Below are 72,089 nucleotides of genomic sequence, written 5' to 3'. Positions count from 1 at the left end.
CCCACCACCTTTGCATCGCTTGTATTCCACACATTCAGTAATCGCCGAGTCTTAAAATAGGCCCTGCCAAGATAATGTGGAATTTCCATCACTTGCCCAAGGACTGTCGTTGAGGATGGGAGTGGACATATTTTGCCGTTTGATTTATTGAGAAAAGCTTCACTTTAGGTCTCACGACTCAGTTTCAGCAGGGTCTTACTACGTTGGAATGATTGGACAATTCCGTTGAAGAATGCTTTGTGTTTATAAGGGAGGAAACAGGAGAGCGGTGGCGCAGTGGTTAGCATACTGCGCTATGAACCCAGCGACCCAAGATCGCTTCCAGCTCACGGGCAACATCGGTGACGAATATCTGAACCGGTTCTGGGCCTCCTCTAGGTTGACTCAGCCTCAAATGAGTACCTGGTGCAGTGTTAACATCGCCACTGAGGAGCCAAAAGCGTCGGGGGGTGGTGCTGGCCACCCACTCCCTCGTGTGCTTTCATGGGTGCTGCTAACAGCACTTGCCCCAAAAATCTGTTAAGGCTATGCGGGGGATCTTTGTATTTGGAGGTGGGAGAAGCCGGGGAAAACCCACCACGCATGCGAGGGGCTGACACTCGGCACTGCCATTTCCTGGCCACAACACCTAACAAAGACAAAGATCCCCCGTGTGACCTTAACATACTGTAGGGGCAAGTGCTGTTAGCGAGCACCTATAAAGGCCGACACGGCACACGAGGGGGTGGGTGGCCAACACCACGCCCGGCCGCTTTCGGCTCCCAAGTGGCGATGTTTACACACCGCACCAGGTACTCATTTGAGGCTGAGTCGACCTACGGGAGGCCCAGAACAGGTTCAGATATTCGTCACCGATGTTAGCCGTGAGCGGGAAGCGAACTAGGGTAGCCGGGCTCATAGCGCAGCGTAGCGCTAACCGCTGCACCACCGCTCCACACATCTCCTGCCCACCAACACCGAACGAGGAACGGTGGTCACCCATTGACGAACCAGCGGAGCTACTAACCAGGCGCCAACCTGCTTATCTTCCGAGCTCTAACGAGATCGAATGCATGTCGGGCGATGTTGTCGGAGGAGGAGGAATTAAAAGGAGAACCTCTGTACGAGAACTGGACAAGTGTTTGTGTTGTGGATAGACTTGCCGTCGTCATGGGATGGGCAATTTCTACCACTGGCTCAAGGCGCTTCGCCCCGTTGCTCGTGTGAGCTGGGAAACACTTTGACTTGACTTCTGCATCGTAAACAAGTAACCGGATTGCTTTCCTTCGTCTATACCAAGCGTGGCAGGAGTTTTGCGTCAAGACATCTCACCGTTAAACCTCCACCACTCGACAAGACGCACCCCCACCCATTACCCATCACAGCCGCTCACCAACGACGTCCGGATGGGTCACGTGATTGAAACCCGATGATCGGTACGGTAATCAACCATCGAAATCATCGCATATAACCAGCTCGAGCGCGTCATCATTAAACACCGCTCATCTCCCATCCATGCGTGATCCGCCAACCCCACGCTCGCGTGGCCAGTTGAACGGGGCGAGGCGCCGTGTGTGGATCGAGCGCGTGCCACCGGTCCCGCTAATTTGTATGCTTCCGCTCACCGCAAGGCAACGGGGGCATTGCCCATGAATGAGCTTCACCGCACGAGGCAATGGCTCTGCAAGTCTAATGCGACGTCCGTAACAAAGTGGCCTTCTAGGCTGCCTGGGGAGGTTTCTCCCAAGTCGTTGGCATTAATTCGTCTTGATTTAAAGCTTTCGTCTCTCAACGTTCTGTTTTTGTTTTCTTATCTGTCCCAGTTTCGTACCCGATTGTACCGGCTGTGGGCACGACACGAGGAGGGGACGATGCCGCTCCATAGGTGCATTGGCGACACGTTCGTGTGGGAGGGTGGGCCCAAGGGAAGCGGATATCTTAGAGCTACCGCTGAGATAGCGCCTTCCAGGAAACCTCTGGTGTGCACAGTTAGTGGGAAGAACTTCCCACAACCGCTCTGCATGTGAGAGTGAATGTGTGTCACATGTCAGTCAATGCAATATTATAAGTCTCAGAGCCGCAATTTAAGCAAATTAAAATTATTGAAGAAACAAATTCAATTCACAATAAATGGTGACGGGGCAAGGACCACCAACTCACCACCACACTTGAGCACCCGGTTCATTCAGTGGCGGCTGCCTGGGCAGGATGCGAACTCAGGCCCTTGGCTGCGCCCCGCTCAGCTCCCCGCTCAGCTCCCCGCTCAACGCCCCGCTCAGCGCCCCGCTCAGCGCCCCGCTCAGCTCCCCGCTCAGCTCCCCGCTCAGCGCCCCGCTCAGCTCCCCGCTCAGCTCCCCGCTCAACGCCCCGTTCAGCTCCCCGCTCAGCTCCCAGCTCAGCGCCCCGCTCAGCGCCCCGCTCAGCTCCCCGCTCAGCTCCCCGCTCAGCGCCCCGCTCAGCTCCCCGCTCAGCTCCCCGCTCAGCTCCCAGCTCAGCTCCCAGCTCAGCTCCCCGCTCAGCTCCCCGCTCAGCTCCACGCTCAGCACCCCGCTCAGCTCCCCGCTCAGCTCCCCGCTCAGCTCCAAGCTCAACGCCCTGCTCAGCTCCCCGCTCAGCTCCCAGCTCAGCTCCCAGCTCAGCTCCCCGCTCAGCGCCCCGCTCAGCTCCCCGCTCAGCTCCCCGCTCAGCGCCCCGCTCAGCACCCAGCTCAACGCCCCGCTCAGCACCCGCTCAGCTCCCCGCTCAGCTCCCGCTCAGCGCCCCGCTCACTCCCCGCTCAGCTCCCGCTCAGCTCCCCGCTCAGCTCCCCGCTGAACGCCCCGCTCAGCACCCCGCTCAGCTCCCCGCTCATCTCCCCGCTCAGCACCCCGCTCAGCTCCCCGCTCAGCACCCAGCTCAGCGCCCCGCTCAACGCCCCGCTCAGCTCCCCGCTCAGCTCCCCGCTCAATGCCCCGCTCAGCTCCCCGCTCAGTGCCCCGCTCAGCTCCCCGCTCCCCCGATTCAGCGCCCCTCTCAGCTCCCCGCTCAGCCCCCGCTCAGCTCCCCGCTCAGCACCCCCTCAACGCCCCCTCAGCGCCCCGCTCAGCTCCCCGCTCAGCTCCCCGCTGAACGCCCCGCTCAGCACCCCGCTCAGCTCCCCGCTCAGCTCCCCGCTCAGCACCCCGCTCAGCTCCCCGCTCAGCACCCAGCTCAGCGCCCCGCTCAACGCCCCGCTCAGCTCCCCGCTCAGCTCCCCGCTCAGCTCCCCGCTCAGCGCCCCGCTCAGCTCCCCGCTCAGTGCCCCGCTCAGCTCCCCGCTCAGCGCCCCGCTCAACTCCCCGCTCAGCGCCCCGCTCAACTCCCCGCTCAGCGCCCCGCTCAGCACCCCGCTCAGCTCCCTGCTCAGCTCCCCGCTCAGCGCCCAGCTCAGCTCCCCGCTCAGCGCCCAGCTCAGCTCCCCGCTCAGCTCCCCGCTCAGCTCCCCGCTCAGCGGCCCGCTCAGCTCCCCGCTCAGCGGCCCGCTCAGCTCCCCGCTCAGCGCCCAGCTCAGCTCCCCGCTCAGCTCCCGGCTCAGCGCCCCGCTCAGCTCCCCGCTCAGCTCCCCGCTCAGCTCCCCGCTCAGCGCCCAGCTCAGCTCCCCGCTCAGCTCCCCGCTCAGCGCCCCGCTCAGCTCCCCGCTCAGCGCCCCGCTCAGCTCCCCGCTCAGCTCCCCGCTCAGCTCCCAGCTCAACGCCCCGCTCAGCTCCCCGCTCAGCTCCCAGCTCAGCTCCCAGCTCAGCTCCCCGCTCAGCACCCCGCTCAGCTCCCCGCTCAGCTCCCCGCTCAGCGCCCCGCTCAGCACCCAGCTCAACGCCCCGCTCAGCGCCCCGCTCAGCTCCCCGCTCAGCTCCCCGCTCAGCGCCCCGCTCAACGCCCCGCTCAGCGCCCCGCTCAGCTCCCCGCTCAGCTCCCCGCTGAACGCCCCGCTCAGCACCCCGCTCAGCTCCCCGCTCAGCTCCCCGCTCAGCACCCCGCTCAGCTCCCCGCTCAGCACCCAGCTCAGCGCCCCGCTCAACGCCCCGCTCAGCTCCCCGCTCAGCTCCCCGCTCAATGCCCCGCTCAGCGCCCCGCTCAATGCCCCGCTCAGCTCCCCGCTCAGTGCCCCGCTCAGCTCCCCGCTCAGCGCCCCGCTCAGCGCCCCGCTCAACTCCCCGCTCAACGCCCCGCTCAACTCCCCGCTCAGCGCCCCGCTCAGCACCCCGCTCAGCTCCCTGCTCAGCTCCCCGCTCAGCGCCCAGCTCAGCTCCCCGCTCAGCGCCCAGCTCAGCTCCCCGCTCAGCTCCCCGCTCAGCTCCCCGCTCAGCGGCCCGCTCAGCTCCCCGCTCAGCGGCCCAGCTCAGCTCCCCGCTCAGCTCCCGGCTCAGCGCCCCGCTCAGCTCCCTGCTCAGCTCCCCGCTCAGCTCCCCGCTCAGCGCCCAGCTCAGCTCCCCGCTCAGCTCCCCGCTCAGCGCCCCGCTCAGCTCCCCGCTCAGCGCCCCGCTCAGCGCCCCGCTCAGCTCCCCGCTCAGCGCCCCGCTCAGCGTGCCTACCGAACCTTCAGAATGCTGCCGACACGCTCCTTGATTTGGATGAGCGACACCCCCTCCAAACCCTGCCGCTGTGCAGGGCTATTTGGCGAAACGTCACCACGCTGCTCAGTGCCGCCTGGTGAAGGTTGGAGGGTGTCGAACAACAACGATGGATTTGGCTGCCCTGCAATCCGCTGCCCACGACATCCGATGACGTTCTTGGTGGTCGTCCATCCAAGCGCCGTCAAGGCTCAACTCGGCTTAGCTTCCGAGGCATGGCGGCACGGGGAGTCTTCGAGGTGATGTAGTTAACGGTTTGATTCTCCAGTTTAATGGGGAATGTCATCTGGAAACTAATAATGTTCAAGTCGGTGGGTCCGGGAGTTGACATTTATCCACGCGATCTACAAGCCCCTGCCTCCAGATCGCTCCGTCACTGCCGAACTTTAAGAATCATATTCCTGTTTAGTTTGCTCTACTATATTAAGGTTGACATAGTGCATGGGGTCGGTTGTGGGGCCAAAGCCACGTCTGGCTGCCTTTGTTTTCCCAGTGCTGATGTTTCACATCACGCCCCAGGTACTCGTTCACGCAAGGATCGACTTCGGGGAGGCCCAGGACCGGTTCAGACAGATAACTCACGGCCGATGTTATCCATGGCCGGGAATCGAACCGAGGTCACCGAGTTCGTAACGCAGTGCTCTAACCACTGCACCGCCGCTCCCCGTAAATGCACAAAGACACAGATCCCCCAGTATAGCCTGAACAGACTGTTGGAGCAAGTGCTGTTAGCGAGCCCTTATCAAGGCCGGCACGGCACACGAGGGGGTGGGTGGCCAGCACCACGCCCGACCACCTTTGTCTCCCTAGTGGCGACGTTTACACACCGCACCAGATACTAATTTGAGGCTGAGTCGACCTACACACACACACATACGCCCACACACGCATTAGTACATTCATTATACGCGCAGCATGATACAATCTCCACTGATGAGATGCAGCCTGTTGTGATCATTTTTAACGCTGGGGTCACCGCACGCCACGCACTGCGTTAGAAACTCTTGGAAGCTGCCAAGCATTCCGTGACGATCACAGGCGTTGCCTGGTCAGCACCACAGCCCCCTCCGCTTTCACACCACACGGGGACTGCCCGGATTTCTAAAAGACAATTTATTCTTCGTACGTCAACACGCGACCCGGACACGACGAAACTCCGGAACTTGCACTGAATCTCTACGTGAATAGAGCGCAATTAATAATGGTGCTCTTGTAATTAACGCAATTAGAGGTGTGGATGGAAAGTGCCATCAGGTAATTGCATGACGATTAATAATCAGCAATTTGTTAGGGAAGAGTGGCTATTGTTAGTGCGAATTAGGTGATGAAAAGTGGTGGCTGTAGATGGATTATTTTAGGACAATTAGCTACGTAAGACGGAATGTGAGGGGTAGAGGTGTTTGCTAACAGCTCTACGTGTGCGCTGTGTGTTTCGTCTGGTGTGGGGAGCGGTAGTTCGTACGTGTGTTCAACTTCTTTTAGAGCCAACCGTGCTAATCGAAAGTGCGGGGGAATGGCAACAAACTAAACACACACAGAAAATACAGTTCTAGAGAAACGAGTTTTTAATCTATATTTAAAAGTGTATAGCTCCAGTGACTTCCTAATATCGGGAGGAGTGGTTAGCCTGCTGTTATATGAACCCGGCGACCCGAGTATGATTCCCGCTCACGGCCAACACCAGTGGCGATGATTTGATTCGGTCCTGGTTCTCCTCTAGGTCGACTCAGCCTCAAATGAGTACCTGGTGCGATGTGTAACAACATCGCCACTGGGGAGAAAAAGGCGTCCGGGCGTGGTGCTGGCCACCCACCCCCTCGTGTGCCGTGCCGGCCTTCATAGGTGCCCCTGTCATTACGAGTCCTCGACTCGAGGTAGGATAACATCAAACATTTTCTGAATCAAATTACGAAAAGGGTTGGGGGGAGCATAGCAGTGCGATGTGGAAGGCTGTGATTGCTAGGCTATTGCTAACCGATCCATCAACAGGAGGCAAGGAACTGCGTTGTTGGTGGTGGCTGTCGATGCCTCTACTGTAGATGAACGTCTACGTAGGGATGCACACAAGGCTGATGAGTGAGTTGCCTCATGCCCCAAGTGTTGGCTAAAGTGGCCCTTCTGGAGCGGCATCTTATGAATGTGACGTTCGTGCCGAAGCACTTGGGCACGGGTGATTCTAAGGCGTGGGCCAGATAATAATTTGGTAGGAGGCTGCGAGATTTCTGTGCCGCCCATGGGCTTGTAATCACCAGTGATGTTCGATCTTGGGTGCAGCACTGTCATGCGCGCATGCGGGAATCAATCTGCCAAATAGGAGGCCACGGTGCCATGTATTTCCCGAATAAGTAATGAGCAAGTCCGGTTTTTTTTCATCAGATTTGACAAATTTGCACCGTGACGTCGGCACACATGGCCCACTGTTTTTTTACGTCACGGGATCCATTAACATCCCGCTGTGTGCTGACGTCATGGTTCATACATTCGCCGTATTACCCAGGGCGGTCGCTCGTCACGAACCGCGATGCTCGACCGTGCCCCTGGCCCATTCAAACAGAGAGTCAGCCTGGACTCAACTAGATATCCAATGTTGCAAGTGAAACTTTGATTCGCCGCTTCTGCAGCTGGGGTTGACATTTCACCCCCCCATCCCCCCACCTTTCCTGTTGATGTTGAAGTTTTCGACTGCGGCTCGTGCGTCTGCTGCAGCTGTGCTGGGAACCCAATCCAGACCTCGTCAGAGACCCCGTCCTGCTGATGGAGGTGTTCCAGCTCACCGAAAGGGTTGTGGCGTTCATTCAACACCGTCTTCAACAAGAATAAATCCCCCCATATAGGCTTAAAACAGACTTTTGGGGCAAGCGCTGTTAGCGAGCACCTATGAAGGCCGGCACGACACACGAGGGGGTGGGTGGCCAGCACCACGCCAGGCCATCTTTGTCCCCGAGTGGCGATGTTTACGCACCGCACCAGGTACTAATTTGAGGCTGAGTCGACCTAGGGGAGGCCCAAAACCGGTTCAGATATTCGTCACCGATGGAAACGAGGAGGCTTACTGCAACAAAACCTTTGCTTGGAGGCTTGGCGAGATGGACCAGTGCTCCAGGAAGGATGCGTGGTGGTCACAGCGACGAGCTGATGGAATTGCCCATAGTGGCCCACGATCACAAATCGATCTTTAACGATATGCCTCTAAGAGTCTAAGACGTCACTTGCAAGATCATTCCATTCTCGATGCCTGTGGCGGAGAATCAAGCTCGGTTCGTTGGGTCGAGAGCGCAGCTCGCGAACGACAACGCAACCGCTCGCTTGCCTTAACCCCTCTAACCACCCGAAGCCAAGGCATGCAGTATTAATTAATGAATCGCATTCCTTCGGCCCCACTTAGCGAGAGTTAAGCTGTCATCAATTAAGATCCACTTTGTTAATGGTGCGTGCTAATGTGGCTCGAGCGATGGCAAGCCTTTGGGCTAAACAAGGGAGAATAATATGTCATCATCAGCCAGCCAACATCATCACCACCACCATCATCATCACCACCACCGCCACCAACCACCCCGATTCTCGCCACCCCCACCCACCCTCTCCCCACCTTGTCGATGTCGTTATAAACTCGTGGTGTCGATCATCCAGGAACAAGTCACGTGCACGGGCGGGCTAGCACCGCACGACGCCGCGGCGCCCGGCAAACCCGAGTTGGATTCGCGGCTCCAACCCACGTAGGTGCCGAGCGATGTCTGCAGCCCGTTCGTGGTGCGTGACTCTGTGGCGTCCACTGGGTTTGTGACAATTCGGCGTTGGGACGAGTGTAGCTATTTTATATCGTTGAGGCTCACGACAGAGGCATTGAATTGCGTAAGAGTCAAATCTTTGCGATTCGCACATGCCGCACGTAACAGTTGTTTTCTTGATAATTGTTTTTTTTAACCCTTTTATCTAGCAACAAAATGGACACCTTTTTTTTACAAGGAGTCATGTTTGCATAGACCACAATACCTGCAGTCATAATGCATACACAAAACAGAACTCTGATAATGTATGCACTGTTCTTGAAGTTGATTGTTCCACACTCGAGACAGCTTTCCTTAGAACCTAGTCTCACATGGTGTTGGACCAGATGTAAAAAAGGTGTCAGTTTTGTTGCCAGATAAAAGTGTAAAAAAACAATTATCATATTTTTTTACTGGCAAATGAGGTTCCAGTTGTTTTCTTCTTAGCAAATCAAACTTACTGGATTGATGTTCTGGGTTGTTTGACCATACTTCACCACGCCGGTCACTGCTGCTTGGTGAAGGTGAGCACAAGCGATGGGATTTGCTGCACTGCCCTCTGATGCCCACCGCGTGCCTCCTCCAGCACGAGCGCGGCCTGCTGGTGGTGCATGATCCACACTAGACGCGGCTGACATCGCCGCGCTCTCAATTCACCAGGTGCATGCTTGGGTGTCAAAGGTTGATGCTTCAAATGACCCCAACCTGATGAATGCAATCATGACCCCGATTCGCTATAATTCACAAATTCATATACACTATCTACATTAAATCTAGATTTAAAGCTTTCGTGACTGCAGGAATACATATACTATGGGTCTGTCGGTAAATCCACGTAGATATTTTTTTTTCTATCTACGTGGCTTTACCGAAAGACCCATAGAATAAATATCTCCATTATTTTCCGGAGCTCAACCCTGGACGGCCCCGGTTGATGTTGAGCCTCCGGTAAACAAAACCCCGAGGTGGCAAGCCAAGTGACGTAACAGCAGCGCAGTCTTCCCCTGTGCTCGGGGTCGACCTGATCACGCCACACCAGAGCTCACACCAACCAGCCCAGTCGGATGTGGCAGGCTCAGCCTGCCGTTGACCAAACTCAGGCAGCAGCAGCAGCATCAGCAGCATCAGGTCTCACTTTCTCGACTCTCTGCATTGCAGATGGAGCAAATGGAAATGTTGAACTTCTTTCGCACCGCACGTGGCCAATCGTGCTCGTCGGAGGAGCGGAGGGGGGACAACGAACTAAACACACAACAACAACAGCAGCAGCAGCAGTTCTCTAGACACGAGTTTTCAGTTTGGAATGTTGCTGGGGCGCTGTTTTCCTGGCGAGCAGCAGCAGCAGTACGAAACCTCATCGATGAACACGGGCAGGGAGTTCAGCAACGTTTGCGTGACCCACCAACCCTCGCCGCCTCCACAGTGCTGGATTGCAGACTGCCGCGTGCAAGAGCTACCACCGACAAATACATAAATAAACAAACACAGTCGTTCCATACACCCAATTTTATCTGTGGTATTCGTAAGCACCGCGATTCGTATTAATCGACGAATCGTCAACGACTGATGCAGAAACAGTAGCAGCAGCAGGCGGTGGTGCATGTTGTTGTTACAGCGCTGCGCTCCGAACCGGAGTTTGACTCCCGGCCACGGCTGACATCGGTGGCGACTGGTCACTTGATCGGCGGTCGCGAACGTTTCCATCTTCGCGAACCTATATTGACCCCGCGTGGTGAAGTATGGTTAAACACCTCCCCCTCCCCTCCCCAACGGCGTGGGGAGGCTATCATCCAGCAGTGGATTGATTGACAAGGGGCTGTTATTAATGAATTAAGATAGACGTTTCACTACCGCCCCCTACTGGATATGTGAACTCATCAACAGACGTCTGTGAACGCATTCAACGCGTTCGTCAATAACGATGGCTTTAAAGGAAGCCTATAACAGGCGCCGTTTCGGGCAATGGTCCTTCTGCATAGCACTTATAATGGCAGGCCAGAGAGGCAGAGTCAATGATAAGAAGACACCAGAGAAACGTCGTAGTTTTTTGTGATTTTCTTTGAACCTATCTAAGTGACTTTACCGAAAGACCCAACGAATAAGACACGACAGCTGATGTTGAGCGATCTGCACTCATCTAGACCCGTACTTAGAAGCACGGTAAAGCATAAACACATTTCGACAAACACGCTAAATACTAATCACAATTCAATGGGAAACTGACGTTGCGATAATCGCCATATCGTGACAATTTATATCGTAGAAATTTTAATAGCGGTAACCCTAATCCTTCGTTGTGCTATATACCCCCGGTGGTTTAGGTTCGATTCCTGGGTCACCACTCACAAAACCGCGAGTGGGAAGTGAAAATATGGGATCATATGGGATCATCTGTACTCGGGGCATCAATTAGGTCGACTCAGATGCAAATTCTGTAGTTGGCCGCTCCCCGCCGTGTCGTCACCAGCTACGAACCCGGCGATCGGAGTTCGATTCCCGCTCACGGCCAACACCGTTGACGATTATCAGAACCAGTCCTGGGCCTCCCCTAGGTCGACTCAACCTCAAATGAGTACCCGGTGCGACGTGTACTCATCGCCACGAGGAGGGATACAAAGGCGGCCGGGTGTGGCGCTGTTCACACACCCGTCTCGTGCGCCGTGCCTGGCTCGCGGTAGATTTCTCGCTCGCAACCCTTGCCCCAACAGTCTGGCAAAAGCTACACGGGGGGGGGAGATCTTTGTCTTTGTGATGCTGGTCACATCACCCGCTGACTGACACACGAGCCACGCTGACCTTAACAGGTGCTTGCTAACAGCGATCGCGGTTACGTGATCTGGGACCTTTGTGTGCTCGTCTGAATGAGATAAATTTGACACGACGAGGTCAAAGGAGACCCAGGCGGGGGTCGCGGTGGTGGTGGTGGTGGGCAAAGCCTTTTTGATGGGCAATACCACCGGTGCGTTAGCCGGCGTTTGATGTTAAAGATTCCGTTCTCGAAGTGAAATTAAGCCACTGGGTGGGCCGGTGTGGGTAATTGCCCAAAAAATGTGCCACATGTTTTCAAATTACCCGCAAATGATTTACGTGAAAGAAAAAAGAAAAGAAAAAATGAAGAGCAATATACACAAATGATTTCCCTTTCACAAATAATGATAAAACAATAACATAACTGTACTCACCGTCGTCACGGTTGTTGTGATGCCGTCTTAGACACCACGGTGGCTAGGAAATGTTAACTACCTCGCCTGGTACACAGGAGGTCGTGAGTTCGATCCCGATCCTGTGCCTGCTACTGTATATTTGGAGTTTGCGTGTCTCTCTCTCCCCGTGGTCGCGTGGATTTTTCTCCAGGTCCTCAATGTTTTCCCCCTCCACGTTTAGAATCATCATCACGCGTTTAGAGTATTTGGCTGCTATAATTTTCCACGTGACCAGCCACTTCGCTGGGGCTCTCATTTGTGACTAGGTAGCTGCTGAAAAAAAGCTGCAACAGCTGTCGGCCTCACCTGATAAAATAACAAATTGTAGAAGTCGTTTAGTTGTTCATTTTTACAAATACACTCAATGGTGGGGGGGGGGGGCAATAATGTTGATTCTGGATTCGTCCTTCTGAGCTTCACACCGATTTGACCTGACCCTGACGCTTGACCTTTACCACTCCCTTCATCTCCACACGTCCTTATGTTCTCATTAATTCCCCCCCCCCCCTTCCCGTTATACCTCTGCAGTAGAAATTAGGTTCACGTAAGGCTAACTTTAGGGGGGGGGGGGGTAGAAAGCTCGCTCACTACTTTATATTGCGGGGGGGGGGGGAGGCTCCCCACTCTAAAGTTTACAATCTGCCTCGTGCAAACTTAACCCGAGCCTCACGGGGATAAAAGGGAAGAGATGAAATATGAAAAATATGAGATCTTCAGGAAAGCTATATGGCCGATGGGTAGTCCACTCTCTTACAGCTTAAACTAAACTATAAACTTCATCATTGACGCCTTTTGGCGTCCTCTGGTCTAACACCGTTTGATACGAGGCTCAAAAGAAAGCTGTCTCTGGTGTGGACCAATCAGTTTCAAAGATAATGCATATATTATCAGAGTATGTTTTTGGTTTGCATTTAGACCACAAGTATTGTGGTTAATGCAGACATGATTCCTTGTAAAATTTGGTGTTTTAGCATTTCAACACCTGTTTTCTTGCCAGAAAAAAGGGGACACCTATTCTCATAAACTATTTTTATTTGACCAGGTAAGGCCCACTGAGTGATGTAGCTCTTTTTCAGAAGCGACCTGGCCACAAATTATAGCAGCAGCCAAATACTCTAAACGCACCTTCCTAAACGTGGAGGCAAAACCCAGAGGAGAAAGATAGCCCAGCAAACTCCAAATACACAACAGGCCTCAGGGTCGGAGTCGAATCCACGACTTCCTGCATACCAGGAGAGGTCGTTAACATCTCGCCACCGTGGCGCCTTACTCTCGTACACATTGTTATTTTTAAACACAGGTGCTGAGCACAGGCACCCAGCGGCCCAAGATCGTCAAGCAGCCAGCAACAAACAGCACTATCGAAGTGCTAATAGGTGTTCGTTCTGAAAGAAAAACAACTGGGATTGTCTATTCAATAGGAAAACACTAAATAGCTGAGGTCCATCTGCCGATGGGTGTTCTGGAGCGATGTTTACATCGGTGTGTGTTTGAGCATGTCGGTTGTGACTGCTTTGAGTTTCGTCGGCAGCGTCCTGCCTGTTGTTCAAATGCTGGTGGCTTGCCTGATGTTAACAGGCAAGAGCACGTCACCAGCGGACGAATCGAGCACGTTACAACGGCGTGGTACAAAATGTATTATGCAGCGCTTGTCAAATAATATAAATAATATACACGGAATGAATAAGTAAGCAGACAAGGGCCTAATCAGACAGTTGCGTTTAAATTATAAATGACTGTCCAAATATCCGAACGTAGGATTGTTCCGAAATGTTCTGGAGACTGAGTGAGGCTTCCCTGGGTAAAGCAAGGACTCTGTTGTCGTTGTTGCCGCGTGGGTGGAGAAGTGACCCAGTGGATTGTGGCACTGCACTTTCAACCCAGCCACCCCGGTTAAATACCCAGCACCACAACAACCGGCGCGGTGAAGTATGGTCAAACAACCCCCCAATGACTGCCACGGCAGGGAAGGCCTTCATACAGGCAGTGGATTGTCAATGGCCGAAATTACATACTATGTTATACATGTGTTACTAATAATCAATGTTTAAGTTCATCAGCTGTTAATTTTCAGCCCTAAATTATATGGGAGTCATGCCTCCACCTCCGCCATAGGTCACTGGTTCGTTCTCCGGGCGTGGCAGGTGAGACGTTGAATCACGTTCATTCAACCTCGACGCGTCAATCCACCCGGCAGCATGAATGGGGGCACCGCAGTTAGTCAATCGACAGGTCACGGTGTGACGGGCTAAAGTGTGAGTGCTCTCACCTCTTCCAAGGCGTTTGGCCAGTGTGAAAGAGTAGGCCAAATACCCTCTGAGAGGGGCGCTGGATAGTGGCCTCGAGTGGAGTCCTTTCCACCAGCGGCGTTGTCGGCTCAAGACTGCGCCTTTCAGCTCTCGCCTTGACCGCACCGACAACTTCCAAAAGTCGTACCAATCATGATAATTATACGCTACGCAACTCGAAACATTACTTTTTTATACGTGAGGTTAGATTTCATATCAAGGTAACATTTCTGCGGGTGTATTACTATCAGTGTAGGATATACGACGAAACTTTAATTCATCTGTCAATGTCCATACTCAATGAAATATACAGGCGCTCGGCGTCACGTGTGTTTGGTTTTACCTCCCCCCCCCCCCCCCCCAACATGATGCCACATCAAAGCTACGGGAGATATTAACTCCGGGATATATATATATATATTTTTAAAACCGAGTTAATGCACCGCACTTGCTAAAATTTAATCAATGTGTCATTCAAAAGCTACATAAAACCCCGGGGCTTGCTTCACGAGTATTTGTCACATTTATTGGTGAGAGAAAAATCGGCGGCCTTCGTAAACCAGATAAACAGCTTTGCCCCGATATTTTTGTTAAATGTTTTTTTTCGTCCACGAGAAGCAGGGCATGGAACGAATTAAGAAGAGCCAGATTTATTAATAATAATAATACATAGTCACGCGCTACGCTTATTCAGACGAAAGGTCTCACTTGTATAAATAGATAATGACTCACAGTGCGTCCCAGCAACCAACAACAGCAGAGCGAGTGCCACGCAGTGGTTGTGCAATGGATGGACCCGGTGCCGCCATAGGAATGTAGAATTACCACAGCCCTTCCGGGGCGGAGGTCACCGTTCGAGGTGGGAACCGCCTCTTCTGTCCCCAATTAGACCAGAGCGGATGTTTTGCCTCGGCTGCTCAATCGCTAAAAAGTGCGCGTGTAAACAGATCACACGACGTCCTTGGAAAGTATCGAGTACGTGGTTTCAGTCGCCCTTGGGTGCTGATTTTCTACGGTTGATAGATACGTCGTTGTCAAAGCGCCTCTTTCTTGCGCGTAGCTTGGCAACGGTATCGTCCACTGGAAGCGTTAAGCCAGCGATGGCAATGACACGTTGCCATGGCAGGAGCCACGCTGTCCATAGTTGTCAACAACTGTTGACTCATAGCGATGCGCTGATTAGTTTATTGATCCAAATGGGCTGAGATGACCCCTCTCCCTGGCTGGAACTTAAACCCACGACGTTCCGATTGCGAGCTGGTCACTCTTCTGACCTCGATTCGTACCGTGATGTAATGACGTCGTTCGATCTCCAGACGCGGCAGCTGAAACAGAGAGCGAGCGTCTAAAATCCATCCGCCCCCGTCCACCCAGCAGTTCAAATTGGCTCCATTATAAGTGGGGGGAAGTGTGGGTACCCCCACCTCTTCCAATACCTCTGACCATCGTGAAAGAGTAGGCCAAGTACACGATGGAGGGGGACTCTATCGGAGCTCCCACCAGTAGTGGCGTGAGCAGGCAATTGCAGGGGTTGCGCCTTGACTTTTTCCAATGAGGTGGAAGCGGGCTTGGTGGACCATGGGAAGATGGAGTCATCAATTGTGTGCACGAGACGGATGCAGTGGACACAGTGGCGGCAACAAGGTTGGTGGTTGCCTGTTGCGGGAGGAAGCTGTTGACCACTCCATGCAATCCGCTTGGCTGTAGTTCCACAGGTTGTGATCGAATAAGAACTACGACTCAAATAAATCGTATGCTCAACAAATAACCACATCACTTGATACAGTAAATTTAGCTGTGACGGTCCCACCTGAAGATGGAGACTTGTGTTGCCTCCGAAACGTCGTGATTTAATTGAGTTAATATTTTATTTATATTTATATTATTTTTCTTTTTTCTTTTATTTTTTACCTACGTGACTTTACCGAAAAAACTAAGAGTATAAAACAACCACCCCCTTGATGATAACTCCTTGGATTCAGCACAGGAGGCTTCTGGAAACAGCCATAAGAAATATTCTTTGGGTCTTTCGGTAAAGTCACGTAGATAGGTTTAAAGAAGATAACAAATTGTTGTTTAATAACAAATTGTTATTTTTGCTATCTTCTTTGAGCCCATCTACGTGATTTCACCGAAAGACCCCAAAAATATGAATTCCTGCAGTCACGAAAGCTTTAAGTCAAGCCATAAGGAATGTAATATACAACGTTGATCACTTTTAAATTCAACCACCAGATGTCGCTAATGGGACACGCACACGCGACACGCGCGTGGACAATGCATGGGGGGAGCGGTGGTGCAGTAGTTAGCGCACTGCGCTGCAGTCCAGGTGATCCGAGTTCGATTCTCGCTCACGGTCAAGCCTGGTCACGGTTATCTGAACCAGTCCTGACCACGTTGCGAATACTCAACGTCGTATCTCCCGCATGTACTCTCAGTTTCGTGTAAGTGCCACCTTGCTACCGTTATTTGATTGCCGTGACGATGTGTGTCAAACCGCCTCCAATACAACATTGAATAAGCTCGTTCACGCTCATCATCGCGCTCTGAGATTCGCTCTGGATTGCCCCCTTACATCGCAGAACGATTCACCAGGCTTTGTTTGTCTGCAATATCCTTCGCTGTAATTCTTCTGAATATTGGTTGGACCTGTTGACACACGACAGGAGGGCAGAGCTCACCCTGGGGGTTCAACAATCCCTGATGTTGAACATCCCCAGATATAAAATAAGTAATATTATTAAAAAAAAAACTTTTTTAAAACACGCTTTTATGAAATGTACTAGTAATGGAAGAACTCCACGACTCCAGGAAGTGGGCCCGAAGCTTGCCATAATGTAAGGGACCGTGGCCAATTACAGCCAACGTCAGTTGACCGTGGACAATTAGACCCAAGCCGAAACATAACATATAAAAAAGAATGTAAAAAAAAAAATGATATATATTTTTTATGATAGGATATAGTATTGTCATCAGTATGACATAAGTATACCAAGTTTGCAGTCGATACCGCATTGGGAAGTGGGTTAAAATTGAGTTACACGATTTGAGGATACAACAACGACAACAACAACAACAGACAAAGTGAGTTAAATGAAAGCGTGTAACAAGTTTTGGTGAATGAGCGCGTTCGGTCGCTGCCCCTCGACTGTGGAACTATTGCCACGAAACCTGGTCTGCAGTCGTTGACGTCCACCACTCACTTCAAATCAACAATTTGAAGTACATCTAAGCTGAGCTGTCAATGCATAAAGAGTTAGACAACATACACACATCAATTGCTTGCAAGCGACCACTGTATGTGCGTTGCTTACACTACGTTTTTTTTTTAAGTGGTTGCTGCGCTTTGTATTCCAACATTCAATGTCGTCGTGTTTGAGGTCGTATCTGCATTACAATTAATGCGGCCGATTTAAATTAGTACTTTTTTTTAGAGATACAGCGTGCTATTAGATAACAACCTACATTTAACTTATTCTTTCTTGAAAAAAAAAGCATTTTTTTATTTCGCTTATTTGTTGGTGTTTATTATTTATATTTACTTTGACTTGTTGCGTGTGTCGGGAAAGCGGCGGTGTTGATGCAACCAGATTGAAGAGCTTCTTGGCTCACAGGGCACCTCTAAATAAACTTCTACTACGAGAAATCGTTTAGTACACTGAACTTCAGCCATCGGTATGACGTCATAACATGGCTCTGTATTCTGGCCCAGGTATTTCAACTTGTGACCATCAGATTGCACAGGATGTGTTAAAAGTAACAATAACGGAAGCAGCCGCGGCCAAATGTGTGGGTAGAATGGTCGTGCGATTCATGATTAGCGATTCAAGGCATGTCCATGTTGACTCATACGCGGTGGCCAAGTGACTCAGCGATCGGAGACATCCAGGATGTATCTCTCATACCCTGGGTTCGTACATGAATGCATCCTGGGTTGATACATCAAGTTCAAGTTCATGTATTAGGTAGAGCCCTGTGAGCCATTCGGCTCTTGAATCGGGTGCAATCGCAACAAACAAAAAACATGAACAAGAAAACATCTTAAAGTGAATATGTGACTAAGTGCAAACAGAAAATCCAAGAAAAGACAGCAAAATATTGCAGAAAAAACACCGTACACCAACGCTGTGTGCAAAAATCCCAGTGGGATGTGAAAAAATACATGCAGGGTTGAGCCGGGATAGGGCCCAGATAGGTGACCACGATGCACGACGGATGTTGGACGCTGCTGCCGAGCTATGCTTGTGTTCGCTGGCGCACGCGGTGCAAGCGTGCATCAATGATACATCGTGGGTGTGAAACCCATGGTTAATCCGATTTCTCAAATGCAGCAAGTTGATGTTCTCAATGGCTGCACGGAACATCCATGGTAGCGAATTAGAATGTTTCAGTAATAGGTGTTTACCCTTTCAACTGGTACAAAAACTGACACCTTTATGCAAGGCATCATGTTTGCAATAACCACAACACAAGCAGTCAAAATGCAAACAAAAAGAAACAACTCTGATAATGATATGCACTGTCCTTGAAGTTGTTTGCATTTTGACTGCTTGTGGTTATTGAAAACATGATGCCTTGTATAAAGGTGTCAGTTGAAAGGGTTAAAACCTATTACTATATTTTGCCACTGGTTGGGCAAAAGTCCAGCTTTAAGTTCATAACTTTGGTTTGATTAATATGGGGCAAAAAATAAATCTGTGTATAGGACGTGAGCAGGTGTGCCACTAATGTAGATAATAAAAATACCCCTGTATTGAAGTGACGTCAGTGGTTCTGTGACGTCATCTTCCTGGGCTGTTCTCCCGACATAGAGTGATGCACTGCCCATGTTAACCTGACGCTGAAAGGACTGTTGGAATGTCGGGGGGAGGATAATCTTTTATTGGAGACTCACGCCTACGAAGCCGTCAGGTTTGAGATGACTCGGGCGGACACGAAGTTCCAGGTGACAGTTGCGTGTCTGGCAAATTGACAGCAACGACCACGCCTGGGCGGAGAGGTGGTTACAACTCACAAGTGGTTCAGCGCAAGCGCTCTATAAACCCGCCGAGCCGCGCTCGATTTCCGGCCATGGATAGATATCATTGGCGGCGCGTGATATAATTGGACTGGTCCGGCTGTCCTCCCCTCCGCTCCGTCAAACTTGGCCAACGCGCTCTGACCAGTGCGATCGTGTGACCGTCAGACAGTCCTCGACGACGACTGAAACTTGTGTCGACGGTGGCCGCGTCGCGGCGCTTTCAGATGCGCTTCTGCGGCCGTCTGGAACGCTCTTTCCTGCCCATATTAGGAAGCCGCTGGAGCTATGCACGTTTAAATCTATATTTGAAACGAATTTCTTTAGAAATGATTTTTGTGTTTTGGTTTGTTGTCCTTCCCCCGCACCTCCGATGGACACGGTTGGCTACATACAGTGTGAAAGAAGTTCAACATACATACATACATCCAGCAGATGATTGACAACGAGCTGGGAATTTATATTTATATTTTATGTGATGCACAATTCTCACTCTTATATGCAGGATTTCTAAGAGGGGCTGTCACGCCTTTGGAACGGCCCGACTGAAAATCGGAACGCGGTGAGTTCCCTTCAACGTCAGAGAGATGGATTCGTCCATCACATTCAAGAGCTGGTTAAACCGACACCAATTTAGTCAATGTCAGCAGAAGCCACTTTGTTTGAAAGTTCAAATCCTGCATTGAAGTCAATTCAGCTTACGATAGCCCCTGGCTGATGCAATGTACGTAGAATTTATTTCGCACCGTACGGAATTCCACAGATGTCTCAGTGCACCCCCTTGAAGCTGAACGTGGAACCACTTTGACCCTTTTTTTGTAACTCTGGCCGTTCACTCAGGAAAGGACCCACGCACATCGAGTCGTGCCCACGTGTCCCCCCTAGACGCGGGAGCAAACTGCTGTATTACACTGGTCAACACACTTTTTCTGGCATAAGGTATTCCAACGGTTTTAAGGTAATTTTGGGGTGCTGATTCCAAATCTGGCATCAGTTTTTGTCTATCACATCAGGTTTTTGAGAAATCAAATATTGCATTTTCAATAAAAACTGCAGAAGAAAAATATTAAATAAATGCGGATATCTACATAAAATGATATTATAAACACACTATCCTAAAAATACAGCACCATATTTTAACACTAAAGCTAATTTCGGGTAAAATCAATGAAAATGGGGTATGCCGATAGCATAAAATGAGATGTGATAGAGCAAATCTGAGATCAGATTTGGAATCAGCACCCTGAAATTAGTCTAAAACAGCTGCAAAAGTCCAGGACAGAATTTTTTTTTTGACCAGTGTAATTATCTACATTAGTGGCACACGCGCTCACGTCTTATACACAGCGAGTACTCAACAATTCATACACACAGATAGGCCAGCAGCCTACTTGCCGTGCTGCTTTCTACGAGCTCTTTGGCGTCCCAGCATGTTGTTGTCGGCCTCTCTCACCCACACACAATGACCTCACCCTGATCCACGAACCCGGCCTGCGAAGTGTCACCACGCCCAACATTAATTTAACATCTATTACTCTCTCGGGCCTTGGTCTGTGACTACATCGCTCGGAATGCGTCAAATCTCGTCAAATCTCAGAAGCCAAGCAGGGTTTGAGCCGGGACAGGGCCCGGGCAGGTGCCCACGATGCACAACGGATGTTGGAAGCTACTGAGCAGCTATGCTTGTGGTCGCCGGCCAGCGCGATGCAAGTGCGGTCAAACAACACCCACTGAGGGTTGGCATCAGGCCACTGGAGAAACAAACCCAGACACATTTCTCATCCCGTGTCTATTATAATAACTGCGCAGCTTACTGGAAGACAGTTTCAGCACAGTAGCGGCGCCAGATCTCCGTACGAATCAATTCTTGCCACCTGAACACGAGATTCCAATTCAAACGGGATGTCCGGGTCAAACCTGGACAAGTGGCCACCCTCATACTCAAGAGCCCGCAGGCACGGTGTGGGGAGGCCCTCATCCAACAGCGGATCGACAAACAGGGCCGTACACGTGCACACACCCGTAATGCTTTCAACTTGTATTCGCTTACTCTCACAGCGAGAGAGAGAGACGACTCAGAGGCGCGAGGAACTAGACACAAGCTGGAAGGCAGCCAGACGTTGATCCGGTGCCAATAATAGACCAAGCTCTTCGGTCCTCTACATATTAAGATGTTTTCCACCGAGTAATGAGTGTTTACATGAAGGCAGCAGGGCTAACAACGGCTGTCAGATCCACTGGCCACGAAGGACAGCCACCCTGTTTGGACGGACAGGTGGTTTGACGTCGGGAGCCTTCACTGATCATAGAGCTGCACCTGGCAGACTGCACCCGCCCCCACACAGCGCATCTCAGCCGACGTGGGAGGGGATGGCAACAGCGGGAGACGAAACAAAATGAGCTCATTCCACAGGAATTTGGTACGAGTCCGTTCTGCGACCACATTCTTTTTCTCTCACGTCTCGGAGCGTCTGGCCACCACGTCTCGTTGCGTTTGTAGGCAGCGAGGCGTGTTGCCCGAGTGGCCGTCACACAGCACAACGTCGCATATCCGACCGACCGACCTACATGGGGGGGAGGGCGGTCCAGGCGGCCACGTGGAAAGATCTGATTTGTGAACATCGACAGGACACGACGGTCACGTCGTCGTGCGCAAACGCTGCACTGGGAGCGGGCGGTTAAACAGTCAGCGTGGACATGCGATGGTCGGATGAGCGACGTTGTACTGCATGACATCCAGTGCACATTGGTTTGCTTTCTGTACGTTATTTGGTGCATGATATCACGTTCGTCGTTGCCAGCCTCATGCGGCACCTCCGGCCACAGTGGTCGTGGCTTTCCATTTAAAGACAGAAGAACAACAATTTAAACTAACCACTCAATTGTCCCCCTCCCCGCTCTGCTCTGCAGGGGCTAGCGGTCAATGACGAGTTATTTTGTTGAATCAAATCGAAATTATGAAGCCCCTTGTTCAAGCGCAGCAACTCTTTTGCTCTGCGTCTCGTCCACGTACGGCGATCGACGACTCATTCATCGCGCCTCCGATTAGCAACGGTTGGCCACGTACGGTGCGAAAGAAGTTCAACATACATACATTTACGAATCTGCAAATTGAAAACTAACGGTCAAACAAGAAGGGCTTTATTTTTCGATTTAAAGCTTTCGTGACTGCAGGGATTCATCTTCTTGGTTCTTTCGGTAAAGTCACGTAGAAGGGAAATAATAAAATAATAAAAATAAAACATAATAAAATAATTCTCACGACGTTTCGGCCACAACGCAAGCAGCCGTCCTCAGGTGAAGAACAGGTCTGTCGGAAAGACAGCTGTCTTTCCGACAGACCTGTTCTTCAGACAGACCTGTTCTTCACCTGAGGACGGCTGCTTGCGTTGTGGCCGAAACGTCGTGAGAATTATTTAATTATATTTTATTTGTATTATTTTATTATTTCCCTTCTACGTGACTTTACCGAAAGAACCAAGAAGAATAAGGGCTTTGTTCCACTCGTGGTGTAATACGGGTTAACGCAATATCACGAATGCTCCACTCACGCACGTCGGTGTAAAACACAGTCACTTTGGTGATAACAGTGGCGGTGTTTACGGTTGGCAGAGCGTACGAGGCCGTTCCACTTACACTCAAGACTCGGCAGCGTTGCCTTTGTGTGTTGCAACAATGGGAAAATGTAACTTCAAAAAGCTATTAAAATCATCAACCCATGGAACGTGAATTCCGTCGTAAAGCTATTTACTGGAGTACAAAAAAAGCCCCCTCAACGCATTTGTCACTGACACTGTGGTCTTAAAGGGAAAACTACTTTTTAATGGCGATGTTTCAGGAAATTACCCTTCTTCAGAGCACTTGTTGTGTGCCATGAAATGAACCTTTCCTGTAATTAAAACATCTTCGGTGTACGACCGTGGCCACCCAGAAAAGACCCCGGAGCAGAGAACAACTCAATGTCCAATTCACAAACACGACGGAGCAGGCATCAGAGCCACGCACTCCTCTGCCCGTGACACACCTGCCTGCCTCCGCAACGTCAATGTCCAATGACACTCGTTGCTCTACACTCCTACAGCTGCATCAGCCACGCAAAGAAGACCTTGCCTATAATTCTAGATTTGAAGTTTTCGCGACTGCAAGGGTCCATACTTTTTGGTTTTTTCGGTAAAGTCGTTTATTTTCTTTTTTACCTACGTGACTTTACCGAAAAAACCAAAGACCTTGCCTGTCTCCCCTTTCAAAATGTATGTTGGTAATTTCTTTGCGTAAATCAAACGGTTCATGATAAAAAAAAATTATGCGAATTAGGCATTTGTTTTTATTAGGAGGAGCAGCGTCTATGTTCGCAGGGGGTGGCGGGGAGAGTGGGGGATGGATTCAGAGCGAGGGTGGTCACACAGAAGCCACGTTCATTATGGGAGGCTTGAGCCGATTTAGATAGCCCTGAGGTGCAAGGAGCAATTCACACGGACACAATCTTGCCCTCCAATTTACTTTTTGCACACACACACATTAAATTCCGCAGCAATGTCTCGTATCGTCCGTGAAACTTATACAAACACAACTGCCCTTTTGCTATCGCGCTGCCGGATTGCGCTTGGAGACCGAGGAGTGCCGAGTGAATAGAAGAGTCTAGAAATTTAAAGGGCACCGTAAATTAAATATAAACAACGTGTGTAATCATCTGTACACTCTAAGTGTACCGTGTATACGCGAAGCAGCCCTGGGAACGGAGCTAAATAATAAATACTGCTGAAAATTAAACAGTACGTGCCAATTCGTTCAACGCAATTCGCTTCAGCGTGCAGCAAGGGGCATCATCTCAAGACTCCATTCCCTCACATGCATTAGCTCCATCTCCCCGTTCAAAAATCCGCGTCGAACTCGACATTTCGATACACGAATACAACCCGACCGCACTCCCGAGTCTCTCAACAAGCCGACAATGCCCGTAACACAAGTCTGTGGCCACCGTAGTGGCGGTGGTGTACAGGCAGCCGTGGGTTCGATCCCGACTCCCGGGGAGGTAACCCTTTAAAGTCCCCAACCTATGGGTTCACGAGGGCACCTGCAATCTTCTGACCAGGTTGCAGCCCAGCGGGTTTTCACGGCAAACCCTGCGTGTGGTTGTGCCAACTCTTGCCTCCGATGTGGCCGCAGCGCAGGCAGGTGCCAGCATGGCCAGACACACAACAGGCCCAGTGATGCTGGAGCATAGCCAGGCACGAGCAGAGTAATGAAGCCTCAATAAGATGACAGCAAATTGTTATTTGGGTCGCGGTTTCTATGAAATGGGGTGGCTTTTTCAGTGCGGGAGGGGGGGGTCCTGGCTTTGTGGGTTCAAGTATAGACTCCGTCATCACTCGCACACATTACACACTAGAACTCCTCTTATCCGCACTGGTGTTGAGTGGGGGTGCTGTTGGCAGATCCTATCTTCTGCATTTATCCGAAAAGAAATTGCCTCTGGAACCACGTGGTTACGCACAGACAATACGATGAGTTTGCCACCACTCGCTATTGACTCCTGGCTTGCGCAGAAAGCCCTTGGATGAGGGGATGGATTCAGCGATTCCAAGAGACCAATTCTGGGTGAATTATCCACAAATAACGCGGATAAGAGGATACATTTTCTCCCACTTGCAGGCAATGTCTCGCAATATAATCATTAACCATTACAGTCCGTTGTCAATCCACTGTTGGATGAAGGCCTCTCCATGCCACGTAGTGGTTGTCTAGCCATACTTCCCCACGCGGTTAGTGTGGGTTGGAAAAAGTGGAGGTGGTGGTGCCCACCTCGATTGTGGCGTTCAAAGCGCGGCGTGCAAACCACTGCGCCGCCACTCCGCCCATCCTCTTATCCGCGGACGCCACTTATCCACAATGATAAAAACACGCGTAGGTAATAAGGTGCATCCATCCGCGGATAATATATTTTTTTTACAGATCAACTGGGGCCACAAATAACAGTAGCCACGGTTAAGAGGATATTTATTGTTTAATAAAAATCACCGGCACGGAAAGCAATCCAGCAGAGAGAGAGAGAGAGAGCCAACCTCAAAAGGTTTAATGACATGATACGAAACTGGCGATGAAGTCAAACTCGTGCCACCGCAAAATGTTTTGACAAACATCTCAGGGCCCAAATCAAACATTGCTGAAGTGGGGAGCGTCTGAGCACGATGGGAACTCCAGCCAACATAGCAAAGGTCACATAAAACATCTCGGCTGAACAAGTTCTTCAGAATCAATCATCACTCAAATTTTCATCATTCGAATAAGTAATATTTAATTCACAGCCCGCTGTTATTTCACTGTTGGATAAAGAAATCACCATGCCATGTCCGTAGCGGCGGCTGTTTGCCTATACTTCACCGCGCTGGTCAGTGGCGTTTGAAGATGTGTGGGGCCGGGGTGCGGAGAAGCAGTTTAGGGCCGGTTCAGATGTACAGCTCGCCACGAAAGTTAGCCGTGGCCCGGAATCGGCCTCATGCTTCTGGCTTCACAGTGCGATTGTGCGAGCCATCGTGTCAACGCTACCCTCAGCTTTTTTAATTCCGGGTGAGAAACATTCTCGTCACGACCATTCTGCAAATGCATGAAATAGTTTGCATGACATAATCTGCAGACCTCTGGCCTTGCATCGCCAACGTGGCAAAATGTTAACTACCTCGCCTGGTATACGGGAGATCGTGGGTTCGATTCCGACCCTGATGCCTGCTGTATATTCGGAGTTTAGATGTTCTCCCCGCGGTCGCGTACACTTTTCTCCACATTTAGAAAGGTACGTTTCCATTATTTGGCTGATCTAAAATTCCACATGATAAGCTACTTTGTTGAGCTATCATTTGTGGCCAGGTCGCTTCTGAAAAACAGCTACATAGCTCAGTGGGCCTTACCTGGTCAAATACAAATAGTTTAATTTGCGTAACTCGCCGCCTCTGTATGCTTAACACGTGCACAAGCGCTGCCATCTTCACGACAAATCTTAAGGCACATTCTTAGACACTCGTTTTTCAAGTATGAGATATATTTTGTCATAACAGGATAAATTGCCTTTTTATTTATTGCTCCTTGTCATTGCACTGCTGAACGAAGGCCTCCCCATGCCTGTGTCAGTCGTGGTGGTTGTTTGACCATACTTCACCAAAAGCAGTCGCTGAAGGTTGATCAATGGCATGGAGGCTTACCCCGGACCGGTTGATGGACAAGCAATCGAACTCAAGTTGCCAGGTTCCCAGCGCAGTACGCTAACCACAGCGCCACCGCCGCACATGCCCGCAGGATTTACTATGCACCCCGTAAGACATGCTTATTCACAAAATTACACTGTAATTATTGATGCCATTTGATAATGGGCCCCGAGACTCGGTGCAAACGCAGAGTGTAATACAAGAATGAGAGGAGGTAGCTCGGGGGCTGAATGCCGTATCGGAGACACTGAGCTGACACGGCTGAGAGTCTGGGTTCAATTCTGGGTTTAAGATTTTCCTTATTAACTGGGTTCTCGAATGGAGCGTGTTGATGGTTTCAGCATGGTCACTTAATAACTGCATTGAGAAAAAAATACATCGATTTGGCTTTCATCTCATTCGGCATATACCAGCTCTGCACTCAACATTTCGGTTTAATCGCCATGCGATGGACACTCATTGCCAGGCATATGAAAGAAATGCGCCACCAATTGCGGATAATGGGGCCTATATTAAAGTAACTTCAGTAGTATCTCTGCCACGTCATCTTCTCGGGGGCCGTGTGAGGTCACAATGCTCGCTGCGTAAGTTTCCAAAAAATAATTCCTTCGTCTCGCGACAAAAGGTGGAACAGAAGAGGAAATATTATAACCGTAGCAAAATAACCGAAACAAAGTAAATAAATAAAACAAGCATCGGTCGGTGACTTTACATCGAATTATGTTTTCAATGTATCAGGCTTCTTGTGCTTCCAGGCAAATATTTTCCAGCAGCATCTGACTGAGCAAACCAAAGAATCTCACGAGAAAAGCAAGACTTGTTAAACAAATCTGTCGTGTTAAAAAGGAATGCTAATGCCTTAACACTGGTCTGGAATGCCCATTCATAGGCAGCTGGCAGGGATGCATTTCTCACTGAATATCATCTAGGTTGCTGGTAGACTGCAGTAGGTGGCACATGACAAGTAAGTAGCCATAGCTAAAGGTAAACTGGGTGTAGTGTGCCGGGTACGGAAGTATTTTCAGTGTCACTGACGTGAACAAACCCAGCTGCAATGAATCCCTGGCTATTGAACGAAAACGTAAATTTCATACAGAGCGACGAACGAAAGGGCATTTATTTATGTATATTTTTTCATTGCCCCATCATGCTCCAAAACAGCTCACAAAGTGGCTTTATACAAAATGAACATTACAACGACCCCACCGCCTGGTGCGCCTACCCTCCTGAAAGCCGGCAGTGTATGGAGCACGCACGCTCGCTCGCTCGCCACGGCTCCCACGTCAGGTGTACTGCCTGTGCGCCTGCAGCTTCGAGCCTGGAGTGCGGAAAGCGGCGGAGGCCCTCGGGGGTGGCATCGCGGCCGTCTGACTCCGGCCGATCCGGGGGGACCCCCCGCTGCCCCCCGCACTACTCCCGCTACCCCCACCCTCCCCGGGAGACCCCCTCCGCTGACCCCTCTGCGTGTCGCCCCCGTAGCGACCGGCTCCTCCCAGACCCGACAGCTGCGGCGATGAAATGTTCCTGTGATGCTGCAGCAGGGTCTGGTTGGGCCGGTACGACTGATGCTGCTGCTGATGCTGCTGCTGATGCTGCTGCTGATGCTGCTGCTGCTGTTGATGATGGTGCTGTTGGTGATGGTCGTAGGTTTGAGGCGACCTGTACGACTCCTGGTGGGACCGGTACTGGTCGGGGCCCCCCTGGCGCATCCCCGCGGGGAGGGAGGAGCGGTAGGAGGCGAGGGCTCCCGGCGGGGGCTCCCGGTGGGAGGTGCGATCCTTGAAGAGGGCGGCCGCTGGGGAGCTGCGGAGGCGCTGGGGCGGAGCGGGCGGCTGGCGGAAGCGCTTGCTCTGTGCGCGCAGGGACAGGGGTGGCGGAGAGAAGGGGGGTAGGAGAGGCGTGAGAGCCTGCGACGGTGCCTCATTGTCGTCGTGGTCATCATCAGCAGCAGCAGCCGTGGTCATTCCACTGCTGGATGAAGGCCACCCAACAGGGTGTCACACAGTGCCGGATTATCCTGACGCTACGGGCCCGGCACTTTCAAGGGCCCCGCGCTAAATGCTTTCAAGCTATCAATTCCGGTTCAGTGATTCTGCACTTGCTCTATTACTATAGTACTATACCGCCTTCATCTTTTATGAACGACTGGGTGTTTAAAGTTAGCGATTTGTCGTATTATCTGGCTGTATAGCAAATGAAAAAATACAATTACTTTACTATGCAAGTAAAAAATGTATGTTTCTTAATATTTACGTATTTGTTTATTTAGGGCCCCTTTATAACATGATGCGACTCGCTTCATCCGGCATTGGTGTCGCCACCCACCCACATAAACGAAGGTAAAAACACAAGTAGACACAAACAAGGCAAAAATCCCCGTGTAGCCTTAACAGGCTGTTGGGGCGATTTCTGTTTGCGAGCAGCACCTATGAAGGCCGGCACGGTGCACGACGGGGGGAGAGGCCAGCATCATGCCTGACTGACCTAACACATGCACACTCGGACACACGCATGATCAGTATGCACTTACATGCCCCACACAAGATCTCCAGAGAGATGTCGTAGTTTTGAGACTTAAAAAGCCATTCCTCTCATTTTTATTGGCATTGGTATTTATAATTTACTATGGACATATATGACAACAAATATTTCCTGTTGAACCTTACAGACCTGTTGGAGCAAGTGCTGTTAGCGAGCACCTATGGAGGCCGGCACAGCACACGAGGGGGTGGGTGGCCAGCACCACGCCCAGGCATCTTTGTCCCCCAGTAGCGATGTTTACACACTGCACCAAGTACTCATTTGAGGCCGAGTCGACCTAGGGGAGGCCCAGGACCGGTTCAGATAATCGTCACTGGTGTTGGCCGTGAGCGAGAATCGAACTCGGGTCGCCGGGTTTGTAGCGCAGCGCGCTAATTACTGCGCCACCGCCACCGCCCCACTAGACACTGCACCAGTACTAACAGGCACGCACAGTCACGTCCACGTTGAGGCCGAGTCGACCTAGGGGAGGCCCAAGACCGGTTCAGATAATCGTCACTGGTGTTGGCCGTGAGCGAGAATCGAACTCGGGTCGCCGGGTTCGTAGCGCAGCGCGCTAATTACTGCGCCACCGCCACCGCCCCACTAGACACTGCACCAGTACTAACAGGCACGCACAGTCACGTCCACGTTGAGGCCGAGTCGACCTAGGGGAGGCCCAAGACCGGTTCAGATAATCGTCACTGGTGTTGGCCGTGAGCGAGAATCGAACTCGGGTCGCCGGGTTTGTAGCGCAGCGCGCTAATTACTGCGCCACCGCCACCGCCCCACTAAACACTCCACCAGTAGTAACAGGCACGCACAGTCACGTCCACGTGCAGGAGACGTCGCAGGGAGGGTTGATGGCCGGCGACCGACAAGACAGAGAACGCACCCGAGAGGACCTCCAACGTGGAGATGGAGCGGTGAAATCAGCTGAACAGATCGCTACATCAGGGCCATGAGAGACAATGGCGGTTTGTGGAGGATTTCATTCAGTGTCAGATTCAGCATGGCTGATGATCACGATGAGTGCTATTGATTGCAACAACAACCGCCGTTCGCCACTCAGCGGAGGTGACGTCACCGGGGCGCTTGTGCCAGTGTGCCAGGCTAGGTGCACCTCGAGGCCGCACAAATTATGACATAGTCACTTGGCAGGAGGTCACGGGAGGAGAGACCCACAGGTGCCATGGGGTTTACTGACTGAGACGACCGACAGATGCACCACCCGCGTTCCCTTCCCCACTGCTCCCCGCTGATGATGTACACAATGCACCGCAGGGGCAGCAGCGGCGTGGCTTGGCTGTGCGCGCGACGACGACGAATGCCACGGCGAGCAGGTGAGGCTCTCGGGTTACGCGCTGCGCACCCCCCTGGGACCCGACTGCGCTCGGCACCGCGCATGCCACGGACGACGTCGCCTCGAATAGCTCGCGCGTGGCATTCCTGAGATGTCTCGGCCTCGGCAGCACAAAGGGTGGTGATGGTGGTGATGACATGATCTCATCATACCCTTTGACAATAATTATTATTTTTTGTGTCTGCATGTGTCTTTTCCCCTGCCCTGAATGATGGGCGTTGAACAGTGATTTAAACACACACACACACTATTATTACTATCGTTATTGTTCACTAGAAGAGAGCGGCACTGCAGTTTGAGCATTCGGCAAGCGATTTACAACTGTCAGGAATTCAAGTCATAGTAGCAGGGGGTCACCCTCTCACATTTTTAAGATAGAAAAGTCACGTGCCCCGTACCTGGTTTGCAGGAAGTTAACACGAACTTTTTTTTCATGGGCATCATGGCCTCTGCCACAGGAACGTGGAGTGTATACCCCACTGGCTCGGCACTGCGCAAACGGGGTGCAAGAAATATGCCTAAGCTCATGATGCACGCGTCACATTGCGTGTGGGTGTTTACGTTGTGTGCCTCGGAAATCTGACAGCTATTGGATGCTAAGCAGGGTTGAGTGTGGCGAAATGGGATTCATGATAAGAGTCACGGTGAAGAGAGACGCGAGGTATTTTCTCAAGGAAGAATCCCTTTGGTATTTGGGCCCAAGGACAGGCCGACGCTACGTAGAGCAGAGGCCAATGAGAGGCTGAACAGGCGGTTGACGAGCTGGAGATTCTGCTGAGAGCGTCATGGGGGGGGGGGGGGGGGGTGGTCAGGCCGATGTGTGAGAGGAGTCCAAGAGCGCTTCCACCAATTGACAGGGGGAGAGGGCCATCGGACTTCCTGCTCGTCTTCGGGATGCCTGGAGACCCATTCGGCTCCTGCAACTACGGCTGCCATGGCAACTACGGCTGCCATGGCAATTACTGCTGCCATGGCAACTACTTCCCAGCTCCAGATGCAGTGCTGCGAGACTCGAGGCTCCCAAGGAAGTTGTGCCACTGCCCTTCACCTGCGCCAGAGCAGTGGGGTGTAGGAACACTCGGTGTGTTGATGACTCATACGTAGGATGGACGACAACGACGACGACGACGACAACAGGAACATTCAAAGTGTGCCGTTCGGAAAAAATGGAAGGAACGTGAAAGAGAGGGAGACGGAGCAGAGACGCGACTTGATGGCATGGGTGGTTGGTGCCAGGAAGATGTGGCCCGACTTGAGCATATTGGCACAAGATGGACCAAGGTGAAAACAAGTGACGAAATGTGCAGTGGACACCTTTGGGCTATCTGCCGATGGATTGTGGTGATGATGATGATGATGACGATGATGAGTCCTCTAGCATAGCAAAGTTAAATTGTTGTCTCACATTGGTCTTGATTGCTATTCACGCTTGGTTTCTGAAATCAAATAGGATGAAAGGCTCTTGGTGTCGCGTCTCCACCCTGCTCGTCCGTCAGGCCCTCGCCCAACCAGAGCAGCACATCGTTCGGCTCCGCGGCGTCGAGCATGGACAGCGCGCGGAAGGGCGACCACCGTGCGTAGAGCGGCTGGTTATGGGCTGCCGCGGGACGACATCGTGGGCAACATAATTGAAGTAGTCCTCTTCTTGGTTCTTTCGGTAAAGTCACGTAGAAGGGAAATAATAAAATAATAAAACATAATAAAACAATTCTCACGACGTTTCGGCCACAATGCAAGCGAAGACCAGGTCTGTCGGAAAGACAGCGTCTGAAGAACAGGTCTTCACCTGAGGACGGCTGCTTGCGTTGTGGCCGAAACGTCGTGAGAATTATTTTATTATGTTTTATTGTTATTATTTTAGTACTTCCCTTCTACGTGACTTTACCGAAAGAACCAAGAAGATGAATCACTGCAGTCACGAAAGCTTTAAATTGAAGTAGTCCTGCCTAAGCCGGTGTGGTGAAATAACTTCCGCGACCCCAAAGTGGGGTCCTCTCGTACAGCTGCGCTCTGGTGAAAGGGCCGGTCATCTACACGTGTTGTGCATAGCCAGTGCCGGCCCTGGCCGATTTGGGCCCTCCAAGCAGAGGTTATTTTGCCCCCCCCCCCACCCCCCTGCATTGGTGAGATAACAGAAGAAATATAGACGTTTAACACGGAGGCTTTCGCGACCAATATCATCCACAATACAGGTTTTTTTTGGGTTAGATCGTGTAAATATATAAATGTGTTGTTTCGCCAGTAATTACAACTAGTTCATCAGGCGACAGCCAGATCACAAACCTGGCTGTCGCCTGATGAAGCTGGTTGTAATTATTGGCGAAATGTCGTACTCAGATTGTAAATGTTGTGGCTTGGCTCTCCAACACACCGGTTAGTGCTGTACTAGTGACGAATTGGCCACGTTCTGTTTACGTGACAACCCTTACTAGTTGGCTGTGTCGGGTGGTGGCGGGTTTTAACGACACATTTATATTTACCTGATGTAACCCACAAAAAACCTGTATTATGGAAGATGTAGACGTGAGAAGGGACAAGAGGAGGAGATAGTACGACTAGAGGAATGTAGACAAAATAGAGATAAAAGGTAGAGATATAGTTACATGAGAAGAAAGGTACAGACAAGATAGAGATTAATTAGATTTTTTTTTCATGTAAGGAGTCGGAATTCGAGTTAATATTTGGTGCACCACTGATTTTTGTCTCGAATCTGCGGCCCTTGAGCTGCTTGGGGCCTGAAGCCTTCGCTTTGATAATTCCGGGCGGCACCACTGCGTGTAATTGTCCACGTCACCTTTCTAATCGAGGCGTTTCCAAAAGTAAAACCTGCTTTTAAAACGCCTGGTTCAGATGTTTCAGATGGCAGCACGCGTATATTTATACAGATGGTATAGGTTATAAAATGTCAATTCAAAGCCACAGGAATGGGAGGTGTGAGAACCGGGTTCCGTCGCCTGTAAATTCTGCCCGATCTTCCATGGCCCTCGCGAACCAAGCAACATCATCCCTCCTGCACACACCGCAGGTCCGATCAAATTGGTTTGTTTTGCGTTAGTGATGAACGTCGCAGGATTAAGCGAGTCACATATTCGTGCTCACTTCCGTCACTCGCTTTTATTTTTTTTTAATCGGCAAAATATCATTACACGTATCGTTTGAAAATATTCTCGTAAAAAAAACAACCACGCACAATAGCAAATGTCACTCCTTTGAAAACAACTGAAAACTCCACTAAGGCAGCTTGACAAAGGCTGGCCCCTGCCGTAAGGCGATCCTGTAAGTGAGCACCTATTGCCGAATACACCCGAGGATTAGTCACGCCACTCTCTCAGATTGAGTTTCAGGAGCGTCCCTCCATTGGCAACTTCGTCGCCTTTCACGAGACAACCTACAGCGATGAACGTATGTCCAGGGTGCTGCTTTGTGCTCGATGAGTGCATGCGGACAGGTACGGCCCGTTTTGTCAATCTACTGCTGGATGAGGGCCTCCGCCACGCCGTGCGGGCGGTGGGAGTTATTTGACCATACTTCACCATGCCGGTCAGTGTGGGTTGTTGAAGGCGGGTAGTGTAGGTGTGGGAGCATAGAAGCAGGGGACTAAATAAAAGGTGTCTATTTTTACACTGCTCTCTGCTTCCCACTACGCAATGAATGTAATATAATTAATGAACATTTGACGGATGGTATTATGCGTGGCACGCACTTCAATGTGGCTAAAGAGTGGACGCAAATGATTATAGGCAAGAACACGATGGTTACTCTCACAGATTCTAGTTCACTTGGAAGCGAACTTTTCTAAGCAACAGATTCAAATCCCTGGTAGAGAAGCAAAATTTTGAAATTTACATTACCGGCTAAAACATCGAAGACTGTAACGAGCACTCACTGAAATCGGCGGGAGAATGTTTCAGATATACAAAATAGTGGGGGCATGCGATGTGTGACGGCCGAGAAAGCAAGTCGAAGAAAAGAAGTCTGTCAAGATGACACATGACCACAAAACCTAGAATGCAAGGAACTCTGTAAAACAATTAAGTCAAGAATGAGGAAAGAAGAGAACCCAGGACACAGAGAGAACGCACGACAGGGTGACGTGAAGATGTCATAACAAGCAGTGGGAGCGTGAAAGCGGCAAGCACACACTCTTAAGACAGCGAGATGGGATCAAACCGCAAGATGAACTATGCAACCAGCCACTCGTGTCATTGTGGAGAAGGTAAGAAATGAAAGAAATGTAAATAGGCAACACGCCCTCTTCACAGATCTGTCCCATCAGCCACCTTGTGCTTCTGGAAGTGCCATGATCTTAGTAATAGCGGCTCAGCCATAATCCAGGTTTTTTTGGGTTAGATCGCATAAATATATTAATGTGACGTTAAACCCGGCCACCACCCGACACAACCAACTAGTAAGGGTTGTCGCGTAAACAGAACGTGGCCAATTCGTCACTAGTACAGCACACCGGTGTGTTGGAGAGCCAAGGCACAACATTTACAATCTGAGTACGACATTTCGCCAGTAATTACAATTAGCTTCATCAGGCGACAGTTGTACTAGTAACGAATTGGCATGTTCTATCTTGATTTGAGGCTTTCGTGACTGCAGGAATCCATACTCTTTGGTGATTTCGGTGAAGTCACGTAGTTAGAAAATTCTGTTTACGTGACAACCCTCACTAATTGGCTGTGTCGGGTGGTGGCGGGTTTAACGACACATTTATATATTTACGCGATCTAACCCAAAAAAAAACCTGGATTATGGATGATATTGGTCGCGAAAACCTTCTACGTGTTAAACGGACTAATACTGGTTCAACACAAGCAAACTCTGGACCGGTTTCAACATTCAGTGCCTCATCAGCACAGTCAGGCTTGCTTGAACCAACAATGCCGGTGAACTGCCAGCTGTTTAGAGGCTATGGGTCATGGGTTTGTCTCTCGGTAAAGGACTCTAAAAACTCGCAGCGGAATCTGATGCGAATTTTTACAGCCAATTATTTTAAATATAGTATATGTATTTGTTCCAGGTATCGATGAGGATGTTCCAGCTGTCACAGTTAAAGTAGTAGCCACTGCACCTCATTGAACGAAAAAGGAGAAATGCTCTCAGACGCAGATGGAATTGTGGATATCATCGACGAAAGTGGCAGCAGCTGTCACAGCTACATTGGCTGAAGCATTTACAAACGTTTACGCAGATGTGAAACATCTCAATGGTCGTATGGTGCCCTCACTATTGAATCTATTCAAAAATAGGATGCAAGACTGATGTGACTGTTGCATACCTATCAGCCTCTTGGCTCAATTATATGAACTCGTCATGAAGATTGTACAGAAGTAATTTAGAGGCAAATCAAAAGCGACAACCTTAATATCCACAATCTAGAAAAGGCAATTCAATATCGAATACCATTTCAATTGGGAGTTGAAGACAATGAAAAGTTAGTCGAGTCTGTGGAAACTGATATATTCATCCAAGTTCTCACAAACCAAAGCCTTTATACCGTATATATAAAAATGCACATACAGTACATAAATAAACATGCTAGAGCGACGCTGCAATTGCATGAGGAATAGTAACAAAATCCAAAACATGCGAGGAATAAATGCTCTCATCAAGGCTACGGATGGTGAAACTTGACCGTATTCTCAAAATTGGATTGGAGAAATAAAGGCACGCAGGCCAGTGGAGAGAGTATGAAGCCACCTCATTGCAACAACCAATGGAAATCGACTTCGGTAATCTTTTGATGAACTTAACAAAGGAATGCCGCAAAGTAGGACTAAGAATAAGCACGAGCGAAACAAAAGCCACGTCAAAGAAAGTTTGACGAACAAAAGGGAATAATTGGAGGGCAGACACAATGGGAAAGCACAGCGGAGTGTGCGTTTCACACGTAGCCTTCTGCGACCAATATCCATAATAAAGGGGTTTTTTGGGGTTTGATCGCGTAAATATAAATGCGTCATTAAAGCAGCCACCACCCGACACAGCCAATTCGTAAGGTTTGTCACGTAAACAAAACTTGACAATTAGTTACTACTTCAACAGACAACGGTGTGTTGGAGAGTAAAATCCCACGACGTTTACAATTCGAGTTAACGACGTTTCGCTGGTGATTACAACAACCAGCTTCATCAGGCGATAGGCCAGAATTGTGAAGAAGTATTCCTGTTTCTGTCTTAAAGGGTAGACTGGAATACAGTGTCTGTCTGTCTGGGGCAATCCGTGAAGGTGGACCGGGGCACAGACGCTGACGTAACGCGGCGAGCAACAGCAACAATTTGGAGTTGCTTTTTGGGGAAATTAATTTGACAATGACGAGCCCCGTAATGAAAGCTCCGAGAGAAGACGTGTTTGTTTTATTCGGTGTGTTGGCGAATGGAAACATCGACTACGACAACCACCGCTGAGCAAACAGCTGAAAAGTGCATGCTTATGCACAGAGAAATGCATGCTTGACAATGCACCAGGACAAAGGAATAGAAAATTTCGGATTAGAGAACAGATGCACATTATGGACAATCTTGTTGACTGTTAACAAAAAAAAGGTAAACTGGTTTGGGAAATGCTAGCTGGCTTTGGCAATACACATCGAATAGGAAGACGACAGTGGAGGATGGAGAGATGAGATCAGCCCATAGGCAGGATGTTGGTGAAGCAGAGAGGCCTTCATCCAGCATGAAGGTGATGATGAACAGGAATCAGGAATCACCCACAGGTGGTGGGGGATATTTCCTGTTAACTTTGAGCTCAGACAAGAGTCACTGCTGCAGAGTGGTGCAACAATATCTCAGCACCCACGCACATCTATGGGTGAAGTCAACCGGAAGTACTGAGATGACTTTGTAGGTAAAGAAAGTTGACAAACAGATCTAATTTACCACGATTCTCAATCACCAACACGACCAACCCCAACCTCGCCTAGATTCCTGCCCAGATACGTTGGGCCCGTTCCCTGGGATGGTAACTAGGCCGATGTGGGTACAGTGTTGGTGTACACACAGTGTTGGTGTACACACAGTGTTGGTGTACACACAGTGTTGGTGTACACACAATGTTGGTGTACACACAGTGTTGGTGTACACACAGTGTTGGTGTACGGTGCTTTTTCTACAAGATTTTTCTGTCTTTTCTTGGATTTTCTGTTTGCACATAGTCACTTTAAGATGTTTTCTTGTTCATGTTTTTGTTTTTTTGTTTGTTGCGGTTGCACCCGATTCAAGAGCCGAATGGCTCACAGGGCTATACCTAATAAATGAAACTTGAAAATGAAACTTGAAACTAGAGAAATCAGTGAGCGGTGGGGGGGCCATGCCCGCTGCCTCGCTTACTCTTCATCCCATGAATTAGTGGCTGCCATTACGCGATTGTAACTACAGCGTCGCATTTGATGCCCATTTTCCCCTTGCGTTGCACGGCACAATTATTCAACGCCCTGCACCATAATGGAGCGTGCATGCAATTGTTATTATTACGGGAGGGCAACCGTAAATATTTGTTTTAGCCAGCTGCAATTAAACTTGCATGTGCAGAGAAAGAAAAAAGAGAGAGAGAGAAAATTCCGCTTGATGACTTAAATGAAAAGGGTCCGCACAGTGAAATGAATAAGGGCACTCGAGATGGGACCAGGGATGGAGAGAGCCGAGCCTAAAGCTGCCAATTATTCTTGGACAGATAGCCGTGCGTGCATCCTGCAGGCCACGTAAAGTATGCCGACGCATCGATTCATCGTCCAATATTAATTTCTAAGCATTCGGGGCGCGTGCATCGATTCAACGGGATAAGAATCGGTGTAATTTTAGTTGTCGATTCGTACACGTTGCATGCAGTGGGTTTCATGTGGTCCCCACAGCCGCAATTGGCCACTCCATTCATCATTTTGTTTTAAAGACAAAGAATCGATGTACTCACGGGATCTGATAGTAGAAATGTGACGATACAACCTCCTCACGAGTTGATTGCTTAGCACGGTTCTGGGTTTGCTCAACACTACAAGAATTGCTTGCATTTGTCTCATTTTTCGCATTCTCATTTGTATTGTTTTTAAGGCTCACCAGTCTTGTTTGCACAGCTTTTTTTTATTTACTTCAGTTGGTATAAATGCGAGGTTAGCATCAAATGTGCATGTCGCGAGAGCAAGAGTCGATTTTAATTTACGAATCAATTCATCGTTACTTCAACAGACAAAACCCATTATTGTGTTTGAGACAAACATTGAGCAAAAAAACAATACCTTTTTCCCGGCTCGTGGGTGGCAATGTCAGTGATTGGCACGCAGCGCTACAACCTCACAACCTCACAAAAGCAGGTTGGAATCTGATGATGCACATGTCTAACACGAGTTAGGTCACGACTATTTGCATCTTACACCATTGGAACCTCATTTGCCAGTAAAAATATGATATTTGTTTTTTTACCCTTCTATCTGGCAACAAAACTGACACCTTTTTTTTGGCGTCATCTGGTCCAACCCATGTGAGCCTAGGCTCTAAGGAAAGCTGTCTCGGGTGTGGACCAATCAACTTCAAGGACAGTGCACATTATCAGAGTTATGTTTTTTTTTGCATTATGACTGCAGGTATTGTGGTCTATGCAAACATGACTCCTTGTAAAAAAAGGCGTCAGTTTTGTTGCCAGATAGAAGGGTAAAAAACAATTATCATATTTGCATTTTCACACATTTTGTACCAGTTAAGGCCCACTGAGCTATATGGATCTTTTTTCAGAAGCGACCTGGCTCTGACAATTGATAGCTCGACGAAGTGCCTTATCAGGTGGAAATATATAGCGGACAAATACTTTAAACGCGTGATGTTGATTCTAAATGCGGAGGGAAAAACTGGAGGACCTGGAGGAAAATCCACGCAACCACGGGGAGAGACACGCAAACTCCAAATAAGCAGGCGCCAGGCTTGGGATGGAACCCACGACCTCCTGCATACCAAGCGAGGAGGACAATAATCACACGAACAACAACAACAACCGGATGTGTCGGCACACTCACCCCAGCATCATCTCCCGCCTCCATATAGTCTTGGGCTGTCGAAAAGTCGAGCGGCGACGGAGACGCAGGCTCTTCCGTGGAATGCGAGCGCTGCATCCCACCCGCGAGGCCCGCTTTGTCGTCCAGCGGTCCCTCGAACGCCGAGAAGATTCGTCCGTCATCACCGCCACGGCCACGGCCGCCTCCGCCGAACGACTGAGACCGATTGACTGCAGGCGTGGGAACCCACGCCGCCACCGCGGCCATCCCGGTTAAGGGCAGTCCCTCCTGCGCATCCTCGTACTCATACCCGACACTCTCGTCATCTTCAGCATCCTCTTCCCCCTCGTCATCGTCATCTTCATCGTCGTCATCGTCGTCATCGTCATCGTCGTCGTCATCATCATCCTCACTGTTGCCTGGTTGCTGCTGCTGTGGTGGCTGTGGTGGCTGCGGTGGCTGCTGCTGTTGCTGTTGTTGCTGCTGCTGAACAATATAATCGCTGTTCCGTCGTTGCAGCTGTTGTTGTTTCAGCACGTTGTTGCCCACGCCATCAGGCAAGTCCTTCCCGGCCGTCTCGGCGACCGCCACGCAGTCGTTCATCGAGCTCCTTCGCGCCGCGGCCGCCACCTCTTGTGCCGCGGCGGCGGCGGTGGCGTTTTGCGAGGCCGCGTTTTCCGCGCACTGCGGCCCGTTGCTCGGCCGCTCGCGGTAAATGACGCGGATGACGCGCTCGCGGGGAGCGCTCGCTTGCTTGGCGCCGTCCGCGGCGTCGGAGTCGGGCCTGTCCTCGCCTTCGCCCACCTCCCCCTTCACGTCCCACTGCTCGACGCGATCCAACCGCTCGCGGTACTTTTGCTGCGCTCCGCCGGCGGCGATGGTGGCTCCGGCGGCCGCGGCGGCGGCGACGGCGGCGGCGTCCACGGCATCAACGCCGGCGACGCCGTTCTCGGCAGCGACCCCGGCCGCCGCGGGCCCACGTCCCAGCACCAGGGCGTACTTGGGGTTGAGCATCCGGCGGGAGGCGGCGGCGTTCACCGCCACGGCCGGTTTCGAGGGGCTCGGCTCGGGGTCCTGCCCGGCGTTGGGGTCGTCGGGAAGCTTCAGGGACTCGGTGCGGACCGGCTTGCTGGCGGCGTAGAGCTCGCGGAACTCCGTGTCGAACGTGTCCACGATCTGCCCCGTGAGGACCGTGATGATGTTGCGGTCGAGACGGGACGCGGACCACGTGAAGCTTGGGGAGACGTCGGCGGGGAGAGACAACGGCAGAGAGATGAGCGGAGACGGAGAGGGAGGGAGTCATGGACCAATCATCTTCATTGATCATTATTATTGTTACTACACAACGAACAAATGCCAGGACATGTACTATCCCAATGGAGAATGTACAGCTTTCCCAGCAGATCAGCTGCTTCAACACGAGGAATGTTCCTCTTAGTACTTTTTTACATCATTGTGGGATGCTTTGATGTTGTCTGACGGTTGAGTCGCCCTTGAAAACGAGATTCTTAGCTCAATGGGCTTTACTCGGGGGGGTGGGGGGGGGGATACACTTCTGATTCTGAGGCGGCAACCCTCAGCGCTGTGACAAGAGGCTGTGAGGTGAACGTGGAGGTTGCTCACCTGTAGGAGCCAGCGATGGCTTTGTCCCCGTCGATGATCATGAACTTGTGGCCAAGGACACCGTTGATGACATTTCCGTTGCGCGTGCTGAAGGAAGCCCCACACGCGCTGCGGATGCGCATTTTCTGCAACGGCACCGTACGTACGCCACGCACGTCGTTACGTGCTGCCAGAGATATTGAAAGCGATTTGTAAGGACCGCCGACAGTCGCAAAACCAATTCGGGAACGCGCAAATCCAATCCTACGTGAGTGTACTGCACAGGACAGGATTCAACTGCGACTGCAATGACTCGCGGGGTTTTCTGCGCAGACGGTCACCACATCAGACGCACTTCTGCGGCCATCTGGAAGGCTCTTCCTTCCGATATCAGGAAGCCACTGGAGCTATGCACTTTAAATCATCTCGAATGACACACGCATTTCTTTAGAACTGCTTTTTGTGTTTAGTTTGTTGTCCTTCCCCCGCACCTTCGATTCGCACGGCCGGCGATGTGCAGTGCGAAAGAAGTTCAACATACATACATTAAGACAAGCGCGTATAACAATAAACACTCAGCGCATTCGTTAATTACATTGCGGCGTTACAAATACGAAGTGGATATAGAGAGGTCGGACAGACAGACTAGCCAAGTGCTGCATAGAAGGCCCATTGCCTGAAGCGGTCACCCATTTTCCACCCTATAAAAGTCTGCAATCAGCAGCTTTCCTCCTCTTTCCTCCCGATGACGATCGCTTGTGTTGCGATCGAAACGTTGTAGTTTTTTGTTATTTTATTTGAACCTATCTACGTGAAAAAACTTAATTTGGAGCTTTTGTGACTGCAGGAATTACTCTTTGGTTCTTTCGGTAAAGTCACGTATAAAGAGAAAATAATAAATTAAATACTAGCATACGACGTTTCGATTGCAACACAAGCAATCATCATCAGGTATGAATGAAATAGAAACACAAATCTAGTATACTTAGAAATGTAATGTAATACAAGAGAGTCGGATACCATAACAGTCAACACCCTACCTGGTTGATTACGTTCTTCCTGACTTTAACGAAAGACCCAAAGAGTATGAATTTCTGCAGTCACGAAAGCTTTAAGTCAAGATTACGGTCACCCATTATGTAGTTTTCTTCGTAAGGCCACCGTGTTGATAACACGAAGCACGTTGCGCTTTTTGTTTAGCCATTCTTCTCCGTGCATCGCTGCCGATGCAGCAGCATTGCCAAATAATTAGTTTCATTTGGATAACACGATGTCAGCATCGCTTTGCATGCTATTTGGGTTCTTTTTTACTTCGTGGGTTCGATTTCCATTTTTTTTGTTTGCAATTCCTTAAAAACACGATTTCACAAAACATGCGGGACACAGTACGTGTGCCCGCATGATCTTGAGGACACACTGTATCGTGTAGTACACACACACTCAGATTGTATTTGAAAGCCACTGGAGCTATGCACTTCTAAATCCAGATTGAAAACTAAATTATTTAGAACTGATTTTCATATTTAGCTTGTCGTCCAGTTGGCTACGTACGGTGCGATAGAACTTCAACATACACACGTACACGAACCTGTGGCCTGATTGGGATGTGGAAACATCTCCATGCCTGTCAACCCCTTATCAGCGCCGACATTATTACGGACCAATTCAGATTTTATTGGTCACCTCGTGTCCCTTATAAATCTCAACGTTCATCCTATAAGGTCCCATCACAAGGGAGAAACACAAACGAATAGACAAAAACATATTTTTCTAACCATATTGAAACGGCTGTACACCGTATGGACCTGAAAACTCAATTTCCTGTACAAGAATACGGTTAAACCGTATGGGTTGACAGCTATGGCATACATCAAATTATAAATGTTGTGGATTTACTCTCCAACACGCCGGTGGGCTGAAGTAGTAAATAATTGGCGTGTTGTTTACGTGACAAATCCCTTACTAATTGGCTGTGTCTGGTGGTTGAAGGTTACGACACATTTACACTTACGCGATCTCACCCGAAAACCTTCATTATGAAGGTAAGACATACGTCCACGAACCTGTGGCCTTATTGGGATGTGGAAACATCTCACCACCTCTCTGTTACATTTTGATAGCTTCAGACGAAAGACATGTGACCTCTTCCGCCTGATTCCCAGCCGTTTCATTGCCTGCTGCTAGGCTCGGCATACATTTTCCACATCAGCAATTAGATTAATCGTCGCGATTCGAGTTGAATTCAATTCGAGAATCAATTCGTATTTGTTCGTGCTATTTCTCGATTTGTTGTCTTCAACAGGGTTGTTCAGAGTATTTGTCCAAATTAAGGGTAGGGCCTCCTTCTCCTTTATGAAGGCCATTATGGTGAAGTATGGACAAACAACCCCCACATGAATAATGCACCGTGGGGAGGTCTTTATCCAGCGGTGGATTGACAAAGGGGTGTACATTATTATAATTCCCAGATGCCACTGATGTGTGGTTTCCATGCAAAAAATGGACACATTTTTGAGGTTCACTCCAAGTTTTGCTCGAGATAATCGTGATCAAAACGTGGCTTCGATTCGGGCAGGGTGCCCAGGCGCGCTGGAGGCAAAATCGGAGGGAAATTGTTTTTGACTAACCCTGTTTACGTTTTCTCTAGCTGCAAGTGATCTCATGATGCTTGCTACTTGCTGCGTTTTTACAAACCAGTCCGATCAGATTTAATTCTTTGTTTTGTATGAAGAACAAAAAAGCTTAACCTATTTGCCAACATTTTGATAAATGTGCAACGTGCTTTTTTATATAATAGCAACCCACACGTTCTTTTGACATGACGTTCCGTCTGTCCTCTGAGCCAACCAGCAAAACATTGTATCTGATATGGAGCCGCTGTCTCTGTGCTTCCAGTATTCAGGGGCCTGCTTAAGGCACGGCTCCGGCTGGAGCTCGCGTACCACACACATGTCGGTGATGTTCATGTCTTCTTCGAACGCTGGGGAGCCAGAAAAGCCCCTCTCTGCACCAGCGTGGACGGCACCCTCGTGTTCACCTTCTGAAGCGCTCGCTCGTCACCGTGGCGTGCGCGATGACCACCACCAACACCACCACCACGTGACTTTTCTTTCGTGTTGTGCGCGGTGCATTTAGCGCCACGGCGTGTGGATTTATAGCGTTTGTTTTCATTTGTTTGCTGGTGACTTTGTATTTCATATCGGAATCGCCTCCAGTGCTGTTGTTGCTGGCGGCAATAAAAGTTGTTGAAAAGTCAAAAGTCTCTCTCTCTCCACCTGTCTCGATCCTTCACTCTATTGCGTGTCTGAATTTATTATTTTCGATTTCTCACTGTGTCTCTGTTTCTATTGGCTCCTCCTGTACCGTGCTGCCGATGTATTTCATGAAATGTGCGTCTGTGCAATATTCTGCTCCGATGGGAATGAGTTCATAATTGAGCAAAATGCGGCCTCGTTGGTTCGACCGTGAGAAGATTAGCAGTAGAATGAACTCAGCTGGTCAACTCTTTGGCACTTTCAAAGATCAACATTTTTTAAAATGAAAAAGCACTGGGTTAATCTATTTTCAAGTTGACAACAATGCACTTTTTGTTTACCAAACATGCAGTAGACTCGTTATTCAAAACAAACAGAAGTATGCATGTTGATCTTCTTTCGAACCGTGCTAATCTGAAGTGACCTGGAAGTGACAGCCGATTCTTTCTCTGATACGTGGACAATAGTTAATAGCCACTAATCCAAATACAGGATGGAAGCCTGCCAATGCCATGCCAGTCATGGGCATTATTAGACCAAACTTCACCAAGCTAGTTACTAGCTTGTGTTGCCTCCGAAACGTCGTGATTTTATTTTATTTTTATTTTACTTTTATTAATTTAAAATTTTTACCTACGTGACTTTACCGAAAAAACCTAAGAATATGAATCCTTGCAGTCACGAAAGCTGCAAATCTAGAATTAGTTAGTAGAGGTTCATGAAGGAGCCCAGGATATCATTCACCACCGATGAAGCGTAGCCAGAAATGAAACTCCGATCTCTTGGGTTGAGAGTGTGGTATGGATTATCTGGAGGTATTTTTTGCATACAACCACAGATGCTGTCATACGAGCTGTCAGTAGTGCCTCCACATATTGCCAAAGATACAGGGGCTCATTATGAACAGATATTTTAATTTAACCGTGCAAGAGTTATGAAAGGAGATACGGGGTGCGGCTTCTATCGTGTCGTGCGATCGGCCTCTTACGAGTCCTCTCTGCCTCCTCCATGCTCGAACAAGAAATATGGCGAAATGCATATCCATTTGGTGGCCGGAGCATATGATGGCAATTCTGCATTCTCAAGACAGGATCATCAAATCTACGTAAAAATCACTGTTAACTTCCAACGGTGGAACTTGTTTCACAGACCCCAGAGGCATAATGATGATGATAGCTTTGGTGAAGATGATGATTATCATAATGATAATGATGATTGTAATGATACAAATTTTTCATGTGATAATAATATATTACATTCATTAGAAATAATACGTTTTTTTATATATACATCGGGGAATCTTAGAGTGATGATTGCAGCGAGGCTCATGATGACGTAAATCATGGTGATGATGATGCTGATGGTGAAGGGCCGAGTCAATCCTCGACCGGGATCTGAACCTGCAACTTCTAACTTGTGAGTGGAGCATTATAACCACAGCTCCACTAACTCATCGCTTGAAATAATTACCAGAAAAGCGTTGCAATCCAGACGATGGATTCATTAAGCAATTAGCCCCATGTGTAATGGGCGGGGGTGTACATTTAAATGTTAATCCGACCAACGGTTGCTTTGACCTCCTTCCCTCCACCGATTTGACCCAAATAACTGACAATTTTTCGTGCTCCCTTTCATTATCTAAGAATTTATATATTTTTAAAGGAATATAATATCTCTTTGAGATTAAATTGCAAGTGTGCCAATGGAATCATGTCATGACACACGAAAATAACATATTCAGAACTCTGCTTTGCTAACAAGTGCATTCCGTCAAATAATGGTCCAGGAAGATGATGTTGCAGAACTACTTTTGAAGTCACTTCACCCAGCCTTTTTTTAATCTGCATCCGTGGCTCACCATTTATATGCCTTGCAAAGAAAGTTTGATGCCAATCAAACTATTTTTTTTATAAACTCAAAGCAACAATTTTCCAATTTGTAAAGAAAAAAAACTAATTTAATCTAATGGCTTTTTCGTGGTGACTTGGCTGAGATCACCAACTCACAAGACTTAAGAACCCAGTTTGCATCACAGGTAAGAGGGAGCCCAATTTTGAAGCCAAGATGTCAATGGTACGGGCTGAACGCTCTGACCCCGAAGGCGATTTGGTCTGGCCATGTTCCACGCCTGTGCAATTTCCACAAATTGATGAGGACTGCAAATACACAGGAAGAAGCATGACTTGAACGTTGTGATTTTGTCCGGGAAAGCCTCGCCGAGTCTCAAGATACATTTTCAGGAGTGTTCTGCTTGGGTTGCTTGGGCAATTCTGAAACAGTTTCCATCTTTTACACCATTGGAACCTCATTTGCCAGTAAAAAATATGATAATTGGTTTTTTACCCTTCTATCTGGCAACAAAACTGACACCTTTTTTACGAGGAGTCATGTTTGCATAAGACCACAATACCTGCAGTCATAATACAAACAAAAAACATAACTCTGATAATGTGCACTGTCCTTGAAGTTGATTGGTCCACACCCGAGACAGCTTTCCTTAGAGCCTAGTCTCACATGGGTTGGACCAGATGACGCCAAAAGGCGCACAACTCAAAAACAATTCACCATCAGAGTATGAGAGCTCGGGGTAATCATTTACACCATTGGAACCTCATTTGCCAGTAAAAAAAATTATAATTGTTTTTTTACCCTTCTATCTGGCAACAAAACGGACACCTTTTTTACAAGGAGTCATGTTTGCATAGACCACAATACCTGCAGTCATAATGCAAAAAAGGTGTCAGTTTTGTTGGCAGATAGAAGGGTAAAAAACCAATTATCAGTTTCCATCTTCTGTCTGATCCACCAACCCTGCCTTACAAGCCACGGGGTAGGGGTGAAAGGACTCACCCCCTCTTCATGTTGATTCAATAAATCATCGCAGTTCGCTTCAAGAAGTGATTCTATCTTGATTTGAAGATTTCGTGACTGCAGGAATCCATACTCTTTGGTTCTTTCGGTAAAGTAACGTAGGTAGAAATAAAAGAAAAGGTCGTGATTTGTTTTATTTTATTTTATTTCTAACTACGTGACTTTACCGAAAGAACCAATGAGTAAGCGATTCTATTTTCGCTCACGTTGTGGTAAAAAGTAGCAGCCTCTAGCGGCTGCCTGGGTCACACGAACACATTGCATAGAGCCCATATAAAGAACGACGTTGATTCTTACATATGCAATTCGACGCGTTAAATTGCGAGCTTAAAAAAAGCGATACCAGTCGAAGCTTCGTTACATTTCTAATGACAGGCGCTCATTACAGCCACTACATCTAGGAGAGAGCATTAATTGTCAGTGAGCAGTGTACCACCTGGGAGTTGAGGAAGCTTCCGGCAAGTGTAGTGAAACGTCAGACATCGCAACGAACAACAGGTGGGTACGACCTGTACGGCACAACTGCTCAAGCCGACACAGTCAGGACATCATAATTATGATTCTAGTTTGACAATATAGGCAGCGTGAGCCACTCAGCCAACGCCACGATTGGGGCGCATGCTATACGGCAAATTCGTACACCTGGCAGGCACAGAAAAACCTTAGCAACAACCTCCGTTCACCACAAAGTGGCGATAGCATCATTGCAACGCCCGTGCCAATTCTGGTATACGTCATGTGCAGCTATGAAAGCTTACTGGCAGGAGGTCACGGGACAGGCCCGTAAGTAACGAGTGAGCAGTTCAAACCCGAGGTCTCAATCAATGGCTCAGTGTTTCGACATAACCATTACGAATCTTCCAAAAGACATTCATCGCCATGGACCGAACCCAGAATCTCAAGAGGTGTTGGCTCGCACTCGGCCATTATGATCCTTCCAAAAGAAGCCCAGCTCCAGAAATTGAACCCAAGTGCTCAAAAGTGCTGTGGCAATGCTTTGCAATGGCCATTGTGAACCTTTAAAGACCACTCGGATCCAAATGCTCAAACCCAAGCATTTTAAAAATGCTGGCTCGAGAGTCAGATGCTGGCTCACAGGACATAGCCATTATGAGCCATCCAAGACATATACCGCTCTTCTGAGTAAAAATACTTTACTATATAAAAAGTAGCAATCTGACACTCGATTGCTGGATGAATGGCTCACCATGCTGCGTTAGTCATCGGGGGTTGTTTGACCACACTTCGCCACACTCGAGGATGCAGGTTCGTAAACGGGAGACCCATGGCTGGTTAAGATGTCACTCGCCATGGATGTTTTAGCCATGGCCGGGAATCAAATTCTGTGCACGAGTATGTGCACATGCGGCTCTATGCATGTCTCTTTGCACCTCCCAGTAGCACGTTTGGCTACGTATGGTGCGAAAGAAGTTCAACATATATACATGCGTACGTGTCTATTTCTGAATGTCTGCGTTAGAGTCTCTGCGCGGTGTGTAAGAACACACGCCTGTGTATCTCTGCACTCTGTGCCTGTGTAACCGTTCACGTGTGCCTATCTTCAAAATATGAATAAATTAATCTTCACAATAAATCAACAGCCTACCCGAAAACCACATGCTGCTTATGCAATGCCCGTCAATGCTGGTGGCTTTAGAGAAGGTGGATGCATGCACACGAAACCACAATTCCTGCGTCGGTGCTTAGACCGCATTACCATTAAGCGATTATACATTTAAACACGCTGGGCAGTCTGACGAAATCCAGTGTTTTCTGTGTGTGCATGCATGTATGTACGTGTACAATGAGTGGTGGTAAAGTGGTTTGCGCACTGCTCTATGAACTCGACGGCTGGAGCTCGATTCTTAAGTAACCTCTTATTCAGGAGGCAGTAATTTCCCAACCGCCCACGTTCAGAGCAACGATCATCACAAGGTGGTAAAAACAACAGTTTTAAAGCTGGAATTTAGAGCTGGAATTTTGCCAAGTTAAGCATAAAGCCATATCTTTTGCGTGGAGTAATTGGTGACTGAGCTGACAGCATACACTCTAGTATTACTTAAAAGTTAAACAAGGTCCCTGAAAACAATGATGTTAAATTGTGTAAAGCAAACACCTTCAAAAGCCTTATGGAGCAATTCGAAATAGTACATTTTCTACCTTAATCACTCACGTCATTGTAACTCTTGGCATATTTTGTCAAAATCATGTTACAGGATAATAGTGTGCAATGGATGTCTCAGTTCCGCACCCACCAAAGCCCATGCTGGCTTAAACATTTTTGGAGCTACTTTTGCCTTTCGACCATTAACAGATTAACTATTTTGTCTGTACTGAACAGCACTTTAAAATATATTGGGTATCACAATGCCTGCGATCTCTATACCACAGACTCAAAGGGAGTTAAAATTCTGAAGAGATGTGAAAGGGATTATTTTCATTTGGTGCCCCATTACCTCTTATGCAATGAATCAAAACCCGGTAAGTAAGAAATTAAGTGCAAGAACAATTGCAAAGTGCACGAAGACAGATGCATGCTTAGCTTCGCCCTGACACGCAGAGAAGAACACAAAGATCAGAGAATGCTTGCAAATGAGACATTTTATTGACTGTTAATGAATGTATAGCACGCGATATTTTCCAGGATACATCGTGGCTAGAAGAGATGGTGTCTGATGAGTGAACCAGATGATGGAATGGCAGCCAAAGGGGAGAACACGCCCGAATGTACAACCTCCGTGGAGATGGAGCGATGCAAACAATTCATGGGTAGGAGAGAGAGAGGTTAATGCATTGCGTGACTGTGAGGAATAGGGATGGCATTGGGGAGGCTATAAACCAGCAGCTTGCTCGATACGGATCTCGACTGATCTATACCGAAACAAGGCTGACCAATACACAACAAGACTGGTCTACACAGAGCAAGGCCGTTCTCCAGACTGAACCGCAAGAAAGTCAACGATGGATTGTGAAAGTGGAAATTAGGCTCATTAGTTGTGACTCATTTTCTTGGCATGGCAAAATGAGCCGGATACATTTTTCGCCGAACCCACGAGCAGCTGAATTGCAGCACACACTCACAGAGGGAGGAACATTAGGCCACGCGAATTGTGCGTGCGCCCATGCTCGGACAAGTTTTGGGCAGGCGAACGGAGTCTATAAACGCATCAAGGTGTCTGCCTCCCTGCCCAAGCCAACAGTTGTGCGGTGCCTCACTTCTATTGGTGGCACTGATCCAGCGAGGAATATTCCACATTTCCAGAGAATGGCTCAAAGTCCGTGGCACCATTTTTCAGAATCACACTTCTTCGAATTCAAACACATCTGGTTGATGTTACCCGAGATGTCTGCAGCCCCCTTGTCCACTAATCGCTGAACGAGGCTCTCTCCACGTCTTGTCAGTCGTGGGCTTTATTGACTGTGCTTCACTACGATTCCCCGCGCGGGAACAGTGAAGGTGAGAAGCACAGATGCCAGAGCGTAGAAGTGCCGTACAACATTGAATGTTGCTGCAATGACCTCCGTTGGCCACCACGTAGCAGCCGTTTCTGACGACCGGCTTGTGCAGTGGTCACCCTTTCAAGCACTGTCCCGGTTCGAAGCCTAATCAGCTTTTGAGATCTGACGAGAGGTGCATTCCAGGTGGATTGTGCATAGGCCTCGATACAGCGGGACTGAGATATAACTAAAAACTCAACACATTAATCAATTAACACTGTGGCCTGAAAAGGAAAAGTAAATAATCGGCGATATGTCATGCTGCATGAATGTATAGAGGTCCATTCACCACTCCTGTGAATAAATAACTCAACTCATATCGTTACGTGTTCACTGGTTTCACGGTCTGCTGCTCCTCAATCGCTGTGGGTCAGAGGCTCTGCGCCCACGTGACGGCAAGTGTCAGAGGCCATAAGAGGAGAGATGCCGCATTCTGTCTTCACAATCATTCTCAGCGTTACTCTTTGATTCTTTCGGTAAAGTCGCGTAGAAAGAGAAATAATTATTTAAATATTTGCATACTCTCTGCGTTTTTGCGAACTGCGCCAAGACCCCGATGGCCAGAGTTCGTATGTTTTGAATTTTTATGTTTTTGTTTTATGCGGGCTACCCCTTCCCCCCCTCCACCCCCCACCCCCCCACCGATTTTTCACCGGATAACCGATAGCTGGCAGTACATTCATAACCCATGATTCTTCCCCAGTGCGCCCAAGTGAGTTTAACGAGTAGCCCGAGCAGCTTTTAATACAAAATAATCAAAAGTTTCATCATGGAGAATATAAGCATCGAAATAAGCACACAATTCTCCCCATTCTCATGGTCCATCTCTTCACACATTTCTCATTATTCACATTCTCCACGGCGCAAATTCATATTTTGTGCTATGTATTATACAGTTTCGTGTTCAGCTCGGACCCATATATAACAGAGAAGGCCCTAGCCTAGAACATCTGGCAGTTCACGCCAGCCTGACTCTGCTGATGAGACACTGGAATGCCAAAACCGGTGCGGAATTTGCTCGGTTGAACTAATGAGGCTGAAACGACGCAACTCGCAAGAAAGCCGTGTGGCTGATGGGATGTGTACACAAGATATGTGAATGAGGTCTAAGCGTATGGTATTTCTGTATTTCGCCACCGAACAGTTTGGCTGAGCGTAGGCAGGACGTGGGGCCTGCTGCGAAGGAGATCGCGTGGCCTGATGCCACCCTCCCGTGGCCTCACCTGCGATGGAAGACAAAGAGGGCAAAACCTCCGCCTCCTCCAGCCCCACAGAAAAAAAAACATCCAGGGCCACGTTTGTTTAGTTTCGCTGGTTGTGTTTGCTCCGTTTCAGAAACCGCCAAACGGCACGCCACGACGCCTCACCCCCACACCCCGTGGGAAAGGGAGGCGCGATATCTCCCGATTTCAAAAACATCGCTCGGGAATTCGTTGACGTCACGCGGCTAACAACAACAAAAATGTGTCAGTGTCTCCTCGCTCAAAACGACGTGCCATTGAGCGGGGCGCTCATCTCTGTCGGTTGCCTTTGAGTCAGTGGTGGTGGGGGGAGGAATTCCACATTCCCATGGCAGGGGCCAGTGTCTACATCAGACGACCACTGTTGACTTGCATTGACAAGAGCAATTGTTCCATCAACACTGGAGTTGCAGCAAACCGTGCAAACATGTTGCGTACTATGGTGGCGACTTGTGTACGGGTTTGATGTGTGTTTGACCCAGACAGTTTGGCAACTGGTAGCCGTATTCGGCTGGCAGAACTTGATTAAGCACCGGGACCTGTGTGTGTGCTATTGCGTTGAGCTTCATGACAGTGCACTGCACAGTTTTGACCGATTGAGGTTGACTGAGAAAAAAATTAAGCCGTAAAAACAAAGTTTTTCACTATAAATCCTTTATATGCGTGGCGGCTAGAGTCCTCTCGTCCTCTGGCTTGAGATGGCTGCCACCTATGGGTCAGATGATTGTCTGCCACCATTAAGCAATTGGTAATTAAATATTTAAAAAAATTCCCTAAACAGTGTAAAATTTTGGAATTTTTTTCACGAAAATTAATTGTCATGCACAACGAGTCTGTGTGCAAAATGTCCGCTCAGTTGGATCACGGGAAGTGGGTTAAAAAACGACCGAAAGATTTGCACGGTCGTACGCAAGCAAGCAAGCACGCAAGCAAGCAAGAACTTAATATAAAGGATTTAAAAACGACGGGGTTTGGTCTGTGTGCTTGTATTCGACCTTGCCTTCGGACTTCTTCCGACCAGTGTAATGTAACCATGTGTTGCTTGTATTAGACCTGTGCTTACTTGTGGTGTGCCTAAATTATGATTCAAAATCGATTTTTGGGTTAGGCCACGTAGTGATTTGGCCAAAACGTATGTCTGGTAGTGTGCAGGGACTTAAATCAAATACGTGGCAAGATCATGACGTGGATGAACCAAAACACTGAAATTAAAAAACCAGCGCCGCAGAGCGATTGTAAACAGCGCAACACAAACTGTGGACCACAGAGTAAACCACTGTCGTCTGCGCTCCTTTGATGTAGGAGGAGCAGCAAGACGACACAAACGCTTCATCTCCCTGGGCCCTCTGGTCGTGGCCAGCAGCAGACCTCGGCGTTCACACCGAGCTCCCGAAACGTGTTGCCAGCCGTACGCAAGGACGGAACCCAGAAGTCGATCGTGAAAGGTAGAGACGCAGTCAGGTGAGGGAAGAGAGACACGGGTGGAGACACGGATGCAGCGCGACGGGAGAGTGGCACACAAGAGGCGTAGCACGATGAGAGAATTGCCGGTGAAAGACGATGAAGGAGATGAACACAACACCCCATCCTACAGAGCCCTCATCCAGCGGTGGATTTGGCACACCCGGCCGTACACGCGGCGTTTAAACGAAGCTTCATTACCAGAGCCACTACAATCCCCCAGAAGAGGAGCAGAGCGTGCTAAGGCACATTAGGTGACATCACCTGGAGGGGAGAGGCCACCAGACAAGTGAGGGCAGGCTGGGAAGGCTGGCCCGGAGTGCGTCTGCTAACTGACGTGGTTATATATGTGTGGGTGTGCGCAAAGGGAGCAAAGTATGTTCAACTTAATTTGCACCGTGCAGAGCCAACCACACCAATCGGAGCTGTGGAGGAAGGACAACAAACTAAAGCACAAAAAGCAGTTTAGAAAGAAATGAGTTTCAACCGAGATTTAAAAGCGCATTGCTCCAGTGTCTTAGCGAGCACCTATTGATGCTAAACAAGATACAAAACAAGGAGGTGGTTTGGCCAGAACCCTGTGCTCGTATTTCCACGCCACAGAAGGTATTCATTTAAGGCCGAGTTAACCCAAGGGAGTTCCAATGCAGGTTGAATGGGAGTTATTTAAATTTCGATTTAAAGCGTTCGTGACTGCAGGGATTCATATTATTGGTTCTTTCGGTAAAGTCACGTGACTTTACCGAAAAAACCAAGAATATGGGAGTTGTTTATTTTTACGTGTGATGATGGGGAACGGTGGTGCAGCGGTTAGCACGCTGCGCTACGAACCGGACGACCCTAGTTGGATTCCCGCACATGGCCAACACCAGTGACGATTATCAAAACTGGTCCTGTGTCTCCCCTAGATTGAATCAGCCTGAAATGAGAAACTGGTTCGGTATATTCACATGACCCTTGCAGCCACTAGTGGCCGCTACACCGAGAGCGATATTTATGAAAAAAAATCTTACTCGTGAATTCCACTCGCAACCCTCGATCGTGGCAAAATAATCGCTTGGGCGCGTGCACTCTTCCCCCTCTATTAGGGAGTACAGATTGCTCCAGATCGCCCAGAGAGATAAAGGCTTTGTGCAGAAAAACCGCAAGGGAGACCTGTGCGGTAAGAGGTGCAAATGTGTTTTCGAAAAAAAACCACTCAACTTAACAAAACCTGAGACACCTCTCCCCCCAAAAATTATTTCATTTTTTCCACAGCCACAGAAATTGTGGTCGTTCATTCACACGCTGCCGACCCAATATCAAAGTTTGGTAACAAGATAGTTTAGCCCCGGGCAGATTTCTTAAAATATATATACATATGCGGTCTGATGTATCAAGAAAGCATTGTAGGACGATAATATGTACACGCATGTTTCAAAAACAATCTCCAAACATGGACACGTCCCTCAAGCGTCGATTGGCCCGAGCACAATTAGTGGAAGATGGTACAAATGAGACGCTTGGTATCCTGAATCCGATGCACCATTTGTCTCCCGCGACCCGTGACCATCGCCTCACCCTTGCCTGGTGACACGTTAGCTAGTTAATCCTCTTCATCCCCTATGGGACACGAGGCCGCAATGGGTTTCTCTCCACTTCTACCTGTCTTTAGCAACACGTTGAGCCTCGCCCCAAGAGGTCGATCGCTGCCAGCTCATCCTTCACTGTCTTGATTGAATCTCTTCGTTTCACGGAGGGCCTGGCCTGTCTCTGACGTCTCGTACATGGTGCGGACGTTACACGTATCGAGTCTTATCTTGGCTTTAGGACCCAGGGGGTGCTCCTTCACACTCCTGACTTCCAACAGGCTTCCATCGCGAGTTGGTCATACTGCCCTGGAGGGAGGCTTGAGCCTACTGTGGGCCCTAAGCGTTGTCTCTTTCTCACTTTGGTTTCCGAAACAAAACCTTTTTGTCCGGGGTAGTGTTGTTAGCGCTACGACCAGCCCGCAGCGTGGAGGTGCCAGTATGCTGTGGTTTGTAAGGCCCCTCGCCAGAGACCAGTGCGGTGTGGTTGAACCTGCCGGGAGCCAGAAACCCCCCCCCTCCCCCCGGCATAGCTCTCATCACCACCGCAGCAAGGTCACAGCAAGAGGGTGACCCTGGTGACATATAGATCCCTTGTGTTAATCCAATACGGAACCTTCATCTCATCTGATACAGACCCCTCGTCGTGTCTTTGACTGAACGATCGACCCGTCATGAAATAGAACACTTGTCCACATGAATGACAGAAAGTGTAAATCACCTCATTCAAAACCCTCGTCTCATCTTGTGGGCGATTGTTGCCGCGTTAAATGCAGAATGTGATACCAATCCGGTGTAGAACTCCCATCTCTTTTTCGATTTAAAGCTTTCGTGACTGCAGGGATTCATCTTCTTGGTTCTTTCGGTAAAGTCACGTAGAAGGGAAGTAATAAAATAATAAAAATAAAGCATAATCAAATAATATAATAATATAATATAATCATATAATAAAATAATATAATAATATAATATAATAATATTTTATTATGTTTTATTTTTATAATTTTATTACTTCCCTTCTACGTGACTTTACCGAAAGAACCAAGAAGATGAACTCCCATCTCTCCAGAAGACTGATAAACCTTACGTCATCGAATATGGAATCCACTTCTCATCTCGTACAGCCCCGTAAGCCCACTCCCAATGCAGAACCTCTTCCCCGTGCAGAATCCATTTCAGGATCAGAGTCTCTGATACAGAATCCACGTTTCAGCCAACGCAGAACCTTCGCAACAATTGATACGTAACTTTCTACCAATTCCAAACAGAACCGTTGTCACGTCTCAACCAACGCAGAACCTTCGCAACAATTGATACGTAACTTTCTACCAATTCCAAACAAAACCGTTGTCACGTCTCAACCAACGCAGATCCTTCGCAACAATTGATACGTAACTTTCTACCAATTCCAAACAAAACCGTTGTCACGTCTCAGCCGCCAATGCAGAACCTTCGCAACAATTGATACGTAATTTTCTACCAATTCCAAACAGAACCGTTGTCACGTCTCAGCCAATGCAGAACCTTCGCAACAATTGATACGTAACTTTCTACCAAATCGAAAGAGACCCGTTGTCTCATCGGATACGTAACCTTTGTATCATCAGATAATGAATCTCGATTTAAAACTTTCGTGACTGCAGGGATTCATCTTCTTGGTTCTTTCGGTAAAGTCACGTAGAAGGAAAATAATAAAATAATAAAAATAAAAATATTATGTTTTATTTTTAAAACATATTATGTTATATTTTTACGTGACTTTACCGAACGAACTAAGAAGAAGATAATGAATCCTCATCTCATCTTATCCGATGTAGAAACCTGTTTGAGCAAGGATGCCTCTTTGGCTGAGAGTGTCATCCAAGTACCCTCAATCATGTTACAAAAGTAATTCAACAAATGAAAAGAAAAAAACAATGTCTTCCCTTTAGCCTCTTATACTCTTTGAGCACGTGCTGTTAGCGAGCATCTATTAAGGCTAGCAACATCACACCATAGGGCAATGCGGCCTAGCCATATTTGTCAGTCCTCATGTTAAGTACTAAGTTACTTATTTCAGGTGGAGTTAACCTAGGGGAGGATGAGTGGATGTCCACCATTACCCGGAATCAAACCCAGCTTCCAGGATTGTCACATAGCCATGTGAACATTCAGTCACATGCTCCAATTTTCATTGAAAGAAGGAACGCATGGATTGCAATAGACACGCAGGTTAAGGACACGATTGTGACTGTTTGGGTAGGGCACGTCGCGAAAGCGAATGGCAGCTGATGAGCCGCTGGTCGAGATGGAGTGGCAGTCAAGAGAGGGATTCGCACACGAGAGGACGTTCCCCGCGGAGATGGAATGAAGACGTCAGGCTCGCGTGCAGGCGGCACGGTGAATTGTTACATCAACGTATCGCAAGAGATGATGACACCATGGGGAGGGCCTTTATCTAGCAGTGGACTGACCATGGCTTGTGGTGATGATGTCTGTATGTTCAACGTCTTTCGCACACGCACCTTTCATTGGCAAAGATGGCAACGTACGTTCAACATACATACGTACATACGACCGTCTTAATTGGAGGTGCGGGGGAAGGACAACAAACTAAACACAAAAAGCAGTTCTAAAGAGATGAGTTTTCAATCTAGATGATGATGATGATGCACAACTATGACACCGACGCACACCCACGGTAGAACTTTAACCGTCCCTATAGAGACCCGTCTATTTATAAGCTTTTGGCTCTGGGCGATCTTCGCGCAAGCCAATGTCCTTTATACAGATGTCAAGTCCTCCTTTATTAAAATAGGCGAAGGAACATTTCCACGGTAACTTAATAATACCAAGTGCGGGGAGGAGGCTGGGCGGCCGTGTCAGCGACACCGAGGCAGCGTTCGTGAGACTATTTGCGCAAATTTCGAGTCCGGGCCGCCCGCGCTTATATACCAGAGTTCCCGAGTGCAGTGGAGTTTACAGGGCTTGGACCCCGGTGAGACTTGGCGATGGCTACAACACACACACACGGTGATGTGTCCAAGCTGTGGTGGAAAAAAAACGGGCTAAAGGCGCTGCCCTGCAGCAGCTTGCCCACGCACCTGCTGGCGGAAGGGTCTCCACGAGGGGGGGGTCTCTGTAAAGCCCCTACAGGGAGTACAGTTTCCTACTCTACCACGCTGGCTAAAACGCCGTGGAGGAATTGGCAGTACCCACACTTTACCCCACCGCGTGCAACTTAACGATCGACTGTGGCGTACGCAGTTACTCTGCTGGGAGGAGGGGTATAGGTGGGGAGGAGGGAGGGATTTGAAGAAACTCGCCACATTGTTCCAACTGCAGTTGCCAGGAGATAGAACCGTGAAAACTCTGGATTGTAAGTCCCCGGTGAGCTTACAATTAAGTACATGTTTTTTTGTAACATTACCAGGTAAGGCCCATGGAGCTATATAGCTCTTTTTCAGAAGCGACCTGGGCACAAATGATAGCTCAACGAAGTGGCTTATCACCTGGAAATGTACAGCAGCTAAATACTCGAAACGCACAGTGATGTTGATTCTAAACGTGGAGAGAAAAACCGGAGAACCCGGAGAAAAATCCATGCGACCGCGGGGAGAGACACGCAAACTCCACATATACAGGCGCCAGGGTCAGGATCGAATCCACGACCTCCCGTACACCAGGCGAGGTAGTCAACACCGTGGCGCCCTGAGCAACGATTGCACCATTGCTTGAGAACTGCCTCTTTGCCTGCGCGCGCGATTCAGACCGCCTCTCCAGCCAAGCTCTGCTGGACGGCCAGCCTGGAGTTTCCCCCCACCCCCTTCCACCGGAGCTTACCTTGAGGTGTCCCGCGTGCATGCCGACCCTCTCGCACATGCTCAGGAAGAAGGGCATGTTCCCTTCGTCGTGAACGATGTAGACGGCCACCTTCCGTCGCGACATCACGTCCAGGATGTCGCGAAATATGTCCATGTCGGTGAATTTGTCCATGGCCACGGCGATGAGCTGAGTGTGGCGAGCGAGGGGAGGTGAGGGGGGGTGAGGGGGGGTTGCAGAGAGGGCGAGAGGGTGGAGGGCATGGAGGTGTGTTAGGACTTGCAGTGGCAAGCGGCAGAAGCAGTAGTTGCAGTTTTAGCAGCGGCAGCAGGAGCATCGTAAGTGACATCGTGATCAGTAGTGGCAGCATCATCAGCAACAGCATCGGTTGTGGCAGCAGTAACATCACTAACAATTACATTATCATGTATGTATGTTGAACTTCTTTCGCACCGTACACAGCCAACCGTGCTAATCATCATCAGCAGCATAATCGTCAGTAGCAGCAGCAGTTACACGTGGCCATAATTAGCAGCAGCGTCAACAGCAACCTCATTAGTAGCAGCAGTTACATCATCACCATCGGCAGCAGCATCATCATCAGTTGTGCCAGCAGCAGCTGAGTAGTAGCAGCAGCAGCAGCATAAATTATCATAAAACTCAAAAACACAATAATCACCACCTTCAGTGGTTGTGTGAACATCACACACGGCACACGTGGGGTGACTGACACACACGGTTGTAGACCACGACAAGTAGCAATGTAAGTTTGAGTCGACCCCCAGGTCGGGGCCAAGGATATGACTCGGACATCACTCGCCACTGATATGAGCCATGGCTGGGACACGAACTAAGTTCACCAAGTTCCGAGTGCAATGCGCTAACCACTGCATAACCGCCCCCTACACGCACAAACAAAGACAAAGATACCCTGCACAGCCTTCACAGACCTTTGGAGCAAGTGCTGCTAACGAGCACCTATGAAGGCCGCTACGGTACGCGAGAGAGTCGCTAGCCAGCACCACGCCCGGCCGCCTTTGTCTCCCTAGTCACGATGTTTATCCACACCCCACCAGGTACTCAATTCAGGCTGAGTCGACCTAGAGGAGACCCAGGACCAGTTCAAATAAATGACACCGGCGTTGGCCATGAGCGGGAATGGAACTCGGGTGGCCAGGTTTGGTGTTGCAGCGCTAACCGGTGTGGCACCGCTCTCCACCACAGTCACAAAGGCGCGAACGGTGACACCGCAAGACAAAACAACCATCCCTCATGTCTCACACCGCCCGTTTGATCATCAGCAAGCTGCGTCACCCACACGCAGCGGCTGCTGCCTCTGTAGAGCATGGCGGCAACTCAGCGATTCCAGCAACTCAGCGATTGATCACTCTTTGGTTCTTTCGGTAAAGTCACGTAGGGTAGAAAAAATAATAGATCACGACGTTTCGATCGCAACACAAGCGACTGTCTTCAGGAGCGTTCTCTCTCTCAGCTGAAGACGGTCGCTTGTGTTGCGATCGAAACGAAATTTTAATAAAAACATTTATTTTTAATTTAATTAAATTTTTCTACCTACGTGACTTTACCGAAAGAACCCAAGAGTAATGGATTCCTGCAGTCGCGAAAGCTTCAAATCAAGATTTCAGTGATTGGTCGTCACATGCACACCTATATATTGCAGGCAGGTAGGTGGTGTATATGTCGTTATTACGGTCGATATTATTGTCGTGCAGAGATAATGAGATGGAGGTTGGTGGATTGTGCACCAAAGGTAGATAATTAATTGGTCATAATCATAAACTTTATATTATTAACATTAGGAGCAGCGGCAGCAACAACATTATATCCGTAACCGAAGCATGATGATCATCATAAGCAGCAACGGCATTATTAACTCAGCCGTAAGAGCAAATATGATGCTGGAAATATTTGGAATCCATCCAGGATAGAAACATTTAACATATTGTAAATTTTATGAAAGTGAAAGCAGATCTAACTTTTCGGCAAAAGTTTTGCTTTGACAGATCAAAAGACACATATACTATCTCTGCACACCATCATCACCATGACCATGGTGATGCTGGTGCACAACTTTGTAGGAAGTTTAACACGAAGGCTTTCGCGACCAATTTTAAATCATAATAAAGGTTTTTGGGTTAGATCACGTAAGTATAAATGTGTCGAAACCCTCCACCACCCACTATTCTGGCAAATCGCCCGATGATGCTGGATGTAATTACCAGCAAAACGTCGTACTCGGATTGTAAATGTTGTGGATTCACTCTTCAACACACCAGTGGGCTGAGGTAGTGAACTATTTGTCATTTTGTTTACGTGACAAATCCCTTACTGATTAGCCGTGTCAGGTGGTGGAGAGTTTCGACACATTTACGCAATCGAACCCAAAAAACGTTATTATGAACTTTGTAGGAAGTTTACAATAGTTGACCTATAGAGAGGTGTTCTCCTGTCATGGGAACGTGGAATCTCCACCACGAACTCAACGTCACCGACAGAGGTGAACATTGCTCTCCAGTCTCGTTGTATTCATGTAGACACTCGTAGGGCGATTCACTTCCACGCTCTTAGGTAACTAACGTGTACACCGATTGTACAGCACTAACAGCAATTGCCCCAACAACCTCCATAGGCTCTATAGCGGGGGGGGGAGGGGATCTTTCTCATTTGTGTGGGGTACAAACCTCTTATGAGGCCAACACGGCACATGCAGAGGTGTTCTTGCCAGTACCACACCTGACCATGTCTCCCCAATGCTGATGTTTACACACTGCGCAAGGTACACGTACTCATTTGAGGTTCAGTCAATATAAGGGAGGACCAGGATCTTTGTCTTTGTGTGAGGAGCGAATAGTTGCAGCAGTTCGGACCTGGTGAGCTAAGTTCGACTCCTTGCCGCGGCTAACATCAGTGGCCAGTGATATCTAAACCGATCTGATGCGGTGTGTGAAGCGTCAGCATTGGTGAGAGAGTTGTGGTGATGCCAACACTATCTCTTCGTGCCCAATGCCGACTTTCATAAGGTGCTCGCTTTCAGCGCTTGCCCCAACAGTCTGTTAAGGCTATAGGGGGGATTTTTGTCTTTGCCAGTGTGTGTGATGTCATTTACAGACATTACTAAGTGGTAAACGCCTTCGCTTTTCAGCCAAATTCTGGCTTTCATCTCCACCCATGCCAGTAACACACCTGGACAATTTACTGCTGGGCCGGTCATGTTAAGGCAAGCTGCCCGTGTAAGTCCCATTCAACGCAAATCCACATTCCCCACGGGAACATTCGTTCATTGTCTTGCAACTGTGGTTTAATAATGGTCACTTGCATACTCGGCAGCATCCAATACAACATAATCATAATAATAATGATAACCATGTATAGCCGCCATGTTGGATCAGGACCTCTCAATGCCATGTAAGTCATGGGAGTTGATTGAAAATACCTCAGCGAGCTCGTAATGAGGGCGGGCTCGTAAAACGGGGACGTGGGGCGGCGGGACCATTCAGACATCACTCGCCACCGATGTTAGCCGTGGCTGGGAATCAAATTTTGGTTGCCGCCGGGTTCAGAAGCAACCGCGTGAACCGATACATTCCTACTCCTCCACCCGGCACGTAATATGTGTGTGGTGTGTGACTCATTGGGATTTGAATTGAAAGTGGGAGAAAATATTTTACTTAACAAAAAAAAGTCTGACGTGGCTGGGTGACTCAGGGGTCAATGCGCTGACATGCGATCAAACCGGATTTTCAAGTGTGACCAATTGATGGTCTTAGCCTGGTCACCAGTGACCGCACAAAATCGCCCATCAAATTAACTTTGGTTTGTCACTTAATTTAGCAAAAATTCCCAGATCTTGAAAAGCAGCAAAAAAAATCACCTTACTGCCATGCGACTGGAGTTTTCTGTATTGCAGTGGTACCTGGGGAAGGTGTTTCCCTAATGCATGATGAAAGAGACATCTCAGAAGAAGTTGTATGAAATTTCCTTCCACAGGCCATTCTCTAACGTGACATTACGATGGGTTTCAGAATCTGGGTTTCAGCCGCACGTTATTACACCGGCTTCTCAAGTGCAGCCTGGTGATGGTCTCAGCCTGTTCACCAAAATCTGCACAAAAAAACCCACATTATTGTACATTAAATGTAGTTTTTGCACTTAATTTGGCTAAATTCTGAGGATTACTCATCGCAGTTTAAAATGTGACACTTTGCAGAATGTGAAAAAGTGTGTTCATGTTGATGAATCGGTTGATTGAAGTTACTTCAGAAGGAGTTCTGCAACACAATCTTCTAGGCCGTTATCGGACACACGGAGGTGCAGCACTGCTTGCCGCAAGACCTATTCACCCAGTAGAGCCACGCTTGAGTCGTACGACTCCTTTTCAGGAGGGTCCCGCATTGGGTTTTTATTTTAAGATATCTTCAGCCAATTAATGAGTGTTTGCTATACACGTGGGATGAAAACTGTGAAACCGGCAGAAAACCCAGGTGTGCGATTGAAACAGATGGAGATGAGTCCACTTGCTGTACTGCCCCCTCCTGGCGAGACAGGGTAGAGCACCCCGACACCCCATGGGAATGGAGTTTCACGACATTTGTGCGACCCACAAACCCTCGCTTCCACAGCGCAGGATTGCACGCCACATGTGCAGCCGCCACCAATAAAAACAATGATAATATAATTGTAGGAGACACGGTGTTTTAACTCTCATTTCTTGCATCATTGATTCATTGATTTACAAAATATTACAAATATATTTGTCCTGGTGGGACACAATTATTATCGTCACCAGCCATGGTCAATCCACTGCTGGATGAAGGCCTCTCCAAGCTCCTACCATCCCTGACCTCTGCTGATGTTTACACACCGCACGGAGTCCCAGGCAGAACACGTTCTAATACCACTCGCCACTGACATTAGCCGTGGCCGGAAATTAAACTCACGGCGCCGGGTTCTGTGTGGCATAGTATGCTAACCACTGCTCCCACGCGCACACAAACAGCACGCAGACTCGCGCAGCAGACAGGGATGCCCATAACAGGCTCTCATTCACAGCTGTCAATCTCTCATTGCGTGCGGTTAGGGGCTGTTGGTTCGGAGTAATTATTACAGTCCCAGAACAGGGTACACCCTCACCCATTTTTCTCTCTCTGTGAAGAGTTCCTGAGAGCATGCCAAAGGTGGTAACTGCTTGCTGTAGCAAGATGCATACACCTAGGTCGACTCAGACTAAAATGAATACCTGCCGCTTCTAGGTGTGGCCAACGTCAACATCGCCGCTCCCACGAGTGCCTTGAAAGGGGCTTCACGAACAGTACACTGCCCCCCAAAGTGTTGCATGTTTAAGGGTCCACAGATGGATTTACGAGCCGAAATCGCTTTCAGACATAACCGCAAAAATGCCCCCCAAAGATGACAGCAGCTGTTGCAACTATGAGACTAATTTGTCTACTTTCATGACTTTTCACTGCCCACCCACTCGTAAAATGGCCACCTGTTTCCATGAGGATCTCTCTCTCATCTTCAGTCAAGAGTTCCGTCTGCCCAGTCCTTTGAAAATACTTACGGCCCAACAATCAATACATTCTTGTGATCCTTAACAATTTGTCTCGTCAGCTTTAAGGGCATCCTGTACTTTGTGTGTTTACTGAAATTGTGCTGTAGGTGCTGTGACATGACGTGTCCGATTATAACTCTCCTCAGAGCAGTGGATAGTGACTACGTTTTTAGAAAAAAGGATCGTGGAAGGAGATGTCACAGAACTACTTCCGAGATCATTTCCACATTCGGAGCTCGCACTTTCACGTGCACAAGTGCTTTAGAACACTGGTTGTCGTGTGGCAGTCAAACTAATATTTGTTTAAGCTGGAAATGTTTGCCCAATTGACAAAACAAATCTACCATGATGGCCGTTATCCTGCAGTCATTGGTGAACAGGCTGACACACCAACTCCCCCATACTTCACAACCTGGATTGTATGTATGTACATTGAACTTATTTTGCACACTATGTAGTCAACCGTGCGAATAGGAGGTGCGAGGGAAGGACAACAAACTAGACGCAAAAAAGCAGTTCGAAAGAAATTAGTTTACAATCGAGATTTAAAAGTGCTTAATCACAAGCGACTGAAACCTGGATTCAAACCCCAGGTTTCTCAGTTCCTCTGACTCCTGGGCTATCCCTATGGCACATTTGCTTCACAACATAAAACAACATCGAGCATGACTTGCTGGGGACAGAGAGAATCATTTGGGAAAAGGTCGGATATGTGAATAATTACAGCAAACGACAGTATCACCATGCACGTACACGGTACTAGGTGTGGGTGGTTCATTGATTGGGGCGGACATGTGATGGCCTGGTATGTGACTTGTTATCGCATGCAGAGATGCACACATACACGCGTGATCAAGACACCTGCAATGTACCCAATCTGCTGATATTTTGGAGGCTAAGCAGACTTGGGCCCGAGTCTTGTTTGGATGTGCAGGGTGGCACATGCAGCTGCAGTACTACGCGGCGAGCAGCACTGAGCAGTGCAGCAAAATCCATCGTTGTCCTATACTTCTATGGTCCCATGTGTGAGTGCCCACTGCTAACCAGCACTCATGAGTACAGTACGGTCAAATGATTCTCGCGGCGTGGGCAGGCTCTCATACAGCACGGGAGGGATGTATGAAAACGTGGTTGGTTAATAACAGCTCAGATGACTCCGGGTCATGTGAGCTGTTGTTAATCCAGCCTTACGCATCCGCAGTGGTGGAGTGGTATCATTGAAAATTGTGATTCTTTCAAACCTGGGTTCGATACCGGGGCGGTACAGATGTATTAATTATAATTGCTACTGCTATTAACCAATGTCTGAACACCAACCCCAGCATCGTGTATAACACTAACCCAGTCCATGTCTAACATGAACCTTGACTCTTACTATATCGCTAGCACGAATAACGATACGATTACTGAAACAAAGCCTGTCTCTGACATTGTTGTTACAGGAGTATCAGCCATTGTGAGGACGAGTGTTCGGGTTATTGTTAGGGGTAAAGTTAGAATTACAGCTAGCTATATGGTTAGTGTTAGCTGTAAGGTGAGTGTAAGAACTACGCATATGGTTAGTGTTAGAGCTACATTTGGGGTTTGTGTTAGGGGTAAGGTTAGAGTTAGGGCGACAGCTACATATAGGGTTAGTGTTAGGGTTAATGTTAGCTATGAGATTGGTGTTAGGTTTAGAGTTTAGTACTAAACATAAACCACAACCATAGGGATGTACCGAATCCTATCTTAGAGTGGGAGCAGCCACAACAACAACCTTAACGCAGCCTTAACCCTAACCCAGCCTCACCTCCACCACTCCGCTTCACCCCAAGGATAAACCTAAAAACCGGCGGACAAACCCAACAGTCTCAAAACCAAACCCGTGGGATGAACAGTATGCATTCGCAATAGTCTGCCCTGATCCCGCGGTGGGAATTCCACATTCCTATGGCGGGGAGCCAGTCTCCGTCCGCAGGATAAACCGACTCAAACTTCACCGCGTACCAGGCGTGCCCCGCGCGAGTGCCAAATAAAACTGGGCAGAGGTTCAGGTGACGAGTGGTGGCGTGAAACATCAGCAGAGGAAGAACTTACGGGGGTTTCAAGCAGCTGAAGGTGGGGGAGGCTTCTACTCATAGAAACAGAGGCCGCCGCCCCATCAAACACATTCTCACATTCAAATCCTAATACTGTACACTTCATTCAGACGCTGTCTTTCCAACAGACCTGTTCTTCACCCGAGGACGGCTGCTTGCGTTGTGGCCGAAACGTCGTGAGAATTATTTTATAATGTTTTATTTGTATTATTTTATTATTTCCCTTCTACGTGACTTTACCGAAAGAACCAAGAAGATGAATCCCTGCAGTCACGAAAGCTTTAAATCGAAACTTACGTAAATAATTAACCGTTTAAAAAAGCCAATATCTGCCTCGTCGCTCGTATCGCATTTATCTCCATCCATCTTTGGGGGGAGGGGGTTGTCGATTCGGAAAACTCACCGACTGCGCGTTCTGTACGAGCCGTCTCACGGTCTCCTTTACGTTGGCGGCGCCTTCCCCGGGCGGCTGCGTGTAAACGGTGGCTCTGGTCACCCCCCTATAGCCCTGCGCGTCCGGCCAGCCAATGTCCAGAGTGGCCGGTGGCTCATCGTCCGACTGGTCCGGCCAGTAGGTGAGCGAGCTGTCACCGTCGGTCGAGGCTGTGCTCTCAGTCTCGGCGGCGGCTGCTGCTGCTGGGTCAGCGTCCACTGCGGCATCGGCACTTCGGGCAGCCGTGGAACCTCGACCCCGCTGTTCTCTGCTCGAGTTGTTCACCCGGTCGATCTCCTCCCGGGACAGGAACGGTTTGATGTTGAACTTCTCCAGGGCGGCCTCGTAGGTCTCGGTTCCGCCGTCGATGAGACCTTCGAGAGCGATTCGCTGCTCCTCGCTGTAGAAGTATTCTGGCTTCGACTCGCTGGCAATCCAGTTGACGTTGTGGTCAGCCAAACACATCTCCTGCGAGAGAGCCATGCTGGCGAGCCAGCCGCAGCAGCGGAGATCCTGAAGTCCTAACAAGCGTGTCTATGTTTGTATACGTATGTACTGTGTAATTGTGTGTGTTGTTGTTGTGCTGTGTATCTCCTATACCTGCGCGCGTGTGTGTGTGTGTCTTTGTGTTGGCTGTACGTGGCTGTGACGTGTGTTCTGTGCCGGTGTGAGAGAGAGAGGAAGGGGGGTGGGTGCACTGCTGGTGGTGGTGGTGGGAAGGAGCAAATCCCGCCTCTTGTGGGCGTGGCTTTCCTCTGAGCGCACCTGAACTGAACACCTGAGCGAAACGCAGCGGAGAGTTTGTGTATTTGAAGTGTGTGTGTGAGAGCTCTGTGTGTGTGATCTGTGTGTGTGTAATCTTCGCCTGTGTGTGTGTGACGTCTGTGTGATCTGTATGTGAGAGATCTTCGTGTGTGTGGTCGCTTTGTGTCCTGTGTGTGATCTCTGTGCATGTGTGTGTTGTGTATGTCGGTGTAGGGAGCGGTAGTATAGCTGTTAGCGCGCTGGGCTACGAACCCGGCTACCCGGGTTCGATTCCCGCTCATGACCAACGCCGGTGACGATTATCTGAACCGGCCCTGGGCCGACCCAGCCTCAAATGAGCACCTGGTGCGGTGTATAAACATCGCCACCGGGGAGACAAAGGCGGTCAGGCGTAGTGCTGGCCACCCACCCCCTCGTGTACCATTCCGGCCTTCATAGGTGCTCGCTAACATCACTTTCCCCAGCAGTCTGTTAAGACCACACGGGGGATCTTTGTCGTTTATGTTGAAGGCTATACGGGAATCCTCGTGTGTGTGTGTGTGTGCGTGACAACTGACTGAGACACTTAACCATGCGGTCAATTCACCCGTAACACCTGGGGACTGTCCCGTCCGCGGCCTCAAAGTGTGCACACAGCCTGGAGCAAACGCCGAGAGGTGACGACTTCGGCATTCCGTGGCGAATGGCGATTGTTGTTTTTGACGCAGAGTCTGAACCGGTCCCTCGGGTCGACTCAGCCTCAAATGAGCACCTGGAAACATCGCCACGAGGGAGACAATAGGCGGTCGGGAACTTGAAGGTTATACGGGGGATTTATGTCTTGGGGGGGAGAGCGGTGGCGCAGTGGTTAGTGCATTGTGATTTGAACCTGGCAACCTGATATATATATGGGTGTGTGAAGCCCTGGTTGGTCTCGCCCTAGGTCGACTTAGCCGTTAATGAGTGCCAGTGTGCCCATAGGTGTTCGTTGTGTGTTTTGTACTTACGTGGCGTGTGTGCGTACGTGTGCTAATTTGCGTGTGTGTGTGTCTAAGGGTGGAGGAGCGACGCTCACAACAACGAGCGGAGCGCCGGGTGGCTAAAGCACAGCAAGTTGGCACAGTAGGGGGCACAGGTGGTGCATCAGCCAGTCATCTCGGTCATCTCGGTCAGTCGACCCGTGGCACCTGCTGGGTCTGCCCCGTGACCTCCTGCCAGCGGGCTTTCGACACTTCACGTGGCCTCAAGGTGCACTTGGCCTGGCACAAGCATCGTGGTGACGTCACCGCCACTTAGTGGCGAATGGCGGTTGTTGTTGTTGTTGTTAGTTTACATCATATCACACAGGGATATTGGTAAAGAGTTGTCAGCCCATTACCCCTGCTGTAAACATTGGCAGGCAGTATTGCCAACACATTGAATAGAGATCAGGATAGCCTCGTTTGCAATTAAAAAAAACATCAACGGAGAAAGTCACGCAATGTCGACTTGATAAAAGACAACGATGGGCCTGCAGAGCCTTTTAGACAGTTTGAGTGAATTCTGTTAGCGACCCTGGCTGCCTTTGTCTCCCCAGTGCTGGGTTTTACCGTTCATGTTTACACACTGCTCGGGACAGGTTCTGAAACCACTCGCCACTCACGTTAACCGTGTCTCTGGGAATCAGCACTCTCACCGTCTCACCAGCAACACTCTCACACACACTCACACGTCTACCACTATCGTCGTCGTAAAAAAAAATGGCCCAAGGCTTGTTTACCATTGCCTTTCCTTAGTAACGCAATAGCAGAAGAGCTTTAGATCTGGGAATGTTGGCAGAGAAGATTAATTGGTTTCTGCGAGTGGTTTTGCTGTTTCGACCCTTCTGCGCTCGAGGTAAGGGAGTGGTTCAGGACAGCTTCTAATGCATGAACTAAACTATTTTTTCTTTTACCAGGTAAGGCCGACTGAGCTTTATAGCTATTAGTCACGAAGTGACCTGGCCACAAATGAAAGCTGAACGAAGTGGTTTGTTACGTGGAAATTTAAAGCAGCTAAATACTCTAAATTCAAGTTTCTAAATGTGGAGGGGAAAACTGTGGGACCTGGAAAAAAAATCCACACAACCACGGCGAGGGAGACACGCAAACACCAAATATACAGGCGTCAGGATCTGGATCGGGATCGAACCCACGACCTCATGCATACCAGGCGAGGTAGTTAACATCCCACCACCGTGGCACATGATTGCAGAATGAAGGGCAGTTGGCAGGAGAAGTGGGCCGGAAGGTGCCTACCTTGTTCGCTGTGTGTTGCTGTTTGTGTGCGCGTGTGTCGTGTGGTTACTGTATTTACATTTGAAAATAACGAGGGAGTGCCAGCCAAGGGAGAGAAAGCGTCTGAGAGGACGCCCGCGGCGGAGATGGAGCGATGAGATCAGTCCGTGTATTTTAGGTGGATTGTTAAAGATGACCACAGTTTGGAGAGACCTTTAGAATTCAAGTGAAGTCAAATAAGAGTTTGTATTTAGTTCAACCAGGTGGGTACTGACGAGACCAGGATAGTCTCATTGACCCCAAAATCCACATCACGCCACGAGACCCGTATGTCCAATTGTAACTTTTGCAGTGAGCAGTGTACCACCCCGTGTGCTGGGCGAGGGCTACTTCATAAGATCCCTTCACGTGATCTTTATCCACACGCTCGAGAGGGTGTTTCCCCATACGCCCCACTTTTAAACCCACGCCTCAGCCTTAGAGGCTCAGTGCTCTGAATTCTGAGGCCTATGGCTACCTCACCATGCGTCTGTGAATTCACGGAGGCACGGCGGATGCTTGGGGGGAGTGGTATTGTAGTGTTTTACCTGGAGACAATAATATGCATATACAGTAGACTCTCGATTATCCCCGATAATAACTGGATGGGTGGCCGCAGATAATTCAAACTTGCGGATAATCCAAAAATATTCATTTTCCGCGGATCTCTATGCCAAAAAACACGAATATTGGTATAAATGATGTTTAAGTTAAGGAAATTGAGTTTGTTAATGAATCAAAAAAAATTGTCGTAAATAATCGACCGATCGATGCGCGTGCTCAGCGATGTAACTTCCCTGCCCCTGCGCAGAAGACTCGGCCCACCAAGTGGGCAGACGCAGAGCCACGTCAATCAACATCAAACTCCGCCCACTATTGACCTGCAACTACTGTACTGTAGAGGTGATCACGTGGATTTCGGATTAACCGGAGCACATATTTCTTCGGTTTCAGCACGTGACTAAAATACATATTTCCAAGAATAACAATGTGTCACTGTTTTTAGATGTCTAACTATGGGCTTAAGGGAACATCCACAAGTTATTTCTTTATTTTAAAATCTCAGGTACATATATAGTATAAAGTATATACTGTATAAAGTATATATAAATAGCAACATTTATACAGAAAAGGTATCAACGCCTCTGGGTGACCTCGACTCAGCGTCCCAGCCACGATGCACAGACGCGGCCGATGTTAACATCACGTGAGTTTGTCCTGAGTGTCCACAAGTTTGACTCAGCACCTACACGAGGACGCGGTTCAGCGTGTCACCATCAGCACTGGGTGTCGAGACGGTCGTTTAGAACCACATTCCGCACGCGTCAGTCTGGAGAGTGCGGTGTGCTTCCGCAACTGGCCTCAACAATGGGCAACCATTAATGTGGGTTGTCACAAACACGCTCCCGTGTCTATTTTAGACGATCCTCCCCCCCATGTTAAGGGCGTCGCGATGCGTGCAGTTGTCGCCGCATTGCAGCCTCGTCCTGACACTTCGCTTGGCGTCTTCGCTCCCTGATGGACAGCGCAGCAGCAGCAGCAACAACACATCACGGCAGCTCGCTGCTCTTCTTCTGATCGCAGCGGGGGTTTGCAAGGGCGCCCCGATCTTCGTTCCCGTGATGACAATTCACATCTGGGCCTCAAAAATACACTGCGGGAAGTCTTGTTCACGAGTATCGTGGTCGTGCCCGTTCGCCGGAGGGAGATCCAGAGAGCCAACCTCGAGGCGACTTCGGGCTACTCCTCCACCCTGGCCGACTTTCTCGTCGGATGAATATTTATTTATTTATTCTGGATCAATCCGATATTCTCCAAGAGGTGTAAGAGGTCGGAGTCCCGACACTTCACCCCACCACACGGGACCTGCCGACTGGCAGTGGTGTTAGGGGCCGTCCATAAATGACGTCACGCACCTGGGGGGGGGGGGGGGTCAGACATTTGTGACGATGTGTGACGAGGGGGGGGTGGTTGAGAAATGTGACGTCACATCAAAATGCGCAACTTTAAATAAATATAGACAACACGTTCTACTTAATTAAATAGACTTTTTAATTATTGTTTTCTCCTACAACATCAAAGTGCAGCGCCACATTAAATACCCACTACAATGACAATAGTTTCAAGCAATTTGAAGCACGTTTTTTTTTTTGGGGGGGGGGGGGGCAGAGCTTTGTGACGTCATATTTGAGGGAGGGGGTCTGACTTTTTGTGACGCCGTGTGACGAGGAGGGGGGGGGCGGTCAAAAATCGTCCAAAATCGCGTGACGTCATTTATGAACGGCCCCTCAATACGAATAAAGGATAATTAACGTCCCGATACAAATATCAACATTCGGCGCATGGCCCTCGACTCGCGTCGATGTTCGCGTGGCATACTTCACATCTGAGAGAGTATCGACATCTCGAGGTGCGGTGATGATGCGACGCGTTTCCCGATGCTGCTTTGTTGTGCGGCCCCTGTCGCCGGCTACGTGACACCGAAGGCAAAGACACACGACACGTGTTTACTGCAGTCATGGCAACGCTGGCGATGGGCACGTGTGGTGATGATGACGATGATGGGGCGGGAGAGGCGATGGAGTTGATGGTGCGTGCGGGCGGAGGGGGGACGATGGGATGGTCGTGATGACGCAAAATGTTTCGATCAGAACCCTCGGGGCAAGGAAAGGCATCGTCAGACCGGTCTGGTTTCAGATGCTCACGCATGGATATTCGTTAAACACCACACACACGCACGCACATCTACACACAGTTACCCACA

General features: G+C 49.1%; 1 protein-coding gene across 1 annotated transcript; it reads right to left on the bottom strand.

The window, feature by feature from the left end:
• Positions 1-24,820: 24,820 nt before the first annotated feature.
• On the bottom strand, positions 24,821-66,956 carry LOC133353551 (AF4/FMR2 family member lilli-like). The gene is made up of 5 exons (XM_061569872.1): positions 66,258-66,956; positions 58,226-58,393; positions 40,532-40,656; positions 38,930-40,142; positions 24,821-27,889 (listed from the first exon to the last, which is right to left on the bottom strand). Exons 1-5 carry the CDS (start codon positions 66,768-66,770, stop codon positions 27,323-27,325), a joined length of 2,586 nt encoding a protein of 861 aa, XP_061425856.1. The 5' UTR covers positions 66,771-66,956; the 3' UTR covers positions 24,821-27,322.
• Between the last annotated feature and the right edge of the window lie 5,133 nt (positions 66,957-72,089).

Source organism: Lethenteron reissneri, chromosome 44 (genome assembly GCF_015708825.2).
Source record: "Lethenteron reissneri isolate LAM-NWPU_2019-01 chromosome 44, ASM1570882v1, whole genome shotgun sequence".
Lineage (NCBI taxonomy): Eukaryota > Metazoa > Chordata > Hyperoartia > Petromyzontiformes > Petromyzontidae > Lethenteron > Lethenteron reissneri.
Note: the sequence above shows the minus strand (reverse complement) of the source record. Positions and strands in the feature narration are given on the sequence as shown.

Coding starts and splice junctions, on each gene's coding strand:
- LOC133353551 (XM_061569872.1), bottom strand. CDS start 66,770: ATGGCTCTCTCGCAGGAGATGTGTTTGGCTGACCACAACGTCAACTGG. Junction 58,394..66,257: donor TCGTACAGAACGCGCAGTCG/GTGAGTTTTCCG, acceptor CGCCACACTCAG/CTCATCGCCGTGGCCATGGA. Junction 27,890..38,929: donor AGGCGGGAGATGATGCTGGG/GTGAGTGTGCCG, acceptor CTGCGCGCACAG/AGCAAGCGCTTCCGCCAGCC.